At 48.8% G+C, this 60,948-nt stretch overlaps 3 long non-coding RNA genes across 6 annotated transcripts; 1 reads left to right on the top strand and 2 right to left on the bottom strand.

Annotated features, from left to right (window-relative positions):
• Positions 1–6,222: 6,222 nt before the first annotated feature.
• On the bottom strand, positions 6,223–29,801 carry LOC135289086 (uncharacterized). Its single transcript, XR_010351886.1, has 3 exons — positions 29,506–29,801; positions 16,737–18,324; positions 6,223–15,784 (listed from the first exon to the last, which is right to left on the bottom strand). It is a non-coding gene; the product is annotated as an uncharacterized LOC135289086 (long non-coding RNA).
• A 2,164-nt stretch (positions 29,802–31,965) lies between these two features.
• LOC135289087 (uncharacterized) lies at positions 31,966–39,613 on the bottom strand. The gene is made up of 4 exons (XR_010351888.1): positions 39,499–39,613; positions 37,480–37,630; positions 34,961–35,026; positions 31,966–34,775 (listed from the first exon to the last, which is right to left on the bottom strand). It is a non-coding gene; the product is annotated as an uncharacterized LOC135289087 (long non-coding RNA).
• Positions 39,614–39,750: 137 nt separating this feature from the next.
• On the top strand, positions 39,751–45,797 carry LOC135289023 (uncharacterized). 4 transcript variants are annotated; one of them, XR_010351818.1, is made up of 5 exons: positions 39,751–39,775; positions 40,365–40,468; positions 40,675–40,819; positions 44,231–44,296; positions 44,488–45,797. It is a non-coding gene; the product is annotated as an uncharacterized LOC135289023 (long non-coding RNA). The 4 variants fall into 4 exon arrangements; XR_010351817.1 differs by lacking the exon at positions 39,751–39,775 and adding an exon at positions 39,777–39,817; XR_010351819.1 differs by lacking the exon at positions 39,751–39,775 and adding an exon at positions 39,993–40,011.
• Positions 45,798–60,948: the final 15,151 nt, after the last annotated feature.

A 60,948-nucleotide genomic window follows, 5' to 3' on the forward strand; every position in this document is an offset into this window, starting at 1 on the left:
TGCATGTCTGTATGCATGGGGAATGCGACCTGAGTCACCTGGGAGTGTTGGAAAATGTCAACCAACCCCCCAGCAGTGTCAGGGAAACATTCCTGATAAATACCTGGTGGAGCTGCAGAGTTTCTGGTGTTGGGCCCTGGGGGGGGGGGGGGGCTGTGCTGGCTGTCACTGGCTGGGTCTGCCCGTCGGTGCCTCAAATCTCCCCTTTTTGCTTGCCTTCTCTGTCTTTTCCTCTCCCACTGTGCTTTTTGGATGCCCACAAGGTGTTCATCCCTGTCTTCTGCAGTTCCTCAATGCAAGCAGTTGCAGCTGCTGCAGCAGCTCAGTGTCATTCCTGGGCTGCCTTTAGAACAGACCTGCTCCAGCCTGGATTGGGAAGGGCTGGATCAAACCATTTCTCCATTCAACGTGCCAGCACCCACCCAGGGGCTGCATCCTGACCAGGAGCTGCTCGTGCAGGTGTCACTCCCACTGCAGGTCCCTGTTCATAGTTGTCTTCTTTTCCAGAGATGAGTTTCACCCACCTCAATTCAAACCCCAACCACCAACAGGGGAGAGAACATGCTTGGATTGCCCAGCATCTCGATGGAGGCACTTGAAGATTGGAAAGGAGGAGGCAGCCAGAGCCCTGAATGAAGACCAGCATTCGTCCCAATCTTCAGGAGTAGAGGTAGATTTTCTTGTACACCTACTGCTTGTGTTGCCTCCCCAGCCTGCCACCAGCAAGTCATGCTCCAGCTGACCTCTGTTTTGCTGCCCTGCTGTCCTATGGCATGAAAGTTGGCTGGGCAGCAGGGCTGGTGGCTGGAGATGGGGTGAGTGGGAGAAATAGGAGAGTTTTCCTTGGAGAAGCTCACTCAGATCCTACAGGCCTGTGTTGAGTGTGCGTTTTTTTGCCTTGTTTCCTTCACAATGTAAGATAAGGTGTTTATCTGCATCATCATGGGAAGAGCTCCAACTTCCTTCCCAGAGCAAGCTGTGATGAGTCCTGATCTCCATGTAGACTCTTCCCAGCCCAGCCAGACTACCTGTTTGCAGGTCTCTGCTTTCACCCGAGAGCTGGTATTGCACTGGTGGCCCTGAGGCTGTCTTACAAACTGAGACTTTGCAAAGTGGCTGTCTCTTCATCCAGGCATAGAAAATTGCTTGTTTTCCAGGTGCCACCACAAACTCCTGAAAACCCTCACCTCCCACCAGGCTTGGAGGGATTCAGGTTCTCAGTGGACGCACTGCACACTCCCCTGGAAGCAGAGAAGGGAAGAGGGAATCTGTCTCACTTGCACAGTGTCAGTGTGGCAAGCAGGGCTGGAGCTCCCAGTCCCACTGGTGGCCCTCACCACTGTCCACAGAGGGGCCTCACATCTCTCCAGGCCCATCACAAAGTGCTGCTGATGCAGCTGGTTTTTGGAGAGGCTGTGCAGGACACGTTGTAGGGCTGCCCAAGGACGCTGTGCAGCACCTATGGAGGGCACTGCTCCCCCTGCAACTCCTCAGGTGGTCCATAGGAAATTTTTGCAGGAGCTTTTGCTGTAGCACCTTGAGAAAGCAGCATTTAAATCAGAGAGAGAGGGGAAGAGCCTCAGGAGTCAGACGAGCTGGGCTGGAATCCTTTGCTCAGCTCCAAGAGCTCTCACTCTTGAGTCTCCTCCTTTTCTAAAAGCAGTAAGTTTTTAAACTTTTTAAAGGCAAGTTGTGCATCAGAGAGAATTTCTACTGCCAGGAGACATCCCAGTTCACTGTCATGTAACGTACTAATTAATGTATTGACCTGTGAGTATGGGAGAAGATTTTCCCCATGGTCCCTGCACTGGTCAGTGGCATGGATGCAGGATGAGATTAGGGTGATTGTGGTTCTGCTTGGGGAATAGGCCCCTCGGGCTACAGCTGCACTTTGCTCCAAGATGCTCTTCTCCATCCATTTCCATGCTCAACACCTCAATCTCTCCTGTCTTCCATCCAGGCTTTCAGTATCCTGCCACTGTCAGGTGTGCTGCAGCCACGAGAGATCCAGCAAGTCTGCTTGCCCTTCTCTGGCCACCTCAACACCATCTCCAGTACCACAGCACTGTGCCACGTGGAGGGAGGCCCCACCTCCGAGGTGCTGGTGACCGGGGAGGCCTCACGTGTCAGCTGCTCCCTGAGCCCCCAGGATATCAACTGTGGCTCTTGGGTACCTCTCACGGAGAGGTGAGTAAGCCTTCCATGGGTTACTGCTCTTCCATGGGTTATTGTCCCTGCAGGGCTTCCCTGCTCCAAGGACTCTGAGCTCAGAGGTGCTGCATAGAAAAGGCCAGAAGCAGCAGAGGGATGGCCACTCTTAGCTCCCTGGCTCCCACGAGAGGAAGGACCTTCTTTTGTTGAGACAGAACATCTTCTTGTCTAGTTTAGTGGTGAGCCCTCCTGGCTCAGATGCTGCCTGCAGGGAGCTGGGCTCTGGCCTTGCCTTGGCACTGCCTCTAGAGGTGTCTTTAGGTCCATGGTGTTGAGTCGCATCTTCTTCATCATCTTCCTTCTTCACTAAAACAGTGGGATTATGGTATGGGCAGGCGTGGGGCACAGACCAAACCTTGGTTTGGTTCCTGGTGCTGCCGCAGATGAAGTCCTTGCAATGCTGATCTGCCAGGCTTCTCCTTATGGTGGGACAGCACCCGTAAAAGCTCATGTCCTTTAGGCTCCCCTTCAGCTGCAGCAGTGGGCAAGCACAGGAGAAGCTCTGCTCCAGCAAGGCAGCCCAGCTCTAGACACAAAGGCAAAGTGTGGAGCTGGGAGTGGAAGCTGCTTAAAGGAAGCCTGTGCCTCAGGACTTCCTTCAGGCCCGGCTGAAGTTAGTTTCATGGGGAGGAGATGGACGAGGCTGCTTCAGATCATTTCCATGGCAGACAGCACCAGTTTGCTTGGTCACAGCTGGGTTCCAGCAGGAAATCTGGCTGACAAGAGCCTGTCTTGCAGGAGAGCAGTTCCTGCAGCCTTTGCTTTCTGACTGATAGGATTATTCTCATTAAGGAGCAGGCTATGAGTCATTAAAACCAAGGATCACTGATAGAGACTCTAACTAATTAGTTAGAAAGTGGTATGTTTATTAACCCCGACGGGCGGCACGAGAGTCGTCCCTAAAAGGCGTGACTGTGCTGTACAAGGTTCTTTGCCCTCTCTTTATTTCCCTAGATCTTACATACAATGCATGTGCACAAGCCCAGCACCTCCCATCCCCGCTCTGTATTAAAATGAGGTCATTAGTCCTTCATGCGTGTGCAATTCTTCTCTAAACAGTCTGGGGGGGGGGGGGGGGGGGTCCAGTTGCTCCACAATAATAGCAGCAGCTTTCACTCAAAGGGACTCGAGGCCTCTCCATGCTTCCTGTCCCTGACAGTACTGCCATATCCTTGCCTGCTCCTGGTGGTGTACTCCCCCACTCTTTTGTGGCCTTGTACTGTAGGAAAGGGTTGTTTGCTCCCACACTTTCTCTGGCTATAGCAAGCATGATCTTGGCTTTGGCTATTGCTTTTTCTTCTTCCCTCCTTAAATACACTTTCAATGCTTCCTTCAATAACTCATTAATATCTTTTTCTTGCCAATCCTCTATCTTTTCCAGTTTTCTCTGTATACACATCCACTTGTCTTTCGTCCCACACCATGGCCATCCTCCTTGCACTTCTAATTCTGGCCACACTTCTGAACAGTAATGAATCATCTTAACTTTATCTAATCCTTCTGTGCCTTCTATAAAGTCCCATTTCTCTAATAGTTCACCTAGGGGACTGTGGGGAGGTATATTCTTTAATCTTTGGCCACTTTTCTTACTACCGCACCCTCCCATTATTTTCTGCCAAATCACAAGATGTCTTTTTCTCTAAAGGAAATATATCTTATTTAAGAAGTCTCGACCTCCTGCCAAAACTCCAATTTCACTGACCCTTTTCGTCAGGACTTTGTTAAGACCTTGGCTTTCTTGCCAAGACTCAACAAACAACCAAAATACAAAAAAACATCCTCGAGGTCTTGACCTCTGAGGTTCGCCTGACCTCCTTCGTCAGGACTTAGAGAGACCTTGGCCTTCCCTTGCCAAGGCTCAAACAGTCAAACCTCGAAACCCTGGCTTCTGAGGCGCCCGACCTCCTTTGTCTGGGCCAAACTGCCTGATACCCTAACTTCTTTCGTTAGGACCTGTATCAGGGCCTTTGGGGTGCGTGCCACTCACACAGCTATTTCCTCCGCACGCCCGGAGGGGGGTCCTGTGGGGTGCGTGCCACTCACACAACTATTTCCTCCGCACGCCCGGAGGGGGGGTCCTTTTTACCCCTTTGGAGGCGCCTCAATCACCAGTTCCACTCGCTTCCCCCTGTTCCCGGCCGGCCCCCTCGCGGGGGTGCGGAACCGCGGTACTGAGGGGTCCTCACTCGCTTCGAGGGGCCGAGCTGCCGGCCCTCGTCTCACTCACACACACTCGCTTGCCTCCCTCTCCCGCCGCCGGATATTCTCACCTATCCGGCGCTGCTCCGTGTCACTGTCCCAAGCCGATCTTCTCTGGTCCCGATAGCCAGCTGTCCTGCAGGTCCAGGGTGGGCGGCCGTCCCAGTCCTGGTGTCCTCTTCAGGCGTGGCTATCCCAGACGAGTCCCCCAAGCTGAAATAAATGGGCAGGAGATCTTTCTCCTTTTTAATGCCTTTATTAAGAAGAATCAGCTCAGGGGAGAAATCGACGGGTTGCACCCTCGCCGCCGCTGCTCCCAGGCGTGGCACGAAGGAGGAGGATGATGCAGTTTTGTCCACTGGTCTGCAGACAGAACTGGGGACTCTGTCCTCACGGGAGAGTCGTTGAGTCCTTGGTTTGTTGGTTTAGAAACCCGGGGGGTCTCTTTAATCAGTTTCTTTTCAGGTTAGGGTGAGAAATAAAAAGATTCAAGCAGGTACGGGACAATGCTCCCATCCTTAGACGTCACTTTAAGTCACTTGTTGGCTCGTGATTTTAGAGGTTTTTCTTATAAAAACTGTAAAACTGTAAAAACCCAGGGTGCACTGCATTTGTCATTTGCATGTTGTCTCTGGTGTCACTGCCCATCTCTTTACCCTGGAGGGTTTCCCTTGGTATCTCCTTGGCATACAGCTAGCATCAGGGAGACAATCAGTTAATCACCCGCCATCAACGAGTGATTAAGGGCTTTTCTTCCGCAGGGAACCTAAAGGAGTCTGACTCGGTCTGGCTTGGCTTTTTTAACTCTGAAACTTAAAAAAATTACAATTTTCTATTCATAACAGCAAGGCTCAGGTTTGGCTGGTCCTGGAGGTCCCCTTCCACCAATGCCCTCACTTGGGATGTTCCCAATCTCTGTGGGTTGAGGAGAATTCATGGAAATGGTCTTGCGGTTCTGCCTGGCCTCGGGGTCAAGGAATGAAGTGCAGGGCCAGCCAGGATAAGTGAGCCCAAGGTTCTGGTGGTGACTCTCAGCCAAGTTTTCTGTTTTGTTGGCAGAAGGGAGCTGAAGCAGCCGGCTCAAAAGCTTGAGGAAGAGGCAAAAGCCTTACAGGAGGAAGAGGAAGAGAGGCGGAAGGAGGAAGAGAAGCGGAAGAAGGAAAAGAAAGGTGTCTCCATAGGGAAGCAACATCCAAAACCAAAGAAGGGTATCAGTGTTTACCAATATTACTGACGGAACTGCCTTGGTCGGTCTGGCCTCGGCTGCTGACCAGATAGCGGCGCCGGTGGTCCTTCCTCCTCAGAGACACTATTCCGTACCTGTGGTCACAGCTGGGCACGTGGGGACAAGTCCGGGCATGCTCCGAACTCCAGAGCTTGTGGGCTGGAGCTTGCTGTTGAGGGGATCACTTCTCAGGCCTTCCCTGCGCTGGAGAAACCTTTGAGGCGAGGTGAAGAAAGGAGTGGGTCCCGATGGAGTGTTCTTAATGCAGAGTTTTTATTTTGGTGGCACAGCCTCTGAATATTGCAACAATCCACTGAACTCTCCCACCAGAACTCTCCAACAGCACCCGGACCGCGTGGTCTGCTTGTCCTTTTACCTGGGGAGAGGGGCAGGGGAAGGGACCCCAGAGAAGAAGGAAAACAAGCTCCCAGAAAAGAAAAGCAAACTTCCAGAAATAAAGGAAAATAATTCCCAGAGAGGAAGGAAACCAAAATCCCACAGAAGGAAACCAAAGAACCAAAAAATAAGAAAAGCAAATCCCCAAAGAAGGGGGAACCCAAAGCGCCAGAGAAGAGGGAAACCAAAGCCCCAAAGAAGGGAGAAGCCAAAGCCTGAAAGAAGGGGGGAACCAAAATCCCAGAGGACCCAGCTGAGCCGGAGAAGAACTCTTTATTCACACAACTTATTTTATACAGTTTTACAGACCTCATGTGCAACTTTAGTTAGTTAATAGATTCTTATTACTAGTTATGCCAGTTATTCTATTATAAATTCATAAAATATATTTTACTTTTACATCAAATCTCTCTATTGTATTGTTTACCTATTATCTTCACTGATTCTCATGGGACAAATCCGTTGTTGCAGGTGCATTTGTTTTTCACCCTCAGAATAGATTGTTCACAAAGTCTCATTCTCAAAATAGCTTCACATGGGAACTTGTAACTGCTTAGCTGCACTTAGAAGAGATGACAGGCCAGCTCTTAATATAGCAGAACAAGGCCTGATTTCATAAGACCTTTCTTTTATAATTATTCTACCTGTCTCTGACATCTCCCCCTCTTTTTCATTTAAAAAACGCTCATATGTTCTGATGTTGAAACAGCTCACTCTTGGGAGGGTATGATCTCATGAAGGTTATCACTGGTTATCTGTTAGATATGGGATAAGATACATGAAAGACCAATTACAATCAACAAAACTTACCCAATTCTATCAAGTCATTGACACAGGGTTTTGCAGCATGAGAAAACAAAAGAATAATGTCCAATGTCTCTTAGGGAAATGGAAAGAAATGACCATTGTTTCCAATTAGTTGAGAAGTAGGAGAAAGTCCATTAGCTGGAAATGTTGATCTTTGACATCACTGAATGTCCTCCTGGGTGCTGGAACAGGGAAGAACTGAAGAAGGTTGTTAGGAGCACTGTCCCATGATGATGAATTGAGGCTTTTGTTGGCCAGTTGCCTCTGTAAGTTGCCAGACACAGCTGTGTCTTGGCAGTCCTACTTCTGTTCCTGTTCTGGCCACAAAGGCTGCAAGGTGATCAGGTTATTTCTCTTTTCTCTAGGCCTCATTTTTTCAGAGCTGATCAGTATCTGATGGAATGAACAGGTGACTGCTTTGAACTGTTGATGATAAAACACAGGCATCTCTTCTCCTGAAGTTAATGAATCAATTAGGCTTCACTGTGGGACACTCAATTGGAATTTAGATGGGATGATCTTTTTTCCAAATTTCTAATGTAACTATTGCATGATTCAAAATGATTAGTCGTCCAAATTTCTCATGTACATATTGCATTATTTGAATGTTCATAAGCCATTAATTTCTCCTCTGTTTTTAAGACTGAGATGCATGTTTTTTGTTATGAGTATGAAGAAACATCATAGTAAAATAATACGTGTAGTGGACAAGAAACTTATAGCAATTAGGAATAATTTGGATACAACTATGAGGAATATTTGAAATAGCAGACAAAAGTAACAACATAGGTGAAATGAGGTAAATAGCAATCTCTGAAATAATATACCATCATCCAGAATCTGCAAACAGCTGACAAACCTTGATTCAGTGGGGTCTTCAATAATTATTTCCAGATAATAATTCCCAAGCTCCCTTTAAAAATAGTTCTACTGTTATGTACAGAGGGTCAAATTGCAATGCCAAAGCGACTCAAATCTAGTTTTGATGCAGAAAACTTCTGGGTCTGTTGGCAAATTCCTGTCCAGGCAGAGCTAAGGCCTGGCCACCACTCAAGCTCTTAAGTGGGAGAGAATTCCCTAAATGTAATTTAAAATAAGGCTCTTAAGAATAGCACGTACGAGTAAAGGTCTAGGGATGAAAGACTAATGAACCATCCAATAGCTGTCTCCTCCAGAATTTGCTCAGCATAGAGATGCTTTAAACACAGCAAACTGTTGGAGTGGTTCTGTAATAACAATTGGGACTGCATCTGATTGCTTAGAGTCGATGTCACAATACAATCAGTTTAGAGGAGGCTTCTGACAAAGCTGAGATATCATTTCTTGGAACTCTGAAAAATACTTAAAAATAATGAGACAGCACTGGGTCAAACCATGGACCCACAGTGCAGAGCCCAGCTAGAGGCGTAGTCTGGTCTAAGAGATACATAAACAGCTAGAGAACAAAAGAAGAAGGATCCTGAAACGACACGTGTCTTGTAGATAATTACACCAAAAGATGGTAAAGTACATGAAAAGCTGGCTATAAAAACAGGAATACAAACATTAATGTCTTTATGACAGAAAAAATGCAACAAAAGAAAACACTGAACAGCTCACTAGTAAAATTTATGATACCTCAGATTAAATAACACTCAAACCTGATATAAATTAATTTGGACAGTGATAGAGCTTAACAAGATGAACTTAATAAAACTGAGCCCTGAAAGGATTTCAAATTAATAAACATAATTTCATTATCACCTTAGTAGAACAAAAAGCACACTCAAGAGAACTCAAAGTTAATTACTATTAATACCAAACATAACTGGATCCATAAAAAGCTGGAATAGAACATTGTTCAAACTTAGTAATAGTGAAACTCAACAGAAATAATATCTACTAAAATTAACTTAATAAAACTTATCCTCATTCAATTTAACAGAAGCTAACTGAGCATTACAATATTGGGCTTTAATTTAACAGAATTCAAATGAACATCCTTAAAAGTTATAGATATGACATGATGTAACTTAGTCTAAGGTTATTAACACAAAAAGACAACTTAAAGGTGAATAAGACATAAGTGAAATAACAGTATAATGTTGTACTGGAGGGATTCGAGTTGTAACAAGCATATTAGAATTATAAGTAAATCAGTTATGGGAAACACCCATGGTAAATGCAAATTTCATGGAAACAGAAATTCAGTAAGACTTTTTAAAGTGCAGGGTTACTGGGAAATAAATATAATAACATGCAATTTAGCATATTGCTGAACAACCCAACAGCTTTTTGTGATGGTATCTGGCATCATTTTATATGGCAAATGTGTTAGCATCCTTGTTAAAGAAATAAGACCATGTTAAAATTTGATAGGTAATAAGGCATTGCATTTACCACTTTTCAATCTCTCCAGTAACTGTAAAACTATATAAAACAATCATAATTTAGTCAGAAAACAAAATAGACTTAAAAATCCCTATAGCACCACGTTTTCAAGGCACACAGACCCAGTAGGTGAGGCTTCATCAGAGGCAGACAGAAGCGGCTCTGCGCCAGAGCGGGGCCTGTGCCATTCACAGGGGAGAGGGAATGTGTTGCCCACAGGAAGGAAACTCCAGCCATCGCTCTCTTGCAGCCTCCACGTGGGAGAAGGATAAACAAAACGGTCACCGTGCTATACTCACATCCATCGGAGTTGGATTCTTAACTCTGGAATGGCAGCGGAGGTGGTGGAAGCCATGTGGACCCATCTCAGCACTGTGAGAAACAACTGCTCACTTTAAAAATGTAAAGGGTTTATTAAACCTTAACAAAAATACAACAAAAGCACTAAATAAGGAAAAACAGGCCTGGGAGCTTCCCTCGTGTCGGCCTACCACTTGGCTGGCTCATCTTCAAGATGGATGCTTTGCCTGTTATACCCCGGGGGTTGCATCAGCCAACCCTGGCCCCTCCATAGTCTGTCAGTCAGTTCTCATTTGCCATTTATTGGTGGAGTCTGCTTTCTTGCAACTTGAATGGAGGTCAGGTGTTGTCATGCCGCACCCCAGTAACAAGTTCTTCCATTCCCACCTGCTCCATGCAAGGGGTAGATGTGCACGCCTTCTTTCTACCTGTCCTAGACAATCCAGGCTGTCTGATGGCAACAATACAGAGAGAAGGGGAAAAAGAACTATGGGGACAACAGAGGACATCTAGACTGCAATATCATAACTATACATCAATAAAGCTTCTCTTAATATTCACACAATATTCATCCCTTAATTGTGAGAGCCAATAATCTCATTATCCATCTGTCCCAGCAGGTCCCTGCGGCCATGAATCCAGCCCACTGGGGGGATTGCCCAGCTCGGCTGCCACAGCCCTCCCGGGGCTGCTGCACCTCTGTTCCCCGCAAAACACTCGCGGTGAAAAGAGCAGGGGAAAAGCAGCAACAGAAAACAAACTCTAAAACCCACACACAAAAGATAAACACAGAAGAGGCACAAGCTGCATTTTATTTCACCTTCTGCCAACAAAGTCACTGACTGAGAGTTGCATGTCCAAGGCCAAGATCTATCTTTTGAGAAACTTCAAACTCAGAAATACCATTTTTACTAGATGTGTATGAGGCCAGGCCTCATTGGAGGCACAGCTTTTCTCGCAACTCTGCCACATCTTTAACTGAAACCTTACTGCAACTCAGTTCATTAGTTTATAGTTGCTCATGTACGTGTCAGTCAAACACTTTCCTCTCTAATGATGTTTCCATTCTTGTCTCCAGGACAGAAGATGTGGGTAGAAGCCTTTCTTCTCACAGGTGCAAATTCCTTTCTCACAGGAACTTGTCAGGCTAGCTGATATCTGTACTTAGCTGAAGTAGCAGGCCCCAGCCATAATTTTACAAGGGTAACAAGGCTCTTAATTTATAGGGCTTTACATATATGCAACAGTGACATAAGATTGAAATAATCTTAAATTTCTTTCACATGAATTTTGACCTTTGCAATATTTGTGTATGATAGATTTGGAGTTCAAATCTGTTTTGAATAATCCCTTCATAGAATCACAAACTCATAGAAACATTAAGGTTGGGAAAGCTCTCTGACACCATGGAGTCCCAGCTGTACCCGATGCCCACCTTGTCCTTGTGGCGACTCGGGCGTTTCGGGGTCTCCCTGACCCTGGCTGCTGTGGGTTCCCAAGACAGACAAGTCCAATTCAGCATGACCTGGCCAGGCCCCTCAGGCAGGCTCCAGAGCCGCAGGCAGTCTTAGCAAGCTCAGCTCTTAAGTGAGACCAGCTCTTTAGTGATTCTCAGCTCATTTGTGATTTCAGCTCTTGGCTTGCTGAGTGCCTTTGGCACATGCCGGGAGAGAGAGGGGAAGGCTGTGTGAGGTTCCACAGAGATGTCTTTGTTGATGTCTTCTGCAAAGGTCTCAGGGACAGCTCTTCTGAAGAACTGGGCAGAAGTAGGGCTTTACTTAGGGTGCAGGAGTTTTAGAAAACTGTCCAATGGTGAGGGTTAAGGTGAAAGTGACCTGTGGGCTTACAAAGAGATAAGCAAGGGTCTGAGAGCAGAAGAGGGGCTTCTTAGGTCCAGTCATCATGACCAGGCATTTCCTGTCTTAGGCTGCTGAATGCCATGGAGGCACTGCAGGCCCTGTGCCTGCTACAACTCCACTTTCTGTGTTTGAAAAAAAGGAATTCCCAATACTTCGTTTAAAACAATGGAAAAGGCTTGAGAACATTGCTAATACAATGACAATTACAAGGAAAATCCACAACACTCCCTTAACCAAAGATGCAACCCAGCCTGTTAATCCCCATTGACTGAAAAGGTCATTGACCCAGTCTGGGTTGTTTTCTACTTTGAAGTCCTTCACAAGTTCCTTCAGTTTCTGGATGTTTGCGTGGATGGATTCCGAGTGAGAAGAGAGATTGAAGCAGCACATCCCTTCCAAGTCTTGGCAGCCGTGTCTGTGGGCAAGCAGCAGGAAGTCAATTGCTGCTCGATTTTGCAGTGATGCATGTCTTGTGGTTTCCTCTTCCGTTAAAAGATTGCTCAGGGCAGCCGATGTAGCGCTGGCTTGCTTACTGAGCCAGCACCAGAGGTGACTCATTTCACCAAGAGTTTTAGATGCAGCTACCCATGGTAGGAATAGGGAGACAGCAATCTTTTTTGGTTTGTTCCAATCATATAATTTGGAATTGCAATTTTCATCAAATTCTGTGTTGGATCTTTTGTGGTGTTTTAATTCACTTTCTTTTATCCAATTATGTAGCAAGGTGATATTTGATGTGAGGGTAGAAAGTTTTCCAAGGCTACAGGGACCTCCCTGGTGTCGTGAGGGGATCCCAGCCCATAGTTGGTCACCCACAGATGAGAAACGCTCCCTTGGGTAATACTTTGGGGTGGAGAGAGGACCCAGAGATCACACGAGCAGTGTAATTACACAAGTCAGGAGAGTTATAGGCTTTAATTGGTGATATGTCTTTTCGGTGTCTGTTTCTTGTCTGGTCAATTTCTGGCCAATTATTTTTGGGGCATCTAAAGTAAAATTTGATACAGTATGTTGTCTTGGAGGTCCCCAACAGGTCCAGTTCTTGGGGTTCCTTGAGAGCTTTGGGCAACGTTCTTTTCCACTTGTCCCAGACCTGTTTGGGTCTCTTACCTGTGGTGCGGAGGAGCTCTGAGTTATAGACGGGGCTGCAAAGGGAATTCCTACTGGACATGTGGAAAGAGGGTTATCAATGCTTCCCATGGATAAGCACATGTTATCCTGTTTTAATGTCTTTGCTAAGGTTACCCAGACATTATGGCCAGGCTGTGGGCTAATCCAGCCGATGGCACACAGTACGGTGAGGAACATCCAGGCAGCAGTGAGGACAGCACCAACGGAGACATTTTTCATCTTTGGACAGGAATGGGGCTTCTGATAAGGATTATAAGCAAAATTTGTTATCTTTATGGTGGGAGGGGAGGGTTAAGGTTTTATCCCTTGTTCCTTTCCTCTGTTCCTTCCCCTCCCCCTTTTTTTTTTCCTTTTCTTTTTTTTTTTTTTTCTTTTTCCATAAGCTAAGGATGGGGGAGTGGGTATAAGGTAGGGGGTTTTGGTAAGAGTTGAGAAAAGGGAATAATAGGGTTTTTTAGGGTAAAAAGGGGTAATAATATATAATTCAGAGAACAATTTTGTGTTCAGGCTGTATTAGGCTTATAGCTTGATACAGCAGAATGTTGTTCAGCTTTCTGTTTTGTCTGCTGTCCCGTGATGGGACGGTCTTTTCTTCTGTATGTGGACATTCGGTGACATCTTCGTCTCCAGGCAGAACTGGTCTGGTTTTGAGGAGGTCTTGTGTTTGTGGGAGTGGTGTTTGCAGTGCCTAGGTAGGGTTTGATGTTTTTTCCTGGGTACTATCTTGGAGCAGATGGTAGTAGAACACAGGTATACCCTCTTCCCCAGGTAATCAACTCGAAAGGCCCAGAAATTTGATGTGTTTCTGAGTCCTTCACCAGCACAGTTGGTTTCTCAGTGAGCTTTGCTTGGGTGGTATTTGCAAAGTGGTGAAGTATTGGGGGGTCAGGCTCTGATGGTGTACAGTTCAGGAAGTTGATGACGTAGAAAGCCTTGCAAAGTCTTTCAACTGGAGATATGATTTTTGTTTCTCTTTGCTGCTGATTGAGGATTCTTTTGAGGGTTTGATGTGTCCTTTCTACAATGGATTGTCCTGTGGGATTTGCAGGTATGCCTGTCTTGTGTTCTGTTCCCCACTCACTGAAGAACTCTTTTAACTTATGAGAGCTATAGGCAGGTCCATTGTAGAGAGTATTAGTACAGAAAGTATTTCTACTGCCTGGCTAATAAAGAGAGGGCACAGACTTTTACAAGGAGCGCATAATCCAGGTCTGAAGCCAACAGACAGTCCTTGAAATGTCCTTGGACCAGTGATAATAGGAAGTTGGACAGTTAAACAATGGCTGCAGACTAGGCTAGCTAGACACCACGAGATACCAGTAAAACCACAAGGCAGCAATTACACAAGATAGCAGCAGACCGCAGGACAGAAATAGTGTAGAACCAAGAAAAGCATGAGCAGCTGGTTTACACCAATCATAGCATGAGTCAGGGCACATGGACTGTCTGTTGTAACCAATAATGTGTACGCTTAAGCCGCGTGGACACTTAGCAATACTATATAAGAGCCTATCAGTTTCCAATCAATCGAACAAGATGCATACCTCGTATTGAGTTGTGTCTTGATTCCAGACCCCTTATCTCTTCATATCATTACAGCGGGGCATGCTGTCCTGAGACAGACACAACCTTGTCCTATATATACAAGCAAACTTGTCTGATTGCCTGAATGCATTTCAAAGTGGCAAATGCTTTGGTCTGTGTCCAAACGTGTGTCTTTATCACTTTCTAATGTCCCCTTGCATATGTACCGCAGTTGTTTCCTCATAGAACAAGGCTCTAGGTTGATGGTCTGCCACTCCCCTCTAATTTCTCATGCCCATGTTCTATGTTCAGAAGGATACAACACAGTCCCTTCATGGTTTAGTCCCAGGGGATGTATTGGGTGAATTAAGCTCACTGATGCATTATGTATTGTTAAAACAAAGGCTGTTACTTTACTAGTCATAGGGTTATAAGTGAAGTTGACCAAAGACACCAAGCTTGCAGTTCCCTTTCCATATCGGATGCACTATCCCAAACAATTTTGTGGAGTTCGGCAGGGAATATTCCCTCTCCACCCTCCCTGATGACAGCAGCAGCCACTGACTGCATCCATAGTTGTGCTTGAGTACACCCAAGAGCTAGTGAGACGTTTTCACTGGCTGTGCCTAACGCATTAATTGTTACCTCATGGTCCTGTTTTTCAGTGTTCTCCCATTCTGGTAATACTTTGGAGAACTTCCAGTGGTCGTCACCTAGTTCTAGCAGGGAGGATTGTAAAGGTTGCTGTAATTTAACTAAGTCGCCCCCCACTGTGGTCAATTTATTCATCAACACTTCTGAATCTATGGTGTTCAGCACTCCCAGTTCAGTCCCTAGCAGCCCAGTGAGATCTCTTTTTTTCCTCCTAAAGTTAGGGAGCATTAATTTTTGAAGCCAAGGGGTCCAGTCCATGAAAGAGAAATGGGGCACACTCTGGTTGGATGTCCGAAGCATTTACTTGTATTCCCATTTCTACTCGCTTCACAGACCATTCTGGATTAACCAGCAGTCTCTGAATTCCTGTTTTCTTAATAGCATACGGCCCAATTCTAGTAATCACAGGAACTATAAGCTGCTCTTCTACTTCTGGAATAATTGGCCTTTGGGTAGGAACAGCTTTCTTTTGTGTTGGTAGGGTAGTTCTGCTCTTGTTCTTATGATATTCAGTGCACACTTGAGTGATGTTAAAGTCAAGATCATACCCTCTTATTGCACACCCTTCTACTTTTAGTCTAAACTCAGGACACTTGCTCAAACATTTGTCACAGCATTCAGAGCTAATCCAAATGAGTTTCATGGGTGGATGGTAAGCCTCATGGAACCCATCTTGCACAAATGCAGTTACATCCCCAAACATTTCTCCCTTCCCATAAACGTGCATTTATGACCTTCAGGATCTCATTTAGGGACCTACGAGAGTGGGGATCATAGGCCCACCCTTGGCACCAGTATATCCCAGTTACGTTGCACCTGTGTGGTATTGCATTGGCTCCTGTTACAACTATGGCAATGGCTATAATAGTGACGACCTTTTCCATTATGTCCATGATTTCTGTAAGTCCATTTATTTGCTGTTCCGGGTGAGCTTCAGCTTCAGTTCGTTGTCGCCTGCCGTCACTTTCCAGACTTCCTCAGGGGCTTTCTTCACTTGGGAGTGATGGATCCAAGCCTTCTGTTCTTTGATCTTAATTGCAGTAAAGGTAGTGGGGAGCACCTGGAATGGTCATTCCCACTGCAGTTCCAGGGTCTTTTCTGCAAAAGACTAAACATATACATAATCCCCAGGTTGTACATCATGTACTGGTCCATCTAATTCTCTGTTTTGAGCTCCAGCCACATATTTTTCAATTTCTCTCAGTTGTTTATTCAGGGCTACCATATACTTGTGAAGGGTTTCCTCCCCTACTTGTGTAGGTGTGGTTCCTTCTTGAACTGCATATGGTCTCCCATATAATATTTCAAAGGGGCTCAATTTTTCTTTTGTCTTTGGTTTTGTCCGAATTGGCAATAATGCTAATGGAAGAGCCTGGGGCCAAGGTAGGTTTGCCTCTTGTCCCAATATCACAATATGTTGCTTAATGAAATAATCTTTTCCACTTGGCCACTCGATTGAGGATGATATGGGGTATGCAGCTCCCAGTCTATCTCCAGGTGGTGGCTAATTAGTTGCACAATTTTGGAAACAAATTCGGCCCTCTGTCTGAGGATATGGTGGCTGGAACCCCAAACCTCAGTATTATTTCTTGCAACAGTGCTTTGGTTACCTCTCGTGCTTTAGCTGTCCTAGTAGGGAAAGCTTCTGGCTAACCTGAAAAGGTATCAGTCAATACCAAGAGGTAACGATATCCCCCCCTTCCTGGGTAATTCTGTGAAATCGATTTGCCACCGTTGCTCAGGTCTGCAACCTTTCCCAATTTGTCCAACTTTAGGCTTTGGGATGTTTTTAGGATTAGTTTGGAGGCAAAGACTACACTGACGAGTTGCCTGTATTACTGTGCCCTGTAGTTTCCTAGCCATAATTTTTCTTTTCAAATGGTTGTACAGGGCATCTACTCCCCAGTGTGTTTTTTCATGTTCTTTTTGCACTAATGACCACAGCAAATAGGAAGGCACTACAAGTTTCCCTTCCTCTGTTACAGCCCATCCTTCTTGATTATAATTTGCTTTTTCCACCTTAATAAGTTTCTTATCCTTTTTATTGTACACTGGCTTACCTTCAATAGAAATTTTTCCATCTGGGAGCAATGTTGCCTCCATTTTCTCCTCAAATACCTCACCTTTGGCTGAGTCTTTTGCCTCTCTGTCCACCAGCATGTTCCCTTCCTCCAATTCAGAGCTCACTTTTTGGTGTTCCTTAATGTGCATGATGGCTACCTTCTCAGGTAGTTGTACTGCATCTAGTAGTCTCAGTATCTCTTGTGCATGTTTAATATTCTTCCCTTGTGAATTCAACAGTCCTCTCTCTCTCCAAATGGCTCCATGTGCATGAACCACTCCAAATGCGTACCTTGAGTCCGTGTAGATATTAAACTCTTTTCCTTTTGCCAGCTCTAAGGCTCAAGTTAAGACCATTATTTCAGCCTTCTGTGCAGAGGTGTTTGCTGGTAAAGGTCCAGACTCTATTACCTCTCTACTTGTGGTAACTGCATATCCAGTGTGCCTTTTTCCACTGATGACACAGATGCTTCCATCAGTGAACCAGGTTTCAGCATCTTCAAGTGGGGTGTCCTTCAGATCCAGGCAGCTGGAGTAAGTGGCTTCAATGGTCTCCAGACAGTCATGGAGCACTGGTTCTCCCATACTCCCGCTGAGGAAGGAAGCTGGATTCACAATGTGAGTTACCACAATTTCAACATCATCTTGTTCTACTAGTATAGCTTGGCACTTCAGAAACCTCTGTGGGGAGACCCAATGTCCCCCTTTTTCCTCAAGGACTGCAGACACCGTGTGGGATACCAGCACAGTCATTTTATAGCCCAGGATGAATTTGCGTGCTTCCTGGATGTTCACTGCCACTGCTGCAACAGCTCTGAGACACCCTGGCCATCCTTTAGCTGCCATGTCCAGCTGTTTGGAGAGATAGGACAGTGCTCTCTGGTACGGGCCTAAGTTCTGTGCTAATATTCCCAGGGCAATCCCTTGTTTTTCATGGGAAAACAGGAAAAATGGTTTATTCATATCTGGAAGTCCTAGACCCGGAGCTGACATGAGGGTTGAAGGCTTGGGTTGCTTCTTTTGTCCACTGAAGATCTCTGCTCCCTTCTGTGATCAGGGCATATAGAGGTTTAACAAGTAACCCATAGTTATAAATCCATTGCCTGCACCACCCTGTCATGCCTAAAATGGTTCTCAGTTCCTTCACTGTCTGAGGTCTCGGGGTCTGGCATATTGCTTCTTTGCGATCCTGCCCCAAGGTCCTTTGACCAGCACTCACTGCATAACCCAGGTAAATGACTGTTTGCCTCACCATCTGGGCTTTCTTCTGGGATACTCGATACCCCTGCAGGCCCAAAAAGTTTAGGAGGCTTACTGTCCAGTCCACACATGTCTCCTGGGTCTGGGTGGCTCTTAGGAGGTCATTCACATACTGGAGCAACTGCCCTTCTCCTGGTGGAGGTTCCCAAGACTCTAAATCCTTGGCAAGATGCTCCCCAGATATAGTGGTGGAGTTCTTGTATCCCTATGGCAATACACACCATGTGAGCTGGTTCCTCCGTCCAGTTTTGGGGTTCTCCCATTCGAATGCAAACATTTTCTGGCTAGCTTCATGGAGCGGGAGGCAAAAGAAGGCATCCTTCAAATCTAAAACAGTAAACCAGGTTAGTTCAGGTGTTAAACGAATTAACAAGGTATAAGGGTTAGCAACTACTGGATGCAAATCTTCAGTTCCGTTGTTAACAGCCCGTAGATCTTGTACTAACCTGTATGACCCATCGGGCTTCTTTACTGGCAAAATGGGGGTATTGAAATCAGACTGACAGTCTCTTAACAGTCTTATTTGCAAAAGGTTTTCTATGATTGGGCTAGTCCCTTCTCTGTCTTTCTTCTTTAGGGGGTGTCCTGGCTTGTAAAATAAGCATGTATTCTATTTTTGCCATCTGTTGGGGGTTAGGCAGTTTTTCTTATCTCTTTCAAGAACAATGACACTGCCAGGAAGATAATCTCCTGCTAATGGGCTATTGAATTACTCACTGTGGCTGGTATGATTAGTTACATCATCCCATTGGGAGATGCTCCGCCCAGAGGGAGGAGCCAAGCATCCCTGCCACCATAAAACAAGCATTTCTGAGACCACAGACAGCCTTCTTCACTGGATTTCCCAGAGGAATCAGGAACCAAGGCCCAGCTGCTCCTTCGCCGCATTTTCAGAAAGGATCTACACCCTTCTGCAGATCGCCGCTCCAGGAGGAGCAGCCACCATCTGGCTGGACTACTATCAACACCCTGACTTCTCAGGGTGTCAGGTTTTTCTCACTCTGCCAGTGGTTTTTTTGCTTGTGCTAAATTACATTGTTATTTAGTTTTTTTTCTTCCTAGTAAAAGACTGTTATTCCCATTCCCATATCTTTGCCTGAGAGCCCCTTTAATTCTGAAATTGTGATAATTCGGAAGGAGGGGGTTTACCTTTTCCATTTCACAGGAGGCTTTTGCCTTCCTTCACAGACTCCTGTCTTTTCAAACCAAGACAGATTTTGGCGCCCAACGTGAGGCACAAGGGCATTAAAAAAAAAAAAAAAGGGATTAACAGTTCTTAGGAAGTTTAATTTTTAAGTACCACCATGTGGTCTAGTTTTCCCTGGTTTGGGTGGCATGTGGTCGCAAGTGTATACTTCCCATTTACAGGCCCTTATCTAAATATGGGTCCTATAATTAAGGCCACTGTGTCTGTTATCAAGTTTGTCCTCTGGGTGAAGGATTCACGGATCTTTACTTTCCTCTGGATGGCAGGTACATGGATTCAGAGCTCTCACACACTAACTGCATGTTTTTGGAGTTACTTTAATAATGGTACCTACTGTGAGGAAATGACACGGGGGGAAACTTTCTCCCAACCTTTTAACCATCTTTTTGGGTCTGCTCCACCAGTTTTCGAAGGCTTAAGATCCACTCTAAGTGCTAATGATATCATACAATGGGTGGTGTTGCTGATATGCCTGTTATGTTTAGCACTCAGAGATAAGAGAAGATTAACCTGGATAACTACCCTGACACCTACACCAGAGACTAGGGATGCTGCTGCTCCAGAGCCTGACCCTGCCCCACAGCCTGCCTCAGAAACGAACCACCCAGATTGGGTGAGGGTGCTGGTTAAGGAGATGCAGGAGATGCAAGAGATGCTGAAGGAGTGCATTTCACCAGCTGGTGAGAAACCCGCCCTTTGCCTTGAAGAGGGACAGTCTAATAGTACAGCTGTGGAACCCACAAATGTTACAACTGTCCAGGTTCCAACTGAACCACAAAGGCAGTCACAGCCAGCAGCAGTTGCCCCGGTAGAAACAAGGAGGTCTAAGATGAAAGCAGAGCACCCAGATAGAGATAGGAATGGAGGAACCTCACAACCCACAGGGGAGCCAGAAGTTGCGATCATCACCGAGTCCCTGACGTACGAAAGTCTCCGTAATCTGCACAAAGACATTGTGCGACGAGGGCGTGAGGCTTATACTACCTGGCTACTCCGGGTCTGGGACCTTATGGGTACAGGCGTGCAGCTGGACGGTGGTGAGGCAAGGAACTTGGGACCCTTAATCCAGGACTCAGGTATGAATCAGATTTTTGTAAGGGAGCCAGGATCCCTTTCTCTCTGGGAGCGGCTTTTAATGAGTGTCAGAGAGAGGTTTGTCCACAGGGAGAGAATGCAGGAGCACCACCATAGAATGCGTTGGAAGACCCTGGAGGAAGGGATCCAACAGTTAAGGGAAGTGGCAGTATTAGAGGTACTCTTTGGGAGGGATGGACAACATAATAGTGACCCCGACAAGGTCAGGTGCACAGGGCAAATGCTGTGGAGTCTGGCAAATCTGGGACCATCTCAGTACTCCACTTTCATTGCAAAAATTGATGCTGACACTAACCGAAAGACAGTGGGCTCTGTTGCCAACAAACTTAGGAATTATGAGATTATGATTAATGGCCCAATGCAGGCTCATATCTCAGCTGTGATTAAGGAGTTCAAAGAAGAGATGAGGGAGGAAATGAGGAAGGTTAATGCAGCACCCGTACGAGTCACAGGCCCCAAAGTCAGAGCCCAACATTCCCCAGCTAGAGAGAGAGGGTACACCCCAAGAGCTAATCTGTGGTTCTTCCTGCGTGACCACGGGGAAGACATGGGGAGGTGGGATGGGAAACCCACTTCTGTCCTGGCAGCACGGGTCCGTCAACTCAAGGAGGGAAACTCTAACCGGGGGAGTTCCACCAAGGTGAAGGTAGCCTCAACCTCCCATGACCAAGCTTTTGGGTACGATCTGTCAGATCCCCTTGAAGGGACCTCTAGTATGTATACCCAGGAAAGGAATAATAACCAGTGTTAGAGGAGCCCTGCCTCTAGACAGGGAGAGGCACGGGAAAACCGGATCTTCTGGACGGTGTGGATCCGATGGCCTGGCACATCAGAGCCACAAAAATACGATGCCCTAGTTGATACTGGTGCGCAGTGTACCCTGATACCATCGGGAAATGTGGGGGCAGAGCCTGTTTCTATTGCTGGTGTGACAGGGGGATCACAGCAATTGACCCTGGTGGAAGCCGAGGTGAGCCTGACTGGGAAGGAGTGGCAGAAACATCCTATAGTGACTGGCCCAGAGGCCCCGTGTATTCTGGGCATAGACTTCCTCCGGAACGGCTATTACAAAGACCCAAAGGGACTCAGGTGGGCTTTTGGCATTGCTGCTGTAGAGGCAGGGGACATTAAGCAATTGAACACCTTGCCTGGACTGTCAGAAAACCCGTCTGCAGTAAGACTCCTGAGGGTGGAAGAGCAACTCGTGCCAATTGCGACCTCGACAGTGCACCGCTGGCAGTATCGGATGGATCGAGATGCCGTGATCCCCATCCACAGAATGATTCGTGAGCTGGAGAGCCAAGGGGTGGTCAGCAAAACCCACTCACCCTTCAACAGCCCCATCTGGCCTGTGCGCAAATCTGACGGAGAATGGAGATTGACTGTGGACTATCGTGCCTTGAATGAAGTGACTCCACCGCTGAGCGCCGCTGTACCGGATATGCTGGAACTCCAGTACGAGCTGGAGTCCAAGGCAGCGAAGTGGTATGCCACTATTGATATTGCTAATGCGTTTTTCTCCATTCCTCTGGCAGCAGAATGCAGGCCTCAGTTTGCTTTCACCTGGAGGGGCATGCAGTACACCTGGAACCGACTGCCCCAGGGGTGGAAACACAGTCCCACTATCTGCCATGGACTGATCCAGACTGCACTAGAAAAGGGTGAGGCTCCAGAACACCTGCAGTACATCGATGACATCATTGTGTGGGGGAACACAGCGGCAGAAGTGTTTGAGAAAGGTAAGAGGATCATCCAGATACTGCTAGAATCTGGCTTCGCCATCAAGAAGAGCAAAGTCAAGGGACCTGCCCGAGAAATCCAGTTCCTGGGAGTGAAATGGCAAGACGGACGGTGCCAGATTCCCACTGAGGTCATCAACAAGATCACCGCTATGTCCCCACCAACCAGCAAGAAGGAAACACAAGCTTTCCTAGGTGCCATAGGTTTTTGGAGGATGCACATTCCCGAGTATAGCCAGATTGTGAACCCTCTTTACCTGGTTACCCGCAAAAAGAACGATTTCCACTGGGGCCCTGAGCAGCAACAAGCCTTCACCCAGATCAAGCAGGAGATCGCTCATGCTGTAGCCCTTGGCCCAGTCAGAACGGGACCAGAAGTCAAAAATGTGCTCTACTCTGCAGCCGGGAACAATGGTTTGTCCTGGAGCCTTTGGCAGAAGGTGCCTGGTGAGACTCGAGGTCGACCATTGGGATTCTGGAGCCGAAGTTTCAAAGGGTCCGAAGCCAACTACACCCCAACAGAGAAGGAAATCTTGGCTGCCTATGAAGGAGTTCAAGCCGCCTCGGAGGTGATTGGCACAGAAGCACAACTCCTCCTGGCACCCCGACTACCAGTGCTGGGGTGGATGTTCAAAGGAAAGGTTCCTACTACCCACCACGCCACCGACGCCACATGGAGCAAATGGATTGCCCTCATCACCCAGCGCGCCCGTATTGGAAACCTGAATCGCCCTGGGATTTTAGAGATAATTACGAACTGGCCAGAAGGTGAAAACTTTAGTCTCACTGACGATGAGGAGCAGGTACAAGCGACAAGAGCTGAAGAAGCTCCACCCTATAACCAACTACCAGCAGAGGAAACACGTTACGCTCTTTTCACTGACGGTTCTTGTCGCATCGTAGGGATGAACCGGAAGTGGAAAGCAGCCGTATGGAGCCCCACACGACAGGTTGCACAAGCTACCGAAGGAGAAGGTGGATCGAGCCAACTTGCTGAACTCAAGGCCGTTCAGCTGGCCCTGGACATTGCTGAAAGGGAGAGGTGGCCAAAGCTCTACCTTTATACTGATTCATGGATGGTAGCCAATGCTCTATGGGGCTGGCTGGGAAGGTGGAGAAAAGCCAACTGGCAACGTAAAGGAAAACCAATCTGGGCTGCTGATATATGGAAAGACATTGCCTCTCGGGTGGAGAAACTAACGGTGAAAGTCCGTCATGTAGATGCCCATGTCCCCAAAAGTCGGGCTAATGAGGAACACCGAAACAACGAGCAGGTAGATCAGGCAGCGAGAATAGAAGTGTCAAAGATAGACTTAGATTGGCACCATAAGGGGGAGTTGTTCCTGGCTCGATGGGCTCACGATGCCTCGGGTCATCAGGGCAGAGATGCTACCTACAAGTGGGCACGAGACCGAGGGGTGGATCTAACCATGGACAGTATTTCTCAGGTTATCCACGACTGTGAGACATGTGCTGCCATCAAACAGGCCAAGCGGGTAAAGCCCCTGTGGTATGGGGGGCGGTGGTCCAAGTACAAGTATGGGGAGGCCTGGCAGATTGACTACATCACACTGCCCCAGACACGCCAAGGCAAGCGCTACGTGCTGACCATGGTGGAAGCCACCACTGGATGGCTAGAGACCTACCCTGTACCTCATGCCACTGCCCGGAACACCATCTTAGGCCTGGAAAAGCAAGTCCTATGGAGACATGGCACACCTGAAAGGATTGAATCTGACAACGGCACCCATTTCAAGAACGGCCTTATCAACACCTGGGCCAGAGAACATGGTATCGAATGGATATATCATATCCCCTATCATGCTCCAGCTGCTGGCAAAGTTGAACGGTGCAACGGACTCCTTAAGACTACCCTGAAGGCACTTGGTGGGGGAACATTTAGAAACTGGGAAAATAACCTGGCAAAAGCAACCTGGATGGTCAACACCCGAGGGTCCATCAATCGAGCTGCCCCTGCCCAGTCTGAACCCTTGCACACAGTAGATGGAGATAATGTCCCTGTGGTACATATGAAGGGTATTTTAGGGAAAACTGTCTGGATTAATCCCACCTCAGGCAGAGACAAACCCATCCGTGGGATTGTTTTTGCTCAAGGACCTGGTTACACTTGGTGGGTAATGCAGAAAGATGGGGAAACCCGTTGTGTACCACAGGGAAACCTGGTCTTAAGTGAGAACTGAGTATAAGATTTCATTGTGACACAGATGGAAATAGAATAAGGGGTGGATAATGTCCTGGCTTGTAAAATAAGCATGTATTCTATTTTTGCCATCTGTTGGGGGTTAGGCAGTTTTTCTTATCTCTTTCAAGAACAATGACACTGCCAGGAAGATAATCTCCTGCTAATGGGCTATTGAATTACTCACTGTGGCTGGTATGATTAGTTACATCATCCCATTGGGAGATGCTCCGCCCAGAGGGAGGAGCCAAGCATCCCTGCCACCATAAAACAAGCATTTCTGAGACCACAGACAGCCTTCTTCACTGGATTTACCAGAGGAATCAGGAACCAAGGCCCAGCTGCTCCTTCGCCGCATTTTCAGAAAGGATCTACACCCTTCTGCAGATCGCCGCTCCAGGAGGAGCAGCCACCATCTGGCTGGACTACTATCAGCACCCTGACTTCTCAGGGTGTCAGGTTTTTCTCACTCTGCCAGTGGTTTTTTTGCTTGTGCTAAATTACATTGTTATTTAGTTTTTTTTCTTCCTAGTAAAAAACTGTTATTCTCATTCCCATATCTTTGCCTGAGAGCCCTTTTAATTCTGAAATTGTGATAATTGGAAGGAGGGGGTTTACCTTTTCCATTTCACAGGAGGCTTTTGCCTTCCTTCACAGACTCCTGTCTTTTCAAACCAAGACAGGGGGTATTTTTTAACCTTTACTGGTCATTTCCCTTCCTTGAGCTTAATTTGTATGGGCAATACATTCTTTGCTCTCCCTGGTATATTAGAAGCCCATACCCCAGGGAATACTTGATCCATTATTTTCTTGAAGTTTTTCTCTCCTTCACCTACAATTTCAATTTCTTTGGTTATTAACATTAGGCTTAACAGCTCCACATGTTGTTGGTCCTTTACCTCCAAACTAATTTCTCCATTTTTAAATATTATTTTTGCATCCAGCTGCTCGAGCAGATCCTGGCCCAAAAGTGCAGAAGGAGCATCAGGCATGTATAAAAATCGATGAATCCCCCATTGCTTTCCCAATTTATACTTTAATGGTTTGCAAAAACATGCTCTTTCAGACGGACCAGTAGCTCCCTTTACCATAACATAATCATTTGTTAGAGGTATTAGGGCCTTATTCAACACTGAAAATGTTGCCCCTGTTTCCACTAAAAATTCCACTTCCTTTTCTTTGTTCCCCAGTTTAACTATAACCAGAAGGTGCCCTATGGTAGCGCCCTCCGGTCCTCCTCAGTCCTCTTTCACATGAGCAACCACCCTTTCCCCCCACCCCCAATCGCTTTTTGTCTGTTCATCGCCCCTTCTTCGTTTTGGGCACTGGTTTTTCCAGTGTCCAAATTTCTTGCAAAATGCACATTGATCTTTTCCCAGTCAGGGTGGTCCTTGTCTTGGCAGGTCTTGCTCACATTTCTCCTTTTCTCCCTCCCTTACTACTGTTACTAATTTCTTCATCCCTTGTTTATATCCTTCCTCCCAATTACTAAACACTCTCCATGCTTCATCCAATAGAGTCTCCAAGATTCAGCTATTTGGGCCCCGGATCTTCTGAAATTTCCGCCTGATATCTCCTGTGGAGTGTCCTGAATATAAATGTATTAGTTGTTGTATTCCTTCATCCGATCCAGAGTTAAGGGTGGTATATCGCCGCATCGCGTCCCGCAAGTGATCTAAAAATTCAGAAGGTGTTTGAGAGGGACCATGTTTAACAGCATATAAGGCTGACCAATTTATGGTTTTAGGAATTGCTCGTTCTAGTCCTTTCACTATAAAGTCTTGGTATCTCTTAAGTTGTGCCAATTCATCAGGTTCATTGGGATCCCACATCGGATCCTGAAGGGGAAATACATCTTTGATATCCTCTTGTGCTGGTGCGCAAGCATCTTCAGCTAAATGCTTGGCTACCTTCAAAACAAACTGCTTCTCTGTTTCTGTTAAGGCATCTAGTAGTAACTGCATGTCTGCCCAATCAGGTAAATGCTGCTTAACCATAAACTTTAACCTTTTAGCGACCCCTATTGGGTCATTCCAATAACCCTTAGCAGTCTTTTCCCAAGCCTCCAAATCCATTGAGAAAAAGGGGGCCTTAATCATCCTTGGTTCCCCATTAGAGGTTATAGCCTGCCTTAAGGGTGCTTGTATGATTCCTTTAGTTTGCTTTCTAGTTGTTTGTGGGGGTGGGTTCATTCTGTTTGCCTTCTGGCCCTTGATGCTATCGGACCTTGCAGGGAAGGCTTAGGACTTGGTTCAGATTCATCCCATTCACTATCACTACTAGGCAACGGTGGGTAAAGCCTCGATGGTTCCCTTAATTCAGGAGTTGGTGGGGAAACCCCTACCTTAGTTACTGTTTTTCCCAGGGCAGATGAACCAGAAGATAAGTTAGGGGAGGCTAAAGTTGGTGAGGGTTCCAATTTTACTCATTCCTCTACCCTGCTGCCGGGGTCGGCTGTCACTTGTCTCTGCCCCAGCATGGGAAAAGGTGGTTCTGGGCAGGCCGCGCTTTCGAAGAAGGAGTCTGGACTCTTGCTTTTGGTCTTCAGTTGAGTTTATTGTTCCTTATCTACAAAGTTTTTCTGTCTGTCCAGCCGAGGTCTGATCAGCAAGACAGCCAAGGGCACTCTCTCCCGCCCACGGGGCGGTTGTCTCTTTTATAGTGAAAACTACGTATATTTACCTTCTATTTCCAATACTTTTCACCCTTGTTGGCAAGTGTACCTTCACCATGAACCAATCTGTGAATGCCAACATCATCCTGAACATGGATGCCAAGAAAAAGAAAGAAGGACAGGGCATGCCCAAATCCCTCCATCTTGGAATCCCTGACCCCCATGTACAGAATTCCAAACCCCCCTGTACAACACACAAAACCCCCCTGTACAGTGCTCTAAAATTTTTCCCTTCCCCCTGTGATTGCTACTATTATACTACTTAAACTTTTGTGGCCTGTAATTCTTCATATAAGGTTGGCAATTTGCTCCATGAATTAAGATCGAATTTCCAGGTGTCTTTGGCTTCCTGCCAGGGTCTCCGAGCCCCTGCCAGGGCTTTGAGACATCCAGGGCATCCAGAGAGATGTCCTGGGTTCCGACACCCTGCCTCCTTTCTGGTTTCTAGGGGGTGGTAAAAGTGCCTCTACTGTCTCTTGTTCTAAGATCTCTGTTGGACTGAGCATGTGCTCTTGTTTAAACTGCAACCCCTTGGACGAGGACACGAGGCTTGACTCCATTTTCATCAGAAGGCTGATTTATTATGTTATATATTATACTAAAATACTACATTGCAACTATACTAAAAGAACAGAGAGAAGAAGATCAGAAGGCTACAAAAACAAGAAGAAACAGGAATGAATAACAAAAACCTGTGACTGCTCACAGCCTTGGCACAGGTGGCTGTGATTGGTCACTGATTGAAAACAATCCACATGAACCAATGGAAGATGCACCCGTGGCATTCCACAGCAGCAGATAGCCATTGTTTACATTTCTTTCCTGAGGCCCTCAGCTCCTCAGGACAGGAAAAATCCTAGCAGAGGCTTTTTCCCTAAATTATCATGGCAACAATGTGCTACAACACTGTTTGAGCTTTTCCCTGTTAGCTTTATTATCCTTTCCAAGAGCCAATACCAGTGAATCAGATGGAGGCCTAATCCCACAATCCCTTTGTCACTCAGAGTGATTTCAAAGGCTGAAAAACATATCAGCATAAGTCACCTCTTGCCACTTCTGTTCACGCCTAAAGAAAAGCATTAACTGTAAGAGTCTCATAGTCCAGTGTACCATTTGCTGGCCACTTCACTCCTCCATCAAGTCTATAGAGTGGCCACCACTACGTGGAAAATTTGACAAGTTCCCTTTTAGTTTTTCTACCACCATAGCCCACCAGCTCTTTCCAGTGTGTTAAGATACACCCTAAAGGGCTTCCTATGGGAATCTCTTTTTCACAATGTCTTTTGATCTTATCCCAATTCTTAAGTTTCACTTGGTATTCCCTTGGTACAAAAATATACTGGCCACACTCAACTCTAAGAATTTCCACTGATTTTTTTTAAGGTTCCTGAAACCCCGTTTTCCAACAACCCAAGTATTTTACAGCTATCCTGTACCTCTCGAGGAGTTGCCAACAAAATTCGTATAGCTATCTGGGTAGCCTTTTGTTCCTTTGTATAACAGAGAGCACAAATTCCAGTCTTAGGTATTAACCACCTATACCCTTGCCAGACCCACGAGTCCTGACAGACTGCACACCGAAACACAATCCATGGATTACAGCAGCAATCTTTCCTTGGGCAGGGGAATACCCCTGAACCAGGTTCTCAATTCCTGTGCCTCCTGTTCCTGCTCATATAGTTGTGCTAGCAAACAAAAGGGATAAAACAGCTTGTTAATTAATTTTCTTCTTTTCTCTAAAAAGAGAAAGGCTTAGCAGTCCTTCAAAGGCAGGGTTCAGAGCAGCAGCTGTTAGGGAAAAAACTTGTAGTTATACAAAAAAGGGGTGGGAAAAATCCTTTTTATTCAATCTAAGGAAACCACACCATGTAGTTAGGTACTCCACCCAAGTTACAGGTTATTAATAATTTATTAAATCAGGTCCTCTGTTATGCTTTGCTCCTGGTATATTACTATTAAAATATGTTTAAAAATTGTAAGCAACTTTTCATACACTGTAGCGAGTGTGCAGCTGAAAGCAAAGCGTATCTCTTGTCGCGCTGTAACCAAAGGACAGATGGAAACCTTGCAAAATATCAGTCGAGTTTCGGCAGAAATTGACGATTCCATGCTGCACCAAGAGCTGTGTGAATCACTACTATAACCCATTCTGAAGCTTTTCAGATTGCTAACCAAATTTCTCTCACCCTTTGATTGAAAATGTTACAGAACACGGAGTTCAGCTGCATATCTCGGCACCAAAGAAGTCTCTCGGCTACCTCTGCCAGCACTAGTTCTGGGCTCTCTGTTTTCTGCATACAACCAAAGCCGCTAAATGGAATTTCTCTTTTCTCGCAGAGACCTGACTCCTAACACTAATAGTTTAGGCTCACAAAAAAGAAACAGCCAGGGGTTTTTCACTACCACAAACACACTCAACAACTATTTTAACAAGGTCCTGCTGAAAATCACACAAACTTCGGCCAGGGCACAGCACAAATCCCTCCACAAGAAGGGGGGGGGGGGGTAAACCACCAGCAGTTTAAAATATTACCACACATTCTAGCAACTTCAAACCTCACATACAAATAAAATTATCGAAACACGCACTCACCAAACTCTTGGCGTTTCACAAGGCTACAAAGTCTGGACTCCCCTCCGGTTACCCAGGAAACAAATTACTCCCCTGATCACCCGGACTGTGTCAGGAATAGTTTTGGGCTTTCCTTTTGCTCTTTTAACTACAAAGTAAACAAACTAAACTCACACAAAGCCTTTTTCACCTGACAATACATCAAATAAAATTTTACATCCAAAAACACATGCTGTCCAAGCTCACACACAGCCTAATTCCCCTCTAACACGCAGTCTAAGCACAATACAAACACTTGAAATCAGTCCGCTGTCCCAAACAAAAGTGTCAGTGTCCCTCCGCAAGCAGGCAGGGATTTCAAAGACCTTTTACAACTTTAAGCTTACAAAACTCCCAAAAACACTTACAAAGGTTAATAACACACGCTAAATCACACAAATTATACTGCTTACAACACAAACTCTCACAAACCACAACAAATACCGTGCATCTACAACCTAAACACACAAAATCACAAAACCACCAAACAAACACGGATCCAATTACAACACATGCCACAACCAGGATTGTCTGTCACCCACAGTGGGACCCTTCGAGTCCCAAAAATTCGGACTAACCACCCAAATTATGAGTCACTGAGGTGAACCTTTAAACTACAAACTGAAACCAGAGCCACCCCTGCTCCAATCCAAATTCACAACACCACAGCCATTGTCTCCACTATGAGACATGGACTACCAGACCCCTGGTCCCCACTACGGGACATGGATTACCAGACCACTGAGATGGGACGTCTCCCGTGTCCTATTAACTGCTTATATAATAAGGTACCTTTCCCTAAATATAAACATTCCTTTTGTCCATGGTTCCAGCAGGTTCTGGTCTTTCCCCAGGTAGACAGCAGGATCACAGGATCCCCCTTCCCAGAAATTCCTGGGTGGGCGCCCAGAGGGGTTCCAGACCCTCACTGGCCCCACAGCCAGAGAGTGCAGTATGTCCTGCCATGGTCACCAAAAAGATCTGCTTAAAAAATATGGATATTGATCTAGTACCGATTTCCAACTGTGACGGTGTCACGGTTTGACCCTGGCACAATGCCAGTGCCCCTATGAAAAGTATATTTCCAGAATGGTTACTGTGAGATGTGACCCGGAAACAGAACAAAGCAGGCTCCAACTTGGAAATGGAGGGGGAAAAAACAACACTTTATTAATCTACAACATAGAGACAAAAGGAAAAAAAAGAAAAAAAACACACACAACAATCCACAATGGAACACCTCCAAAACACTCCTCCTCCCCCCACCCCTCTAACACTCAATCCCCTCTAACACTCAATTCTCAGTCCAATACCATCCTTCACACAACCTCCCCCCAGTTCACCAGGTGAGAGGAGTCTCCCTCTTGCACCATGGGCCTACCCAGGAAACACAGTTGGAACCTCCTGTGCTTCCATGTCACACGTGGCGGCCGCCCAGAGAGAATCTGCTGTGGTGACCATCTTTCTTCCATGTCCAGTGCTCTCACCACTGTCCATGGATCCAAACTGCTTCTTAGGTCCTTTTAAGAATGCCTTGTCCAGTTCCAAGAAGTGGCCGCCTCTCACCATATAGGACACCTGTCCCCCCCATATTTACTCCCCTGGGGCCTGGGGGTCTCAGGAACAGAGATCCTTTGCTGAAGGCAGAGGGCTCCACCACACCCTCCCCATCAGTCTCTGTTCCCTCTATTTCTTCTCATAACGGCTTTGTGACTCCTGGCTTCTGGCCAACTGCCTCCCCCAAGGTGCAGTCTCTACATTACAGGAAGAATTCGGTTCCATCCCGTGGCCATGTAAGAGAAAAGTCCAGCCCAAAAGGCTACTCCATCATCTCCTCCATCCAGGGCACTTCTCATCTGCTGACATTTCTTCACCTACTCAAGCCTTCTTCTTGCCCATCCTCCGTCCCCTCTCAATTCTCAGCTGGGGAGGATCAGTGTTTTTACAGCTTCCACTGTCTCAGCACCAAAGGGGTTAAAACCTCAGCTGTGGTCTGCCTGCAGCTGGGCACCTTGACCCCCCCACTTCTTCTCCTGTCCATGGTGCCAGCATGAGATATCAAATTTCAAGCCAGCACAGACTCTCTATCACTCTCTCCCAGGGCAGGGGGGGGGTGCTGCCCAAAACATCCCAGATCTCCTCCACCCCTGCACCTTGCAGGGCTCCGCCCTCCCTTCCCACAGGCCACATGGCCTCCCCCACCCAGACGCAGCTGGGCAGGGGAGGAGGTCAGATCGACTTACCAACTGGACTCAAAAGAGAAAGCCCCTCTGGGAATCCTCTGCTTTTAACCCCTGTGTGTTCTCAGAGGTGTATCCAGGTCCCCAGTGGCCACACCAGGCGCCAATTTTCAAATCTGGCCACTGATTGGTTTGACCACAACTTTCCCAGAAACTCACTTCCTGGTCAAACCATGACAGACAGACAAAAACTCTCTAACAGTTTAAAGTTAGAAAGTGTATGTTTATTGCGATGCCGGGTGGCGTGTGGGATAGCTCCCAAATACACACCATGATTTACAGGTGATTACAGAGTCCTTTTATCCATACAACTATTGAATACCCAAAATACAAATACATTTTCATAATTTTGTTACATCTCATTCCCCGCTTCATATGCTAATTAGTTCAAAAGCTAATAATCATGCGTTGTTTGTTCTTTGAAATGGGTCGGGGTCCCTTTCATGGGGACGGGTCCCAAAATGAGGACGTAAATGAAGTCTTCCTCATTCTGACCTTTCTACCTTTTCAATGCAAGTATGACAAATGAACCCTTGGTAGAACTCCCATTCTCTGTCTTCAATTGGTTTCAGAACAGAGGAGGCCCACAACTGTCCCTAAAAGCTATTTATCAGTTTCTATATTCTTCATTATAAACCCAGCTAACCAAACATTGTGTTGACAAGCAATCCATTATTAGTTAGCTAATAACTCTTAACTTCATCAAGGCCTACCTATTCATCTTGATTAACTCAAATAAAGCTTATCTCTAACTAAAATCTTAGCTCCTCTAAAATTTCTAAATTCCTTAAAGTTTATGTTTCAAACCTGACCTCGTGTCATGATGTCCTTGCATCTTCCTGTTTAAGATGGGGGTCCCACAAGGTGTGGCCATCAGGGGGTGACTTATGGGGTGCTGGTCGTTCTGTCCTGTCTTGGTTTGAAAAGCCAGGTGTCTGCTAAGGAAGGCAGACGCCTCCCCTGAAATGGAAAATGTAAACCCCCTCCTTCTGAATTGTTATAATTCTGAATTAAGGGGCTCTCAGGCAAAGTTATGGGAATAGGAGTTCTTTTTTAGGAAAAATTAAAAATACAAATGCAATAGGACAAAAAAAAAACAAAACTCAAAACACTGACAGAGGCACAATACAACCTGACATCCTGTGGGTCAGGGTGTTGGCAGCAGTCCCATTAAATGGTGGCTGCAGCCCTCCTGCAGTGACAGGTGTGGTTCTGTTTGAGCAGGGATCCTGGAGAAGGGTGGAGTTTTCCTCTGAAGGTCCAGTGGTGGTATAGATGGCCCTGGTCTTCCTCTGGGAATCCAGTGGGAAAAGGCTGCTCCTCTGGGAATCCAGTGGGAAAAGGCAGATCCTCTGGGAATTCAGTGGGAAAAGGGCTGATCCTCTGGGAATCCAGTGGGAAAAGGCTGCTGCAATGTTCCAAACCTCAGATTCTATCCAGGAAGAAATGCTTGGCTCCTTCCCCCGGGCGGAGCATCTCCCAGTGGCATGATGTCATTTTATCAGCCATGCAGTGACACTCAATGGCCCATTAACAGAAGATAATTAACAATTAATAATTATTGACAGAAGACATCTCCTGGAGGGAGGATTGGTTGTGGAAGAGATAAACTGCCCAATGAACAGAAGATAACTGCCCCACCTCTGACAGATGGCAAACAGAACACACACTTAACTTGCAATCCAGGACACGTCCTCACTGGCTGCCCCCATTCTCCAGAGTTCCTGATGTCCAGGGAGGCTGCAGCTGCCGGTGCCAGGAACAAATGAGACGGGTCTTGGTTTCAGAAAGCTCCAGAATCCATTTCTTACCCCCAAAAGACAGGGCAAAGGCAGGGCCAGGGGCTTTTTATAGGGTATCCCAGGGGTGGAGTTAGGGTTTGGGTCAAGGGAGGAGTTCTTAGCAACACAAGAAGGGTAAGATCAAATTCCTGCCTCCTAGCAACAGGGGCACTCCACACAGAATGTGTCCCCAAATCTGAAATTCCCCCTCAAACACCTCAGAAATGGTGGGACTTTAGACATCTTTAATCAATTTAATTCATTTAACCCAGTTATGGCTGTTTTTAAGGGATGAAGATGAATCAGAAAAAAATTAAGGCCAAACCAAAACGAGAAGCAGCCAGGTGTGTTCCCAACATGGATTACAGGGAATGTGGGTCACCAAGGCTCTGCCCAAGGTGGGTCCTGCAGTGGGGGATGGAGCTGGAGCAGTGCACAAAGCTCTTCCCGCACTCGGGGCATTCGCAGGGCTTCCCTTACCGGTGGCTCCATTAGTGTTTGGTCAAGTGAGAGCTCTGTGAGAAGCTCTTCCCACACTGGAGACACTCATAGGGCCTCTCCCTAGCATGATTCTTTTGGAGGACAATCAGGTTGGCGCCATGTCTGAAGCTCTTCCCACATTCCACACACCCATAGGGCTGTTCCCCAGTGTGGGTCCTCTGGTGCTGGATCAGGGTGGAGCTCCAGCTGAAGCTCTTCCCACATTCCCCACACTCGTGGGGTCTCTCCCCAGTGTGGATGAGCCGGTGCCTGACAAGATGGGAGTTCTGCCTGAAGCCCTGCCCACAGTCATGGCAGAAGAAGGGCCTCACCTCTGTGTGCATGCACTGGTGCACGAGGAGATCAGAGCTGGTCTGAAACCTCTTCCTGCACTGATAACACTCGTAGGGCCGTTCCCCAGTGTGGGTCCTCTAGTGTTGGATCAGCTCGGAGCTTATCTGGAAGCTCTTCCCACAGTCCAAGCACTTGTGGGGCTTCTCCCCATCATGGAGCTGCCCATGGACCACCAGCTCCGAGCTCTGGCTCCATCTCTGGCTGCCTTCCCAGCCCAGGCTGGGTCTTTCCCCCTCAGATCCCCTCAATCTGCGTTTGCAGCCCCTCCTCATGTGGCATCTCCTGGGCTTTTCCTCCTCGTTGGGTTCCTGCGCCGTGGAGCCACTCAAAACGGCCTCTTCCAAGAGGTTCTGCCGTGGAGATTTGTCCTCCCTGCTCTCCATCCTCAGCTCCTGCTCTGGGGGAGGAAGGACAAGGAGACGATGGGATTTGCCTCAGTGCCACAGGCAAGGGCAAGGACATGCCCCAGTGTGTTCCCGGCAGGACGGCCAAGGCAGCAGGGCTGTCCTGCAGCCGGGGGCCGTGCTGGCCTCGGAGATGGAGCAGGAAAGAGGGGGAAAGGGGCACTGACTTCCTCCTCACCTGCCTGCATGTCCTGGGGCATCTTCCTTTTCCTTGCAGCCTCCCTTGGGCTGGGAATGGGAAATCCTGGTTTGGGGAAAACAAGGGATAAGCACATAGAGTTTGAAGGTCTCTGTCTCCGTCTCTCTGGGTGCCTTCTAGTGAACCCCAGCCAGCCCCGGGTCAACAGACAACGGGGGGGGCAGCCCAGAAGCAGCCGACAGCGGGGGGGACACTCTCTGGAGCCCTGAGGGTACTGATGGCATCTGGGCTAGTCGCCTTTGCATCAGAAGAGACACTGGAGACATTGGTAGAGGACAAAAGGCGACTCTCAGCAGGGGGCCAGTCCAAGGTTTATTTGGAGCTCCTCAGGAGCCCCACTCCTCAGTGGTGCCCCTTTGCCCAGAGTAAAACAAAAGGAATCTCAAGGTTACATTTAAAGGGGGGGAGGAAACCAAAGGTAGATACATTTGCTGACCAATAAAGGCCCTCCAGGGATGCAACCTTAGGGATGGACATTTGGGATAGCATATAAAATATTATTTGAGGGGCTGCCCCCTGGCCTCAGACTAATCACTCAACGACTTGGACCAAAAGTTCTAGATAGAGGGGATGGGATGCTGAGTGACTGACAGAGAGCCAAGGCGGGGATTTGGGGATGATCTCAACCCAGGAAAATGATTACACAGGTAGAGGGAGGGGGTACAAAAAGGGGTACACCATTTGGGGAAAATAGGGGGATACAAAACCAAAACTATTACAAAGTATTACGAAGTATAAAAGCACACTACAACAGCTGTGAGCAACTGGAATTGTGCTGAAAGCAACTGGGAAGAAGTGGAATGACTGGGAAGAAGTTGGAAGCAACTGGGATAAACTGGGAGAGACAGGGAGTCACTGGGATCATACTGGCGGCTACTGGAGTCATGCTGGCATTGACAGGGAGAAACTGGGATCACATTGGGGGCACTGGCATGAGACTGGGAGTGCCTCAGGGCAGCTGGGATTAGACTGCAAGTGACTGGGATCATACTGGAGTGGCTACAATCATACTGGGATTAGAGTGGGTGTGAATGGAACCTGACTGGGGGTTTACTGGAGCTACTGGGCCCATGTTGGGAGGAAAATGTGGACACATTGGGAGCAACTGGGATCAGCTGGAAGGTACTGGAACCATGCTGAGAGGACTGAGACTACAACTGGGGCAACTGGGATCATACTGGGAGCAACAGGGAGTTACTGGGAAAGACTGGGATCATTCTGAGGTAACTAGAACCTTACTGGGGCAATTGGGATATACTGGGAGTGTCTGTAACCATACTAGGGGGACTGGAACCACACTGGGAATAGCTGGGATCATGCTAGGGACAATTCAGACCATGACTGGGGCAACTGGGCATGACTGGGATCCTGCTGGGAGGGACTGGGACTATTTGAGGGTTAACAAGGATCATAATGGGAGGAACTGGAAACAACTGGAACTATGCTGGGGGCAACTGGGATCACACTGGAATCACACAGGAAGCAGCTAAGTCCATGCTGGGTTAGACTGGGATCACACTGAGGGTGACTGGAATCATGCTGGGATTGACTGGGACTGGCTGTGAGCAACTGGAATTGTGCTGAAAGCAACTGGGAAGAAGTGGGAGTGACTGAGATCATGCTGGGGGTGACTGGGATAAACTGGGAGAGACAGGGAGCAGCTGGGGTCATACTGGAGGCTACTGGGGTCATGCTGGCATTGACAGGGAGCAACTGGGATCACACTGGGGGCACTGGCATCAGACTGGGACTGACTGGGATCATACAGGGAATAGCTACAATCATACTGGGATCAGAGTGGGTGTGACTGGACCCTGACTGGGGGTTACTGGGAGCTACCAGGCCCATGCTGGGACCAGCTGGGGACATAATTAGAGCAACTGGGAGCAACTGGGATAAAACTGGGGGCAAGTGAACCACGCTGAGGTAACTGGGAGTGCCTGGCAATAACTATGAGAATGTTCAGGGCAACTGGGATATACTGGGAGTATCTGAGACCTTATGGGTTGGTGACTGGGACCAGACTGGGAGTGACTGGGAATGAGCTGGGGGAACTGGGAACACACTGGGGGCAAGGGGGAGTGACTGGGGCCCTGCTCGGAGAGACTGGGATCATACTGGGAGTGACTAGGACTATGCTAGGGGCAACTGGCAGAACTGGGAACACACTGGATGAAAGTGGCAGGAACTAGGGTCAACTGGGACCTTGCTGGATGCAAACTGCATCATCATATGGAATGACTGGGAGGAACTGGGCTCATACTGGGAGTGCCGAGGAAACTGGAAGCACACGAGGGGATCAACTGGGCTCATACTGGGAGCAGCCACTGCTGGCCCCAGGACCCCCCAAAAACACCTCCCTGGGACCCCTGATGTCCCCCCAAGGGCCATCTGTGGCTCGGCTTTGGAGACCTGCCAGCTCCAAGCATGCCCCCCAAAAAACCCCAAACCCAGGCACCCCCCGGCATATTTAGGCCAAGCTCCCCCTCCCCGGGCACCTGCGGGATGGGGGGCGATGCTCCCAGGGCTGCATCAACTTCAGGAAGTGCCAGGGCCACGCGATTGCTTCTCTCCTCTTCTCCTACTGCTTCCTGCTGCTGCTCTGCCTCTTCCTCCCTCCTCCTCCTCCCCTGTTCCCGAAGCCCGAACCTTGAGGGGAAAGGGGGAGGAAAGGGCGGGAACCGTGAGGGGAAAGGGGCGGGGCCAAGGGGACAGAAAGTCCTGAAAGGGCCTGGTTTGGCCTAAAATCACCCAAAAGGGCCTCAAATGCAGCTAAAATCCACCAGGCTTGGCCTAAAATCAGCCAAAGGGGCCCTGAAATCCACCCTAAATCAACATGGTCGGGCCTGAAATCAGCCTAATGGGATTTTGTGAGATTTAATTTGGATTTCATGAGTTTTATTGGGACTTTTGGGGCTTTTAAGGAGATTTTGATGCCTCTTAGCCCTTCTGCAAACCCTGGGACAACCCCAAAGGCCCCCAGACCCCCAAATGCCCCACAAATTCCACTAAAAATCCCAAATTCCTCAAGAAATTACAATAAGATCCTCCAAAACCCCAGAGAATCCCACAAAATCCCAGTGAAACCTGCCAAAACTCAAAAAAACTCCCCAAAATTTCAATAAATCCCTTCAAAAACCAAACTCCAATAAAATTCCCTGTTAGGAATATAGTTAGTAATTCGTGGAAATAAATGTTGTATAAAAATATATGTGTATAAAATAAACTGTGGAGGGGGGGGGAAGAATCCCTTTTTCCTTCAGGTTGGGAAATCTAGGCAACCACAAGACCACGAAACCTCGGAGGATGGACATCACGGCATTTGCATCCGAAAGGGGACTCCAGCTGCACCCAGGATAAGCGTTCAACAGCACCTACGCCCAAAGACGCCAGGTGCTGATGGCCCAGACAAGATGCCTATCTGAGGAGACCAGGACCATCAACACCTTGAATTTGAATGCCAGATTCCGGGAACCAGGGAAGTGGATCATTCTATTCCCGGACGAGGCTTTGTGCAGCCCAAGCCAGAGAAAGAAACCAACTTGAATATGAAGAACTCAGAAGGAAACAAAGACTTTCTGCCGCGGGCCAAATAAACTGTATAAGAACTGCTGCCTTGAAGCAGTTGATGTGAACGGGGAGGTGAGGCACCAGTGGGTCCTTTCCTCACGTTCACCCGTATCACCGACCAGGGGTGATACGCTGTCCATTTTGGTGGTGGCTGTCGAGACTGTTTTTATGGTTGCTAAATAAATTTTATTTTTCATATTTTTATTAAAATTGGCTAATATGCATTTTTCATTTATAACATTCCCCAAAATCCAAAACCCCCCAAATCCACAAAACCCCCAAAATCCCATAACCCCCCAAAACCCCATAATTCTCTCCAAAACCCCAATAATACCCCCTAAACTTCCATCAAAATCTGCCAAAGCCCTAAAAAAGCCCCAAGAAACTCCCCAAAACCCTCCTAAACTTGCCCTAAAATGCCCCAAATCCCAAAATGCCACCCAAAATTCCCTCAGAACCCCCCAGACTCACTGGGGCTGTCCTGGATCAGGGGGCACCGGCCGGTGGAACAGGCACCACTTCAGGGGCCCCTTGGAGCTTTTTGGGGAGGGGGCACCATGGGAGACCCCCAAAAATGGGAGGGGGAGGCAACCTGGGACCCCCGGAGACCCTTAAATCTCCCCCACAAACCCCTCCAGGAACCCCAAATCCCCCTGAAAAGCCCCCCAAGGTTGGCCCAGGACCACCCTGGAACCCCAAAGTCCCCCCAGACGCTCCCATGACCCCCCCTCGAGACCCCTCTTAGGACCCCTCCACACCCCCCAGATCCCCCAACAGTGCCCCAGGACCCGTCCCCACACCCTCCCTTACACCTCACGTTCCCCCAGACAAGACCCCTCCCCAAAACCCCTGGAACCCTCCCCAAAGCTCCCCCAGACCCCCCCCCCCCAGGAACCTCCCACGACCCCCCCCCCCCACGATCCCCTCTCAGGCCCCCCCTCCCGCACCTGTCCCGGCTGCCTCAGAAGCTCCCGGAGCCCTCCGATTGCTCCCAGCGCCGCCCCCGCTCTCTCCAGCACCTCCCGCAGGACCCGCCCGACACCGGGGGGGGGGGGGGGGGGGGGGGGCAGGGGCCGGCGGGGAGGGGGCCCCACTTCCGGCTCGCCTCTGATTCACTGGAGCGGAGCAGGGAAGGCAGGCATTGCTGAGGAGAGCAGTACGGTGATTGGTTGGTTCAGCGGGGCGCACCACTATTGGCTGGAGGAGCCCGTGCACGCAGCGGAGGTGGGTGATTCTGAGGGCAGTGCGTCTTAGGAGGGAACTGAGGTGGGGCCGGGGGAAACTGGGACAGTTTGGGGCGGGTCTGAGGAGAAATTGGGGATTTTTGGGGGGCTTGATGGGAAATAGGGGGGTGTGCAGTGGGTTTGGGGGGAATGAGGGCGTCTGAGGGTGCTTTGGTGGGTCTGAGGGGACTTTAGGGATCTTTGGGGGCAGCTTAAGAGGCTCTGGAGAGTTCTCAGGTGGGTTTAGGAGGATCTGAGGCGAATTGGGAGGGTCTGAGGGGATTGTGAGAGGAACTGGGGGGTTCTAAGACGATCTGGGAGGTTCTGTGGTGGGTGTGGGAGGAATTTGGGGGAGTATGAAGGGATTTCATTGGGTTTGGGGGGGATTGAGGGGTGTGAGGGACATTTGGGGCAGTCTGATGGGATTTGGCGGGGGAGGTCTCAGGTGGGTCTGGGGTCAATTTTGTGGGGAACTGGGGGGTCTGAGTGTCCTGGGGAGGCTTTGGGAGTCCTGGGCTAACCTTGGAGGGCTCTGGGTGGAATAAATAGGGCAGGAGATCTTTCTCCTTTTTAATGCCTTTATTAAAAAGAATCAGCTCAAGTGGGAAGAAACCGACGGGTGGCGCCCACGCCGCCGTTGCTCCCAGGAGTGCCATGGAGGAGGAGGAGGAGGAGGATGCAGCTGTGTCCGCTGGTATGCAGGCAGAGCTGGGGCTTCCGTCCTCACGAGAGATTAGGAGATTCCGCTTTTTTGGTCTAACATTTCAGGTCCTCTCTCTAGTTAACATCTTTTTAGGTTAGGGTGAGAAGTAAAAAGGATCTTAGCAGATACTGGACTAAGTTCCTCACCTTTAGACATCACTTAGGTCTTTTAATTCTATGTTGGCTCGTTGTTTTTAGGTGTTTTTTCCTGGAAAATTGCAAAATCTGGTGAAATGCATTCTTATCTGCATACCAGCTCTGATGTCACACACTTCCCCTGATACCTGCAGGGTCCGGTATCACTTCCTGGCAATCAGCCAGGCTGATCACCAACCATTAACAGGTAATTGAAGAAGAACTCTCAACAATAGGTGACTGCAACGTGAAGCTAACTTTCAATTTATCAGCAACTGGTTCAACTTGTTTTAACTCTGCAACCTTAAAAAAATAGATAACTTTTTACTCATAACATGGGGAGTTTGGGGTACCTGGAGAGGTCCTGTGGGGTTCCAGGCCCCCCCTGAACTGGGGTCTGGGGGTTTCAGGGTGAGGGGGCACAGCAGGGTTTTCCCCCCCTCCCGTTTTTGCGGGGGGCTCCCATGGTGCCCCTTCCCCAAAAAGCTCCGAGGGCCCCCTGAAGTGGCTCCTTTTCCATCGGCCGGTGCCCCCTGATCCAGGACGGACCCAGTGAGTCTGGGAGGATTTGTGGGGATTTTGTGGGGGTTTTGAGAGGGTTTGTGAGGATTTTGGGAGGGCTTTTTTGGGCTTTGGGGGATTTTGTTGGGAATTTATGGGGAATTATTGTGTTTTTGAACAGAATTATTGGGTTTTGGGGGGTTTTGTGGATTTGGGGGGTTTTGGATTTTGGGAGATTTTATTGGGATTGTGAGGGTTTTTGGGGGGATTTATTTAAATTTTTGGGTGTATTTTTTAATTTGGGTGGATTTCATTGGGGTTTTGTGAGATTCTCTGGGGTTTTGGAGGGTTTCAGTGAGATTTTTGGGGGATTTTGGGGGGTTTTAAGTGGAATTCTGGGGGGGCTTTGGGGTTTTCTTCAGGTATAGGGAAGGGGTGAGAGGCACCAAAATCTCCTTAAACACCCCAGAAGTCCCAATAAAACCAAGGAAATCCCAACTAAACCCCACAAAATCCCATTAGAACACCCTAGAATCCCAATAAAAGCCCACAAAATCTTTTGAAATCCTAAAAAAAACCCCCAAAATCCCAATTAAACCCCACAAATCCCCCCAAAAATGTCCCCTAAACCATAAAAAGCCCCACAAACACCCCCCCCCCCCAAGACCCAAAGAAATTCTGGCAACACCCAAAAACCCCCCAAAAATCCCCAAAAATCCCAAACCCTCAAAGAATCCCACTAAATGCCCCCACAATTGCAATAAAATTGCCCCACACAACCAAAATCCCCCAGAAATTACAATAAAACCCACCAAAAATTCCAAAGAATCCCACCAAATCCAAGTAACTCCTCTCTAAATTAAAAAAAAAAAAATCACTAAACTCCCAAACACCTGCAGAAAAACAACCCCACAAAGTGCCAATAAAACCCTCCGGAAATCCACAAAACCCCCCAAAATCCTCAAAACCACTCAAAATTCCCCAACTCCCCCCAAACCCCATAATTCTCTCCAAAAACCCCAGTAGTTCCCAGCTGTTTCCAGTGTGGTTCCATCATTCCGCTATGGTTATAGACACTCCCAGTATGGCCCCAGATATCCCTGCCCTAGTCCCAGCCACTCCCCAGATGATCCCAGTCCCTCCCAGCATGGTCCCACTCACTCCACTTGCCCCCAGTGTGGTCCCAGTTCTCCCCAGCATGGTCCCAGGTTTTCCCACTGTGGTTCCAGTCACCCCAGTATGGTCACAGACACTTCCCGTATATTCCAGTTGCCCCCAGCATGTCTGTAGTCATTTCCAGTCACTGCCAGTGACCCCAGTAAGGTGTTAGTTATCCCAGTGTAATCCCCCAGTCATGCCCAGAATATCCCAGTTGCCTCCAGCATGCATCCAGTCCTTCCCAGTTCCTCCAGTTTGCTTGCAGCATGATTCCAGTTTCTCTCAGTTGCTCCCAGTAGTCCAAAGTGTGATCTCAGTCATTCCCTTTCGACCCCAATATGATCCCAGTAAGCTCCAGTTTGATCCCAGTCACATGCCAGCCCTCCCAGTGTGGTCCCAGTATAATCCCAGTTGCTTCCAGTCTCTCCCAGTATGGTCCCAGCTGCCTCCAGCATGGTTCCAGTTGATTCCTGGATCAATCCAGTCAGTCCCAGTATGATGCCATTTGCTCCCAGCATGCTCCCAGTTGCTCCCATTCTGGCCCAGTAGGGGGATGATGTGCAGGATGTGTTCCCAGTCGCTCTCAGATACTCCCAGTATTAGTCCAGTGTAGCTATGATATTTTATGAAAAATCCTCTGCTAGGCATTTTCCTGTCCTCAGGAGCTGAGAGCCTCAGGAAAGAAATGTAAACAATAACTATCTGCTGCTGTGGAATGCCACAGGTGCATCTTCCATTGGTCCATGGTGATTGTTTTCAATTAGTGACCAATCACAGCCACCTGTGCCAAGGCTGTGAGCAGTCACAAGTTTTTGTTATGCATTCTATTCTATTCTTGTTCTCTGTAGCCTTCTGATCCTTCCTCTCTCTGTGTTCTTTTAGTATAGTTTTAATGTAGTATTTTAATATAATATATAACATAATAAATCAGCCTTCTGAGGAAAATGGAGTCAAGCCTCGTGTCCTCACACATGGGAGGATTGCCACAAGAGTCCAGTCCCTCCCAGTATGATCCAAAGATGAGCCCAGTGTGCTCCTAGTCCCTGCCAGTATGAAACAGTTGTGCTCCACATGGTTCCAGTTGCTATCTTTCACACTCAATTTTGTTCCAGTGACTACCAGTATGTCCCAGTGTACCTCAGTTACCTCCAGTATGTTCCTAGTCACTCCCAGTTCCTTCCAGTATGATCCCATTTGCTCCCAAGCACTTCCAGTCAGCCTCAGTGCAGTAGCACTCACTGCCAGTATGATCCCAGTCACCTCCAGCATGATCCCAGTTGATCCCAGTATAAGCCCAGTTGTTTTTAATCACCCCCAGCATGCAGCCAGTCACTCCCAGTTCCTCCCAGTTGGGTTTTTTAGGGGGGATGTTTGGAGAATGAAGAACTCTAAGGCTGAGCGGAAAAGGCCCCTTGGGAGGACATTGGGGAGTGCCAGTGGCGGCTGCCAGCAGAGGCAGCCTGGAGGAGCAGAGCCCTGTGTCCCCCAGGAGCCCAAAGTGGGGAGCCCCGAGAGGGGGGAGCGCCGCCATTGGCAGGACCCTCAACAGCCTGGAGAGGGGCAGGGGGGACTCCTTGGAGCCCCTGCAGCCCAAAGCAGAGAATGTGGGGAGAATGGACCCCGGGAGCACAGAAAGACCCAGCATCCCTTAATGGGTAGAGCGAAGAGGAGGGAGCTTTTGGGATTGCTGGGACTCTCAGCAGCCTGGGGAGGGCAGTCACCGAGGAGAAGGGAGGCCCCCAATCCAAGCGTGACTCTCAGCAGCTGGGACATGGGGGAACCCCCGAACACCAAAGGGGAGGGTCCAGGGACTGGGAATTCCTCAGAGGCTTTTTCAGGGCTGAATCTTGGTGTTTGGGAGATTTTTCTGAAGCCCGGATGGCTGGTGACTTGCAGAGCAGTACTTGGGCAGAGGGACCTTCAAAGTCAACATGCTCATCCCTTGTTTTCCCCAAACCAGGATTTCCCATTCCCAACCCTTGCTAGGCTGTGAAGAAGAGGAAGATGTCCCTGGACATGCAGGCAGGTGAGGAGGAAGTCAGTGTCCCTTTCCCCCTCTCTCCTGCTCCATCTCCCAGTCCAGCACGGCCCCCAGCTGCCAGACAGCCCTGCTGCCTTGGCTGTCCTGCCAGGGCCACACTGGGGGGATGTCCTTGCCTTTGCCTGTGGCACAGAGGCAAATACCATCCTCTCCCTGTCCTTCCTCCCCCCGAGCAGGTGCTGAGGATGGAGAGCAGGGAGGACAAATCCCTGCGGCAGAACCTCATGGAAGAGGCCATTTTGAGCAGCTCCAGGGTACAGGAAAAGCCCCGGAGATGCCGCACGAGGAGGAGGGGCTGCAAACGCAGATCGTGGGGATCTGAGGGGGAAAGACCCAGCCTGGGCTGGGAAGGTGGCTGGAGATCGAGCCAGAGCTCGGAGCTGGTGGCCCATGAGCAGGTTCATGATGCAGAGAAGCCTCACAAGTGCGTGGAGTGTGGGAAGAACTTCAGGAGGTGCTCCAACCTGATCACCCACCAGAGGACCCACACTGGGGAACGGCCCTACGAGTGTGGGGAGTGTGGGATGAGCTTCAGGCAGAACTCCAACCTGCTCAGGCACCCGGTGATCCACACTTGGTAACGGCCCTACGAGTGTTATCAGTGCAGGAAGAAGTTTCAGACCGGCTCTGATCTCCTCCTGCACCAGTGCACATACACAGAGGAGAGGCTTTTCCGCTGCCCCGACTGCGGGCAGGGCTTCAGGCAGAACGCCCATCTTGTCAGGCACCGGCGCATCCACACTGGGGAGAGGGCCCACGAGTGTGAGGAGTGTGGCAAGAGCTTCAGGCACAGCTCCACCCTGATCCAGCACCAGAGGATCCACACTGGGGAACGGCCCGACAAGTGTGTGAGGAGTGCGGGAAGAGCTTCAGCCGGCATTCCACCCTCGTCATCCACCAAAAGATCCACTCTGGGGAGAGGCCCTACGAGTGTTCCAAGTGTGGGAAGGGGTTTCGGGTCAACTCAGATCTCCTCCAGCACTGTCAGAGTCACACAGAGGAGAGGCCCTTCTGCTGCCCCAACTGAGGGAAGGGATTCAGGCACAACTCCAACCTCGTCACACACCAACACATCCACGCTGGGGAGAGGCCCTACGAATGTCCCCAGTGTGGGAAGATCTTCTCACAGAGCTCTCACTTGACCCAACACTAATGGAGCCACTGGTAAGGGAAGCCCTGCGATTGCCCCGAGTGCAGGAAGAGCTTTGTGTGCTGCTCCAGCTCCATCCCCCACTGCAGGACCCACGTTGGGCACAGCCCTGGTGACCCACATACCCTGTGATCCATGTTGGGAACACATCTGCCTGCTTATCCTTTTGGTTTGGCCGTAATTTTCCTCTGATTCCTCTTGAAAAACGCCAATCACTTGTTCTAAAATTTTAATAGTAATAAAATAGTTATTAAAAAAATAATAATAATTAGAGCTATAAGAATTTGGACAATCAGATTTAGGATAATAAAGGACAATAAAAAGCATAGAATTACAGACGTCTTGGTGTGTTTTCCTTTCTGCCGCGCAAAATCACACCTCGCTAGCAAAGGATTAACCCTTAAAAGCAATAGCCTGTTGCATATTCATCTATGTCATACATGATTCAAAAATTTATTTCAAACAAAGGGTGTTTTCTGGTTATTGTCAACTTCCCCCCTGTCCTGAGTTGACTATATGATGCTTTTATCCCCAATCGTCTTGTTCTGTTTATACTGAATAATAAGTTTTACACCTTTAAGACTCTCTTCCAGACAGTGAGGAGGGGAGGGAAGAAGCGCGCAGTTTGTTTTCAGACTGCTCTCACTCCTCCACATTCCTGCTCCTGGACTGTGTTGTCTGCAGATGGACAGACAGCCGGACAGAGCTCCTTTTTTCCCTTTTTCTTGCTTTTAGTTAGTTTTAGCTAGCTGAGGCAAAGAAGTTCTCTGCATTGTGATTTTTTCCTTTTTTCTTGGACCTGTTCAAGCCTGCTCTGGACTGAACACCCAAAAGAACACCGGCAGCTCCACCTGTGGCCCCCCTGGCCGGGCCTGGGCCACGGCGTTTCCAGCACCAGAGAGACTGATGAGAGACTGAGTGAGCCGAGCTGCAACCTGGGGAGGGGACTGTTCTGAGTTTGCTTTCTTTGGAGCAGTGAGAAGTTTTATTGTTAATATTGTTTGGTTTCTATTGTTTAATAAACAGGTTTCTTTCCACTTTTTCTCCAAGGAGATATTTTTCTCCTGAACCGGTTGGAGGGGGGAGGGGCAATTGAATCTGCTTTTGTAGAGAAGCCCCTTTGGGGGTTATCTCCCAAACTTGCCCTAAACCAGGACACCCCCTCATCTTGTAAATCAATGTTTTGGCTCCTCAAAGTCTGTTTTTTTCTGATAAGGAGGCAATAATTCTTCTCTTTGGATTTTGGTGTCTGGTTGCTGTTATCTCTGTGCGAATAATTTCTTGATTATCGTATCCATTCCTCGAGCTAGTTAGAAAAAGTATCTTACATCGCATAGTTTCTATTTTAATATTATGTTATAGCCTAAAACTATTTACCACACGATGTAAAAAGGATTAATACAGTGCTACAAATTAATACAACATAACTTTCCAACACAACACATACAGTATTCCTTTTACTGTTTGTGAAGAGCCAATCATATAATGTGCATTTTTCACAATCCTCCCTCTTTATAAATCATTTGGCTTGAGCAATATTCCTTGTTTTCTAGCCTTCATTATTTGCTCATTTTTTTCACAAATCAATCTCGCTTCTTTGAAGGGGTCTTCTATATTATTTTGTTTCTTTGACACCATAATCCTTTGTGCTGTTTTAGATGTAGTCATCTTGTGGTCCATGGGCATGGTCACTACTTGCATGCCTTGGACTGCACTGGTGATGAGCCAAACGAAACAGGAGCTCAAACAAGGAAGAAATATTAGACCAGCTGTAGCTCATAAAAGCAAGAAGCCTAACTTCTTCTGAATCATGGTTTTCAAGGGTTAAGATTTTAGTTGAGGATTAGAACCAGTTCATATTGAAGTTAGATACACCAACAATAGGTTAATGATTATTAGATGCTTAACCTAAAGCTAATTGTTATGAGTTCATTGTAGAAGGAAGTGGAGCATGTGAACTGTTACAGAGCATATTTGTCGGAACCCAGGACATCTCCCTGGATGCCCTGGATGTCTCAAAGCCCTGGCAGGGGCTCAGAGACCCTGGCAAGAAGCCAAAGACACCTAGAAATTCAATCTTAATTCATAGAGCAATTGCCAACCCTATATAAAGAATTACAAGCCACAAAAGTTTAAGTAGCATAGTAGTAGCAATCACAAAGTGAAGGGAAAAATTTTAGAGCACTGTACAGGGGGGTGTTATATGTTGTACAGGGGGGTTTGGAATCCTTTACATGGGGGTCAGAAGTCCCAAGATAGAAACATTTGGGCTTGCCCTGTCCTTCTTCTTTCTTCTCCTTGGCATCCATGTTCAGGATGATGTTGGCATGTGTGGATTGGTTCATGGTGAAAGTACACTTGCCAACAAGGGTGAAAAGTATTGGAAATAGAAGGTAAATATCTTATACGTAGTTTTTACTATAAAAGGACAACCGCCCCGTGGGCAAAAGAGAGTGCCCTTAGCTGTTTTGCTGATCAGACCTCAGCTGAACAGACAGAAAAACTTTGTAAATAAAGAACAATAAACTCAACTGAAGAACAAAAAGCAAGAGTCCAGACTCCTTCTTCAAAGTACGGCCTGCCCAAAACCACCTTTTCCCGTGTTAAGGCAGAGACAAGTAACAGCCGACCCCAACAATATTGAAACCAGTGGAACAGTGCCCAGCACCTGAACTCTATGTCAGTCCATCATGAAGCAGGGAGCCTTGGATCATGACAGAGGGTCACAGAGACCTGATGAAGACGTTCCTGACTTCATCCCTTAAGACCACTGACCCAATTCAAGACCACTGACCCAATATAAGAATTGTGCATGCGTGAAGGACTAATAACCTGATTTCAATACAGAGCAGGGATGGGAGGTGCTGGGGTTGTGCATATGTATTATTTTGGGAAATAAATAGAAGGCAAAAATCCTTGTACAGCACAGTCACGCGTTTCGGGAACAACTGCCCCATGCCGCCCTCCAGCGTAATAAACACAACACTTTCTAACTTGGACTAATTAGAGAGTCTTTGTCCATGATTTTCAGTTTTAATGATTCACCATGATGCCCCAGAGTGTCACAATGGTATCCTTGGTTTCATTGGATCCTTCATCCCATGGAGACCCACAGTGTTCACTGTAGTCCCCTTGATTCCATGAAGCCCTGCCATGCTATAATGGCCCCTTGGTTCCAGTGGGTCCCAAAGTGTCAGAATAGTCTCCATTGTTCCATGAGGCCCCACAAAGTCACTGTGGTCCCCTTGGTTCCACAGGGCCCCACAGTGTAACAATGGACTCTTGGTTCCATGGGGTTCCTCAGTCACAATGGTCTCCATGGATCCGCAGTGTCACTGTGGTCCCTTTGTTCCATAAGTTTCCGTAGTAGAACATGGTCACCTTGGTTCTGTGAGGTTCCGTAATGCCACAATGGACCCTTGGTTCCACGAGGCCTTGCTGTGTCAGAATGGCCCCTTGGTTCCAAGAGGTTTCTCAGGGTCACAATGGTCTCCTTGGATCCGCAGTATCACAATGAGCCATTGGTTCCATGTGACCCCAGTGTGCCAAAATGGATTTTGGTTCCATGGGGTTCTGCCATGTCAGAAGGGACCCTTTGTTCCATGAGTTTGCACAGTGTCACAGCTGACTCCTTGGTTTGAAGAAACGTGTTTCCTGGGCTGTTGGGGTCCACTCCGGCTAGTTATAGACCCTTTCCAACACGATACATCGTAGACAAAGGTAAAAGATTGTGAAGCGCTCTCCTCCACGTGGGAAATATTGTCCTTTATTCCAAGACACACATCAGGTGGACAAACCCATGGGAGAAAAGAGGGCGTTCCCTGGCAGCAGGGAGCTTTTATACCCCCCGGGATGGGGACAGACAGAGAGGTCCACAGCCAATGGGACACAAGTGAGGAGTGGTGAGGGGAGGGGTAACCCAGGGGAGGGACCACCAGGGGGTACCGGGACATGTGAGGGAAAGACCATGTGATAGGGGAAAAGGGGTAACAAACCACATGATGTAACATAAGCTATACAGTGCAATACAAAACTATTCTGTGCAAATTCCCAATCACCCAGTGCAAGACAACAACTAAACTGGTGCACCACAACATTGGTTCTGTGAGCCCCTGCCATCATGAAATCTCCAAAATATCAGAATAAGGATCCTTAACACTAATTTGCTATTTAAGAGGGGATCACTTATTCAGGCCTGAGGTTTAGTGAGGGATAACTCCTAACCTTATGTGGACATGTAATTGAACCAGTGTGTTGCTTATATAGAGTTCCTAAATGTGTATTACAATTTACCCATCTCCATAAAACCCACCCCAAGTTCCCAGTTTCAGTCCTTTTTTCTCTGCATTCTTTGGTCAGATGACCTCTTCCAACCATCCTTGCTGGGAAAGCAGCCCCTGCATGCCTTGTTCCTGTGCTAAAAGTTCACAGGCGCGGTGTCGCTACAGGACACAAGACAACACGACGCAGACACACTGCTGCTCTCAGGCAGGAAAAAGAGCGTTTATTTTCTGACTCCTACATTTATAGATTTCCAAAGGTGACAGAGGATTGGAGGGTGAAAGTGCCACCTCTCCAGGGACACTGGACAAATCAACAGTCCATCAAGTTTCTCCTCCTCCATAAAAGAATGCAAAACAATAAGTTGTTTACAGAAAGTGTGTGAGAAAGTTTAATACAAGAATGCAAACATCAGAAGGCTTAGAAAATCTTAAAAAATCAGGGCGACATCTCACCCTTCTCAGTTTTAAAAATAAAGAAAAATGAACAATGTGAAAAAAAAAAACAACAAAACATGAACAAGATTCAGCATCCATCCATGGAGGAATCATCAGAGTGATCACTCGCCTCATCTGCATCCGAATCATCACTCAATGATTCACCCACTTGATGCCTTTCAGGTTGGTCACGGCTTCCATTTTGCCCGTCAGCCGGATTCTGTCTCTGCGGTTGCAGGTCAGGGCGAACACACTTTGAAGGTACCCAGCGCACCCCTGTATCTGTGGATACACAAGCATACCCACGCCCTGAAGTGATAAGGTCATAGGGACCTTCCCACTGTTTGGTGACTAAATTCCGCACCCGAACCTTCGCTCGAGGCTGATGTGCTTCGTCCGCAGCCTGCAACGAGAGATGGTGATTCAAAACAACAGGGTTATTTAAGTTCAGTGGCACTGTAAGATGATTGATGGTGTACAATGCTTTTGCCAACAGACTGTGCGGGGTTTCACCCTGCATTCCCTGTTTTTGTTTTTGAAGAACCCGCTTCAGAGTACCATGAGCACGTTCTACAATAGCTTGGCCAGTCAGAGAATGAGGGATACCAAACTTGTGTGACACACCCCACAACTGCAGGAACCGCCGCACCTTTTGCGATGCGTAAGCAGGACCATTGTCGGTCTTCACAGCAGAAGGTATGCCCAGAACGGCAAAGGCCTGCCTCCAGTGGGCAAGGACATCACGGGCCTTTTCTCCAGTGTGAGCAGAAGCCCACATTGCAGAAGAAAACGTGTCCACCGTGACATGCACATACTTGAGCCGGCCAAACTCGGCAATCAGGGTGACATCGGTCTGCCAAAGCTCCAAGGCCCTAAGGCCTCTGGGGTTTACCCCTGCTGGTAAAGGTGGAGCCAGCGCATGGCAGTCATCACATGTCTCAACAATGTCACGAGCCTCAGTTGGCGTCAGCTGAAACTGCTTCTGCAGAGTATGTGCGTTCTGGTGGAAAAACCCATGAGATGCCTTGGCCTGCGCAAGTGTATCAGGCTGAAGTGCTGCCCATGCTGGGTTAGCCAACTTGTCAGCCCTCGCGTTACCTTCCACTATAAAGCCTGGCAAATTGGTGTGACTCCTTACATGCAGAACGTAGAAAGGATGAACCCGAGCCTGAATGGCACACCACAAGGTCTTCAGCAAATGAAACAAGGCAGGGTTACTGACCTCCTTCAAGACCGAGTGACCCAACCGCTGTGCAATGTCGGCCACATAGGCAGAATCCGTGACCAAATTGAAAGGTTCCTGGGAAAATTTCTCAAATGCCATGACAGCAGCCTTCAATTCAACCAATTGGGCTGACCCATCCTCATGACCTTCCAGAACCTGCCACTCAGATCCGTCCCTCCAGGTGACAATGGCCTTTCCTGTCCTCCCTGAACCGTCAGTAAAGACGGAAAGACGGTGGGTCCTTGCACGGGTTCCTGACTATTTTTGGGCCGCAAAGAGATTTGTGTGGATTTCGCCATATGCAATAGCCTATGGCTGGGCAGATGATAAGTGATCTGCCCTGAAAAGTTTTCCAGAGCACTCTGCAGGGACACACTGTTTGCAAAGCTCCAGTCAAAATCCTCCCACTGTATCGGAAGTATGATCTTTGCGGGATCCGCACCCATCAATTGCAAACACCGTTGCCGGCATTTGATTATCAAGTGAGCAAAAAGCTCAGACAATGGGGTCGCCGTTTTTTGTGGCTGATGGGGCAGGAAAACCCATTCCAAAATGTGCAAGGAATCGGACCATTTGTCACTCCATTGGCCAATGGTGCCTGTGGGATGCGAATCTGGAGCGGTGATGAACACCGTGACATCAATGGAGGGATCAATGCGATAAACTTGGCAAGCCGAAATGGCCTGCTGAACCACATCCAGCACCTGACGTGCCTCAGGGGTCAACGAGCGAGGCGACTTTAGATCAGAGTCTCCCTTCAGTAGATCATACAGAGGAGACAGTTGTGCATCGGTTAGTCCCAGGTATGGACGTAACCAAGTGATGACACCTACCAATTTTTGGGCATCATTCAGTGTCTTCACAGAATGCACAAATTGCACCTCCTGGTGACAGATTGTCTGTTCCAGAATTTTGACCCCCAAATACCTCCAAGGCGGTTGTTGCTGGACCTTTTCTGGAGCCACCTGCAGTCCATGTGCATTCAAAGCATCGAGCAACTGAGGCTGAATTCTCAGCAGCTCATCCTGGGTGGGCGCAGTCACCAAAATGTCGTCCATATAATGATACAGACGTGCACCAGGAAACTGCTCACGAACTCCAGACAAGGCATGGGTCACATACCACTGGCATATGGCCGGAGAATTGCGCATGCCCTGAGGAAGGGTCCTCCATTGATATCTCTGTGAGGGCTCAGCGTTGTTAATTGCTGGCACTGAGAAGGCAAATTTCTGTCTGTCATTGGGATGCAAAGGAATTGTGAAGAAACAATCCTTCAAATCCACAATGAGGACCGGCCAGTCCGCAGGGAGCATGATAGGCGATGGCATGCCCGCCTGCAATGTTCCCATGCCTTCCATCACGGCATTGACCTTTCGGAGGTCTTGCAACAACCTCCATTTCCCAGATTTTTTCTTGATGCAAAAGACAGGAGTGTTCCAGGGACTGGTAGAAGGCTCCAAATGACCCTGGTCCAACGGCTCCTGCACCAGATTTCGAAGGGCGACCAATTTATCTCGAGGGAGGGGCCACTGGTTTTCCCAAACAGGTTTGTCCACCAACCACCGTATAGGAGGCGTAGGACAGTCTGCGCCCTTCATCACAGTGGCCCCCGTCAAAAACCAGTCCCGATGTGCACCCCCCACGCTGACAGAACATCCCTCCCCCAGAGGTTAACAGGAGTAGAAGTAACATGAGGCCTGATCCAGGCCGTCTGTCCCTCTGGGTTCGTGACCAGCACGGACTGCTGGCTCACGTAACACTGCGCCCTTCCCCCCAGTCCCCTGACAGGCGTCTCCACCAGATCCAGGGGCCAGTCCGGAGGCCAAGCGGCAAGAGAGAGAACTGTGATGTCAGCACCGCTGTCAAGAAGCCTGCGAAGGCGAATCTCCGACGGCGTCACACCAGGAATGGACAGGGCACACATCATCTCAGGACATTCCTTGGTCAGGACAGCAGTCCAGTGCACTTGAGGTGGCCCAGTGGATCCAAAACTGCCAGCTCCGCGGGACCGGTCAGCTGCCCTGAGAACAGAGGACTTAAAAGGCACAAGTTGAGCGAGTCGCGTCCCTTTCGGGATCGTGACGGGGGGGTGGGTGTGGAAACCATGGCACAAATCTGCCCTGTGAAGTCTGCATCAATGAGCCCCAGATGCACAATGATGCCCTGAAGGGTGGCACTAGACCTCCCCATCAGGAGAGCACTCATGCCCCCACCCAAGGGACCAAAGGCACACAGGGGAACCTTGTGTACCTGACAAGATTCTAAAACAACTGTTGCTGCTGTGCAGACGTCCACACCTGCTGAGCCGCGGGTGCTGGCTGCAAGCTGGCTGAGCAAACCTCCATCGGCTCCGGGGTCTGGAGAGAAGCTTGTTTCTGAGCGCGTCTCCCCTTCACGCTTCGCTTCCCGTTTCCCGAGCCTGGCAGTGCTTGGCCATTAGCATGAACTGTTGCCTTGCAGACATTTGTCATATGGTTTGGTCTTCCACACCGACCACACAGAAACATAGGAATCTTTGCCTTCTGTGCTTTCTTCCCCCGTTTCTTGCCACACTGAGCATTCCCCTGCTGCTTCTGCCAGCCCTGTGGTGCCGCCCAGGCTGGCTGCGCAGCAGTAGCCCAGGCAGCCATCTTCTGAACGGGGGGGCCTATGACCGAACAGGCCTCTGTCATTTGCGAGACAGTAGCCCCACCAGGAAGAGCCTCTATGATTCTCTTACAGTCTGCATTACAATTGCTCCTTGCTAGGTCCGCAATCACAGCCTCCCTTGTCAGAGGATTTGTCAGTTGCCTCTCCACTGAGGCAGTCAGCCTCCCCACAAATGTCATGAAAGGCTCATCAGCCTTCTGGACAATGGTTGCAAATGGTTGCCTTGGAGCAGCCATTTCTACGGTCTGAACCACTGCCGACGTGCCTAGTGCTTGACACTGCTCAAGCACGGAGGGAGGGAAGCCAACTTGTCCCTGAGGATCAGTGTAATTGCCTGTGCCCATCAGCATGTCAATGCCAGCCACACTCCTGGGATCCTGCGGCCCCAGCGTAGCATTGTGCTGCTCTGCGGTGGCTGCCAAGCGAGCCCACTTGGTCTCAAAAAGGCCAAATTGCACAGGATCAAAAAGAGCACGTGCCACTTCACGGACATTGGCAGGTGTGCGCACCTCAGGAGAAATCATGCGAAGCATGTGCATGACTTCAGTAGAGACCAGACCATGTCGAGCAACTGTCTCACAGAGTTTTGTCTTTGTCTTGAAGGGCAGAGGCTCATAAGTGTTATGAGCAAGACCCCTGATCACAGGGAAAGCCTGGGGGCCTCCTGGCAAGGCCGCAGCACCTGCCATGTCCCATTCCGTGGGCCCCACAGGAACAACAGCAGCTGCCTGACTGCGAGGCGGTGCGACAGCACTCAACCCTGCATCCTCCACAGCACCATCAGAGCCAGAGGAGCCTCCTCCGTAATCCTGCAGACGCTGCGAGGAGACAGGCTCGCGCACCTCATCGGCCGTAGCTCTGACTTCCCCCCAGAATCGCCTGGGGTCCTTTGGACGCACGGTCACCTGGCATGGGGGAAGAGTCCACACACCCGGCAGGGAGGATTTGCAGCCCCGGGACAACACCCGTCTCCCGCCGGCCGCATCAGCAGACGTGCTAAAGGTGAACACCCCAGTGCCCTGCCGCGCCGCAGCCCCCACAGAGGGCGGGGACTGCGGGGCCGAGCCAGCTGCTCCCCCAGCAGCGCCGTCCGCCATGGCACCGGCAGAGGGCGCTGCAGTGGACGCAGACGCCAGCACAGACCGCGAACCCGATGCGGAGCCACCCTCTCCCCGTGCGGGGGAGGGACGGGGCACAGGGAGAGATGTGGCTCGCGGAGCCACGTCACCGAGGGGCAGCACAAGGGAGGTTGGCACAGCCCCTATCAGCACCCGCCCCATCTCACGGGAGGCCGCAACTGACTCCGCCTCCGCTGAACAAAGCGAGGCAGGCAGCCCACCCACCATGATAGGACGTGATTGAACACCTACCAACGCCCCGCCACCAGCAGCCTCCACCGCCTGCGCATGCCCGGCGGGCTGCGCAGGCTCAGAATCAGGAGAAACTGTCCCTCCCGCGAGACGAACCCTCTTCCGCCGCCTCCAGGGGATATGTTGTGGATTTACCACAATGCGAACAGAGCATTGTCACCGAATCAGACCCAAACAAAAACGGACGCTGATCCAGGGCCCCCCCATCGCTCCCGAGCGCCGGGAAGGCACAAGGGGACTGCGGCTGCCCCTCCGCTCCGCGGCTCGGGGCAGGGCGAGTCGGCCGAGCCGACTCCCTGGGACCCCCAGGAGCCTGCGGGACTCCGCCCTCCGGCTGATCACCCTGGAACAGAGGGCTGGGAGCCCAATCCTCCCCCGAGGACCAACCATCACCCTCGGAGGCGGAGTCGTCCCCCAGCTCCCCCCACTGGGAGGCGGGGGAAGCCTCTGAGTCGCTCGAAACCTCAGATTCCCCTTCGTCCCCATCCGAGAAGGATAGATCCCTCTGGGAACCCTGAGAGCTGCAAAATCCAGACCCCCACACAGCCACACGCAACCTCCACCACTGTACCAGCATCAATCTCACGCTGGTAGAACGACCATCAAACACATCAGCCATGAGGCAGCGACCCACGAGAGACCACGTCTCCGGAGAGAACGTCTCCCCAGGGCCGGAAAAGAATCCCTGCTCTTTGGCCCAGTAATAGAATCTTTTGAAATCACTCCAGGACACGGAGAGCTCGTTCTCCTCCAGGAACCATCTCCAGATGCCCAAATCCTCAAACTCACTCATGATACCCACAGGGGTGCCGCTATCACAGGACAGCAGACCAAGCGCCCAGCAGGGAAGGGGGCAAACGGCACGATCTCACCCGACAGCCCGAACTCTCTGCCTCCAGCCTAGGCTGCAGTACACTTCGGTGGTCACCAGATGTCGCTACAGGACACAAGACAACACGACGCAGACACACTGCTGCTCTCAGGCAGGAAAAAGAGAGCGTTTATTTTCTGACTCCTACATTTATAGATTTCCAAAGGTGACAGAGGATTGGAGGGTGAAAGTGCCACCTCTCCAGGGACACTGGACAAACCAACAGTCCATCAAGTTTCTCCTCCTCCATAAAAGAATGCAAAACAATAAGTTGTTTACAGAAAGTGTGTGAGAAAGTTTAATACAAGAATGCAAACATCAGAAGGCTTAGAAAATCTTAAAAAATCAGGGCGACAGCACGGTAAAAATTGAATTTTGGTATCAAGGCCAAGGCTTTGTGTGGCAGGCAGAGGCAGGCAGGAGGCAGAGCTGTCAGCAAAGGAAGGGGCCAGCCAGGTGGGGCAGCTGGGGGATGACAACAGCCTGCAGGGACAGAGGCCAGGGCAGGGACACCGTAGGACAACCTGGCTTGCACAGGGCACAGGGATGTGCAGCAGCTGCAAGGCCCTGACAGAGCCACCTTGTGCAGCATTTTGGCCACGGCTGCTGGCCCTGGGCCTGAGGGCACAAGGGGACAAGTGACCCTTGCAGCCCTGGGGCTTCATTGCCTCTTTGTCCCTGCTCAGCAGCCGGGCAGGGGCCACCCCATGGTCCTGCCCTTGGCATTGCCCATCCCCACAGCCCAGAGCCCATCCCGGAAAGAGCCCTGAGCAAGGAGGGAGGGACAGAATCTGCCTTGCCAGGGGCTGGGGTTCAGGCCTTGGCCCTTTGCATTCCTGAAACACATCCAGGTTTTCTCAGCACCAGAGACACCTTTGTCTTGCTTGTCCCCAGCTGTCATCACTGCCTCCAGTGTTCTGCTCTCTCTGGAACCTGGGGACACTCTCTCAGCCCTGTCCCTAACAGGGATCTATATAAAGTACAAGAACCTTCAGTATTTCAATCTCACTTTGAGCTCTTGAGAAGTTTTTGAGCACACTCTGAGGGACTGGGTGTGATGCAAAGAGCAGCAAAGCCCCAGAGGGTGATTAAAGTTCTGGTGCTGTGTCTGTGCTGCTGAGCTGGGCCGGGATCCTGGCCCAGAGGCAGCTCCTGGCAAGGGCAGCGCTGCAGAGAGACAGCTCAGCCGAGGACCAGCTCCTGTGCACAGTCCAGCAAGGCTGGGGCTCTGCCAGGTCAGCTCAGGGACATGAGCAGGGCACAGACAGAGCTCACAGGGGCTCAGCACTGGCAGGGGCTGTGGCATGTCCCCGAGGGGGCTGTGTCGCAGCGGCACCTCTGTGGCTGTGTCACAGAGCCACAGAGCAGCTGTGATGTCAGAAAGGGGCTGTGTGACATCACTGCGGGGGGTTGTGACATCACAGAGCTAGCTGTGACATCATAAAAGGTGATTCTGTGACATCAGAACGTGGGTTGTGACATAGAGTATGATGTCACAGAGAAGGCTGTGACATCGCAGACAAGGCTGTGACATCACAGGGTGACTGTGACATCACAAAGCTGCTCTGTGACATCACATAGCAGCTGAATGACATCATATGGAGGCTGTATGACATAACAGAGTGGTTGTGCGACATCACGGGAGTTTGTATGAAATCACAGGGAGCCTGTGACATCACAGGGTGCTGTGTGACATCACAGTGTCTCTGTGACATCACAGGTGGCTGTGTGACATCACAAGGGTCTGTGTGACATCACAAGTGGTTGTGTGACATCACAGGAGCTGTGTGAGGTCACGGGGGAGGTGACTCTGCCCTGGCCCCCCTCACAGTTCCCCCAGAGCAGTCCAATGCTGCTCGTGCACAGCAGGGTCCCCTGTCTCCCCTGGTCCCCCCGCCCCTGGCGCCGCAGCCTCCCCCAGAGGATGTTCCACGAGATTGACCCCAGGGCCTGACATGGGGATGGGGGGCTGGGGCTGTGGGGGTGGGACAGGGGCACAGGGACCCCCCGGCAGTGTCTGTGTGTCCCCCAGGGCCAGAGCATGGGCCAGGGCTCCTTCACCCTGTTATAGATACATATTATAATATTGGCTTTTCACAAATATTAAAATGGATATGTGTGGTGTTGAAGTAACTTTGTTATAAATATATAGTTTTTATTTCTGTTGTTAATTAAGCTTAGTGAAATATCTGCTTGTGTTAAAATGCCTGCTTGGATGGGATAACATCCAATGAACACAGGATGAGGACACCTGTACAGATCTGCCAACTATCAGCACTGACCTTCTGAAGGCAGAGTGGAGCAAGGCCCAAAAACTGGAGGTGATAAGAATGGACTAAAACCACAGCCAACTAATCTGCATGCTCTAAAAAGGCAGATCCAAGAAAGACCCATGCTAAACAGTTCTTGGAACATGTAAACTAGTTTGGGGAAAAAATTGCTATGCATGAGGGTCTATGAATATGCAACAGGCTGATGTAAGGGAAAAGGTATTTAAGGGGTATCCCCGAAGGTAACAGGGTGCTCTTGGCTGAGTGCTATAGCTGTGAGAGCAGAACATGCTCTTCTCAAAGAGGTTTCCAATCCAAAGTTACACCAGTTGATTTCTGCATTAACATGCTTAATGTCCCACAGAAAGCAACTGTCCTGGATCAGGGCAAATCTGGGAGAAAACCTCCAAAAGGGCCCCCCCCCCCAGAAAGCAAACCCACACAGCCCCTTCCCCCCACCAGTTCGGGAAGGATTCCTCAGAGAGAAGTGGAAAGAACCTGTTTATTTAACAAGCAAAACACCCCCAGTACACCAAATGAACAATACCAGATGACAACACTTTCACCGATCTGAAAAGGATGACAAATTCAGGAAGTCTTTCCTGGGAGTGGTCGCTCTGTTGTTGCTCCCTCCGGCGCTGGGGATAGCTGCTGCAGCCACCAGATGTAAACTCTTGGTGTTTCCCAGGTCCCAGTCCGGAGCAGGTTTGAATGATTCCAAAAAGGGAAGAGAAAAACAGTCCAGGGAAAAATCTGGACTGCTTAGCTGAACTAACTAACAGAAGCAAAAAATGCAAAAGCAGAGCGGGAGCAAAGCAGGAGCGAAGCAGGAGCAAGAGCAAAGCAAAGCATCAAAAAGCAAAGCAAAAAGGAAAAGCCGCACTATGTACTGTCCGGTCTCTCTGTCCCTCCAGCCGTGGGGGAGCAGGCTGACAACAAGCCAAAACAGACCTTACTCTTCAGAGCCAGTCTTGAAGGCACAGTACATAATATCCAGCACTAACAGAACACAGGATTGGAGATACAAGCATCATAACCTCACCCTAGGACAGCAACCTTACCATATAATGCATGTGAGGTCACATACCGACCTCCCAGCTATCATCACAGAAGGGAACAGGAAAGCGGATGTATTGGCCGTGGCAATAGAGACTGCTAACGTCCCTGAGATCTTTGCCCAGGCAAAGTTGTCACATGCATTTTTTCATCAAAATGTGCCTGGCCTTATCAGAATGTTCAAGCTCTCAAAAGATCAAGCAAAAGCTATTGTTGCCACAAGTCTGAACTGACAAAATTACCAGATACCATCTATGGGGACAGGAGTCAATCCCTGAGGCCTGAACAGCTGCCAGCTGTGGCAGACAGATGTGACCCACTTCCCACCTTTTGGGAGGTCAAAATATGTGCATGTATCCATCGATACGTTTTCAGGAGCAGTATTTGCATCAGCTCATCCAGGAGAGACTACACAGCACACCATTAAACATTTCCTCCTTGCCTTCGCTACCCTGGGAGTACCAAAGGAGATCAAGATTGATAATGGACCTGCCTATAACTCTTGTAAATTAAATGATTTCTTCAGTGAGTGGGGAAGAGAACACAAGAAAGGCATACCTGCAAATCCCACAGGACAATCCATCATAGAAAGGACACGTCAAACACTCAAAAGAGTCCTCATTCAGCAACAAAGAGAAACAAAAATCATATCTCCAGGTGAAAGACTTTGCAAGGCTCTCTATGTCGTCAACTGTCAGAACTCAGGACATACCTCTGGATGCCCTGGATGGCTCAAAGCCCTGGCAGGGGGGTCAGACACCCTGGCAGAAAACCAAGGACACTTGGCAATTCTATCTCAACCCATGGAGCAAATTACCAACTTTATATGAAGAATTACAAGTCACAAAAGCTTAAATAGCATAACAGTAGTTCTCACAGGGTGAAAGGTGGAATTTTGAAGAATTTTACTATGGGGGTCTAGGGGGGCAAGATGGAGGGATTTGGACGTAGTCCTGTCCTTCTTCCTTCTTCTTCCTAGCCTCCATCTTCTTGGTGATGGTGGCACCTTGGGATTGGTTTAGAGCAGAAAGTCACTGTCTAACACAGCTGATAGGCATTGGAACAAAACTGTAAATACTGAATATATAGTTTGTAGTATAAAAGACAACACCACCCCAGGGGTGTGGGGACTGTGCCTCAGACTGACCTGCAGAACAGACCTTAGCAGGCCAGACAGAAAATGTTTTAGATAGGGAATAATAAACAACCTTGAGAATGACAGCCGAAGACTTCTGATTTCTTCTCGGACAACTGTGTTAAGGAAAAGAGACTTTTAACACACCTCAGGATCATCTCTCAACTAGAGAGGAAATCCCGAGAATCAACTT

The sequence above is a fragment of the Passer domesticus genome, chromosome W (genome assembly GCF_036417665.1).
Source record: "Passer domesticus isolate bPasDom1 chromosome W, bPasDom1.hap1, whole genome shotgun sequence".
In the NCBI taxonomy this organism is placed as follows: domain Eukaryota; kingdom Metazoa; phylum Chordata; class Aves; order Passeriformes; family Passeridae; genus Passer; species Passer domesticus.